The following is a 72,089-nucleotide window of genomic DNA, read 5'->3' as shown; positions in this document are numbered from 1 at the left end:
GATACCAATGTACTGGCCATGCCCAATACTGTCTTTCTTTATTTTTCTTTCAGGGTAGTCTGCCTGAAGTTGCCAAGGAGAAGCTGAGAGGAGGTAATGAATCAACAGATTGGTGACTCTCATTTTGGCAAGAAAGTTGACATCCAACAATATAGTACAATATAGTACTCTTACTTTTACCCAGAGCTAAAAGTAAGGGCAAACATAAGTATAAGTAAACAGTGACAGATTTTTATCTTCCTAGGCTCCAAGATCACGGCAGACGGAGACTGTAGCTATTAAATTAAGAGACGCTTCCTTCTTGTGAGGAAAGCAATGAAAAACCTAGACAACATTATAAAAAAGCAGAGACATCACCCTACCAACAAAGTGCCTTATAGTCAAAGTTATGGTATTCCCAGTAGTAACCTATGGCTGTGAAAGTTGGACCATAAGAAAGGCTGAACGCCGAAAAATTGATGCTTTACAACTATGGTGTTAGAGAAGACTCTTGAAAGTCCCTTGGACAGAAAAAAGATCAAACCAGTCATTCCTGATGAAAATCAACCCTGAATATTCACTGGAAGGACAGATCCTGAAGCTGAAACTCGAATACTTTGGCCACCTAATGCGAAGACAGGACTCATTGGAAAAAACTCTGGGAAACACAGAAGGAAAAATTAGAAGAGGACAACAGAAAACAAGATTGATAGATAGCATTATCCAAACAATGAACATGAAGTTAGGCAACGTCCGGGAGGCAAGGGAGGACAGAAAAGCCTGGCGCGCTATGGTCCATGAGGTCACAAAGATTCGGACACGACTAAACGACTGAACAACACAAAAGGGCTTGTAGTATTTTCATGTAAAACAGCAAGGTAAGAGCTGCCTGGCCACCTACCCTTTTGTAATTTATCTTTATATTGGTAATAGCACTATTTGTGGTTGGACAGTGTTTCAGATTTTTTATGATGGCCAATTCTGTTTAATTTACATTTTTTGAAAAGCCACTTGGTTGGGTAATGACACCCACTTCGGCAGTGGTTCACATGATTTAAGAAGACCAGTTTTATTTTATTTATATGTAGCACTGCCCCCTAGGGAGCTACTGAGAATTACACCTTGCGGGTCCCCTTGGTTACTATTAGCAACCAATAGCAGGCAAAACGACATTTGAAAGTTCTTGGCTCAGACAATGAACAGTCCAGGGGATTTGTTTTTTTGTGTTTTATTTTAGAACTTGGATGGGAGAAGGGAATGAGTGGGATTCTCCAACTTGAACTATGCGCAATTCCTGAGGACAACTGACTGTAGAATGCAGCAAGGCTGCTGCTTCACCTTGCCACTGAAGTGAAGATAAAGAATATGGACTCTCACTTGGATTACTCTTCAGGGTCTAACTTGGCACCCCCTTTCTCACTGACTGTGTGTGCTGACCTTCTTTCCACTGACACCCTCCTGGAGTGGTCCCCATCCTGGGCAGACCCCTGGCAAGTTCCCTGGTACTCATGGACACTGTTTTTCCTCAGGTCTCTCTGCCAATTGCTCCACCGTCAGTCTCCACAGGACCTCTTGGCTCAGTACCACACTTCTGGTCCACAAGGGCGACCACCTGTGACCACCTTCCTCAGCAGCAGGAGGAGAGGCAGCCGTCACCCTCCTCCTGGTACCTGGCTTCCCACCCAAAGACGCTCTGTCACATGTGTCCCTGGCTTTTATGACCTATCCCAGGATGCACCACTCTTGTGCCAACCCTCTGGGACAGCCACAAAAGCCTGTGTGTCACTGGCTGGGTTTTCTCCACTGTCCAACCGGCTCCCCTATTGGACACAGTGGGGACACTCCCTCAGCCCAGATGAATCACATATGGACACATGCAGCAGGCATAACTATAGATCAGGCTCCCCTGAGAAGCAGGCAGAGCAAACTATGCTTTTCCTAGCACCTATCTAGGAGGCTACATATATAAAGTAAATAAATAGTGCTGCGATGCTCACACACCTCTATCCAATCTAAAAAAATAAACATTATAATATAATTAAAATCAATAATAATGCTCAAATTTTGCAAATGAATAAATGTAAATGTCCAAAAATATATATATTTTTTTATATATTCCAACCTAAATCGTGCAATAGTGATCCACATAGAATCATGATGTGCCAATGCTTTCTTCGCAATTGTATACACACTCTTGCCCTTAATCCATCATTATAGAAAAGAAATGCCTCCAAATTCTTGCTAATGTCCAATTCAGACCTATATAAATATACAGGTCTAAATATGCATGTTCCAATAAGCGAGGTCTCTCCTCTTTAGCTCCTAGAACTCCTGTGCCCAAGATGGAAAAGTCCCTTTAATTCCCAATAATGCAGCTATCACTGGTCAGGAATGGTACTCAAAAGAAGAGGAAACTCACTCCATAGTGCAATAAATGTGTTCAATATACCATTATAATATAAGAAAATATGAACTAATGTGTTAAAAAGAGTCACAGACTCTATTACAACATAAGATGTACAACTAGAACTACACTTCCAGTTTTGGCTGTGGAGCTAGGTCACATCATTTCCAGTCTGACAATATGTATTCACTTTTTATATTGTTATTTTAAGTGGGAACACACAAGTTGGTGTTTGCAGCAGCTTTTTCATTTATGGTTTATTAAATTAAGGAAATAAACTAGTAATAAGTATTTAAGTAAAAGTTTGAATTAAACCCCAATAAATTGCCATGGCCAAACTTTCCCACATTTCTATGTCAGGTCATTTATTATTTTCATTTGTTATTTATATTGTGGAATGGGGTGATAGTGTATACGATCCTATGTTTTCTGTTCCATTACCTTTTACTTATGTGTGACTCTTTTCACTGACAGTTCTCTAACGTCATCTCCTGTGGACTAAATTGCAGCATGAAAATCCAACCCAGTTAACAACTATAGGGTATTATGGGGTTAATTATTTTTTTCCCTCCTAGAAAAAGGAGAGAGAGAAAGGAATCTACCGCATTGACATTCATTAATGTTTTTTCCTTTATTGGATGTAAACAAACATCTAGAAAATTGTCCAGATGCACTATACAATAAAGGAAGAGCCACAAACTCCCAACAAGACATTAAAAATGATGGCAGAAAATGGTGCTTAATATAGCATCATCAGTAAAAATAACGGGAATAATACCAGCTAATAATAAAACCAGCTAAGTGTACAGATAAAAGTGAAATAAATGAAAAAATGAGATGGAAAAAACTAAAATAATTACATGAAAATAATGATCCAATAAAAGGCATCTTTATTAATAGGTATAAAAAAAATGTATAAGAAAAAAGAAAAAAAGGAAAAATTCTATGTGTACTTCTATAAGTAAACATCTCACTGTGTTTAACTGCAGAGAAAGCAATCACATTTTGGTACACTGGCAGCCTTTTTACGATCAAGTCTCTGATGATTAAAAAAAAAGATAAAAAAGATTTGTCAAAATTTGTGTCATCATGGACTATGAACTTCGGAATTGACATTTAATGTGTACTGGACTAAAAAAAAAAATCTTTAAAGTGGAGTTCCGGCCTCAAAAACATTTTTTAGATAAAAATACCCCCGGGACAGTCAGGGCTAGTGCATTTCAGCAACGATAGCCTCTGATCTGTTTCCCGGTTTCACTTACCTTTTAGAAGAAATATTTACCTTGAAATATATGTTGTCCCGTCACCTAATACCTAGTGTCAGTGGCCATCATCCCAGTAGGTAGAGAAAAGGAGGGGACCCCCGATTGTTTGGGACTATGGATGCCACTAGACACTAAAAGAAACCTTACCTTGAAAATGTCTTGTCCAGCGCTGCCATCTCAGGTGTGGGCAGCTGAAGCCAGAGCGTCCTCTTCGGTGTCCTCTTTGGTGATGTCGGATTCCCAGAATGCCCTGCACTGGCCCTGCTCATCACTTCCAGTGCAGGCGCATCATCCCTGCACAGCTTCTGGGCATGCCCAGAAGCTATTCAGCAGGGAATAACGCGCCTGAACCGGAAGTGACGAGCAGAGCCGGTGCAGGCGCATTGACTCTTGGGAGCGATGACGTTCAACTCCCAGGAGTCATTGCAAGCAGAAAGAAACGGTGCAGGGGCCGCGGCCGAAGAGGGAGGAAGAGGAAGGAAGGAAGGTAAGCATATTTTCTTTAACCTTCTTAGCGGTATTCCCGAGTGTGGCTCGGGGTTAAATTTCAGAGCCAAAAGCGGTAACCCCGAGCCACACTCGGGGTACCGCCAGAAGCATCGCTGGATCCTGTAAGAGAGGCTACTTAATAAACAAGCAAAAAATTGGGGGAGCAAACCCTGAACATGTATATCTAAAGCCAGTGCAGCTATGGACCAAGCAACATGTATATTAAAAAAGAATAGCGCAACCATGCAAAAGAAATGACTATCAAATATGGAGACCATCCATAAATAAAATGGGGATTTAGTTCCACCATATGGCCATATCGTGCTCAAGCCCACCACTGCGTCAAAGTACCCCATTATCGGTGGGTCCTACACTATCCATAAAAAAGGGGGATTCACCCCTTTTTTATGGATAGTGTAGGACCCACTGATAATGGGGTACTTTGACGCAGTGGTGGGCTTGAGCACGATATGGCCATATGGTGGAACTAAATCCCCATTTTATTTATGGATGGTCTCCATATTTGATAGTCATTTCTTTTGCATGGTTGCGCTATTCTTTTTTAATATAAGAGAGGCTACTTACCTTGTCACCGGGATCCAGCGATGTGTCTCGGCGGTGTCTCGCGGTGGATCTTCCTCCCGATCGTCTCCGTGCCTCGGCTTCCGTCTCCTGCGATGTGACGTTCGCAGAGGGGTGGAACCGGCGGCAAATTCAAATGTAAAAACACACCAAACACACTGATACCATTCAAAATAGAAAAAAATCACATTAGTTTGCCCCCCAGTGCCCTTTTCTGCAGTTTTACTGTACTTTTTATGTAAATATATATAGATATATATAGATATCTATATATATCTATATATAGATATCTATATATATATATATATACACACACACACACACACACACACACACATATTATACGTATATATATATATATATATTATACATACATATATATATATATATATATATATATATATATATATATATATATATATATGTAATTCTTGTGAATGAGCAGCCCAAACAACTGTATACATTATATATATATATATATATATATATATATATATATATATATATATATATACATATATATAATAAATGTATACAGTTGGTTTGGGCTGCTCATTCACAAGAATTACCTGCAAAATAATGGTACCGCTTTCAGCACCTAAAATCCAAAAGAATCATACCGCCAGGGAGGTTAATAACAAGGTAAGTAAATAAGTGAATCAAAAAAAAATATTAAATTATCCAATTCTTTTTCAGTGACAGTACAGCAAGCGGATCGTGTAAAGTAGATTTTGAGGCCGGAACTCTGCTTTAAATTAGATTTTTTTTTATGTCTGTTCTTGAGTCCTGATTGGGAGATGTAGTTCTAGATATAGGCCTACTTTATGTCATCAATTGGAGCTGCTCCTGCAAGAACTTTGCAAGTCTAGTGTTACTATGACAGGAATAAAAGCTATTTCTAGAAACAAAGTAAAATAAAAAAAATGCTAGGGTATGCTTTACGTATAGGGGAGAGGGAAGTTTGGAGTTAAATTTGAGTAAACCTAGATATACACTTTAAAGCTGAAGGGTATGTATTCTCCCATAGTTACATTGATCTAGCTTGGACAAACATAAGCATGTACAGTGTGTGCCATACTTGAGGAATCTGTGTGGAAGCTGGAAATAACTGTAGCAGACACTGGTACTACACTAATTTCCACTAGCTTCCTGGTCCCATGCCAAGTGCTGCTCACTTTGCATAGGTACCAATAAGGAAACACTTTGTATTTTCTCAATGAATTATTGCAAAGTGTTCTTTGATTGGATGAGGTGGAAATTGTGACATCACCACTTTGACTCTCCACCTCATCCAATCAGAGAATACTTTGCATTCATTGAAAGAAAGTGTTCCCTGAATGCCTTATTCACACTGCAGCAAGAAAGCACATGACCCGGATGCTAGTGGAGATCAATGTAATAGCAGCCCACAAAATGTAAAGATTAGATAGATTGAGCTAGCATATTGGTGCTAGATAAATGATGAGTCTGATGTCGACGTCCCGAGGAGGGACCATTTGTTTGATCTTCAAGGGGATGCATAACTGAGTTGAAATCTCCCTCAAGCAAGTGACACTGCTCGGGAACCTATAGAACACAAATTACCACATTTTGGGAAAAGACCTGTCTTGGGGTGTTGACAGCATAAACATTAGAAATGGTGATGTCCCAAGAGGCGATTGAGAGATGCAGAGTAAGTCTACGGCCATCCTAGTCTGGGTCAACAGATCGAAAGATAGGTGTTTGTGGAGCAATATAATGATTTGTGCTTTTCATCCTACCGCCTGAGAACCGTACACTTCCCCAACCCAAAGTTTGAAAAGATGTGGGATATTGTAACGCTCCTGCGTTTCATGTATGGTGTGGATTTTCAGCTGCAGAAATATTCCACTTCAGTAGTCATGTAAGAGAGATGCTGAGATACCATTCCCAACCTCAATGACTCATCATGTGTGGAAGGTCTTAATTCAGCTAGTAAATACACACACTCAACAAGCTGGTTCCTAGAGTGACTTTATGTATGTAGTAACACAGTGATGAAGATTTAAGAGACAGGTTGAGTGGAGGTGGTAGGTGACAGACACTTGAAGGTAAGACAGTAGCAGATGGATGCAGGTAGGTTTAGCAATCATGTATAGTAGCAGATGACAGAGTAGCAGGTGGACATACAAGAGAGATCAACCCAGTGCAGGAATAAGTAGCAGTAGTCTTAAGAGCTAGCAATCTAGATATGCAGATGTGATAAATAGTCTTTACTATGCAGAGCTAGATAGTGTAAGCTTAGTATAAGTTTATAGAGGGTTCCCCTGCGGGGTACTTAGCACTAATAGCAATACAGCCGAGGGTTGGTTCAGGAGGAGCGGATGATCCGGAAGCGGGATGCAGGGATCAGCGCAGCGAGGTTCCGTCAGCGAGGTATGCTTGCAAGCACGAAAGCTTCAAGCCAAGTTAGCATCCAGGTAAGGGTGTTTGAACGAACACATGTGAGTGAGAACCGGCGATTTAAATAGCCATCTAGTCCGGCGCTGAGTGATGACAGCTTCAGTCTTAAAGGTGTATGCGCACCTTTCCAAAAGAGAATGGTGGGGCGCATACACTTGTGAAAAGAGTAATTTAGGGTACCAAAGGTACCGGAACATTACAATACCCCCCCCCTTAAGGCCGGCTCCTGAAGGCCTCTGGAGCTGGTTTGTCTGGGTATCTCGCATGAAAATTGCGGATTAATCTAGGGGCATGTATTTCAGAGGTGTTTAGCCAGGTGTCGTCTTGGGGCCCATAGTTCTTCCATCTAACCAAGTACTGAAGTCTTCTTCTGTAGATACGAGAATCCAGAATCTCTTTTATCTCGTATTCTTCTCCACCTTCAACTTGTACAGGAGGCGGAGGTGGAATATTAGGCCTTATTCCTTGGTCCGGAACATGGGGCTTCAGTAGCGACACATGGAAAATGGGATGGATTTTTAGGTCTATTGGCAATGTAAGCTGTACTGCAGCTTTTCCAATAAGTTTTTTGATTGGGAAAGGTCCCAAGAACAGAGGTCCAAGCTTTTTGCTAGGGATCTTCAGTCTTAAATTTTTTGTTGAGAGCCAAACGAGGTCCCCGATAGTGTACTGTGGAGAAGGTCTTCTGCGAAGATCATAGTACTTCTTTTGTTGACTGTGAGCGTGTGCAATGGTAGTATTTAATAAACCCAGAGAATCCTTTATTTGGGTAAGATAGTCTGAGGCTACTGGGTTGTTTGAAGGAAGGATGCGTGGTGGAAGAATAGAGGGATGAAACCCATAGTTCAAGTAGAACGGACTCTGCTTGGTTGTACTGTGGGTTGCGTTGTTGTAGGCAAATTCTGCCAGAGGGAGAAGATCCACCCAATCATCCTGTTGGTAAGAAGTGTAACAACGTAAATACTGCTCGATGCATTGGTTGACTCTTTCAGTCTGTCCGTTGGTCTGCGGATGGTAAGGAGAAGTGAGCTTCCGCTCGATCCGTAGTATGTGACATAGTTCTTGCCAGAACTTAGAAATAAATTGGGATCCAAGGTCAGACAGAAGAGTTTTTGGGATACCATGTAATCTAAAGACATGTTTCATCAGGAGTTCTGCAGTTTGTTTGGACGAAGGCAGTCTGCGAATAGCAATGAAATGTGCCATCTTTGTCAGATGGTCCACTGACACCAAGATGGTATTAAATCCTTTGGAAAGAGGCAATTCTACGATGAAGTCCAAGGACAAAACTTCCCATGGAGTTTGGGGTATTGGTAGACTGCATAGTAGACCGGATGGTCTCGTAGTGTCAATTTTGGACCTGGCACAGACATTGCATGAATAGACGAATTTTTGTATAGATGTTTTCATGTCAGGCCACCATAATTGCCGGGAAATCAAATTAAGAGTCTTTGTCATACCCATATGTCCTGCCATAGGCACATCATGAGATAATTCCAAGATCTTGGTGCGTAGGGTAGGTGGTATGTAAAGTTTGTCGTTGTAGTAGAGGAAGCCTTCTGCATCAGTATTTAGTTGTGGTGGGGGTGAATCCAAACTTATACCATGCAAAACCTCTTCCTTCAAGGAACGGACAACTCCAATAATGCGTTTGTGAGGTATTATAGGAACGGAAGGGATTTCAAAGTAGTTTTCTTCAGTTAGTCGTGATAGTGCATCCGCCTTTTTGTTCTTATCTGCAGGTGTGTAAGTCACTAGGAAGTTAAACCTTAGAAAGAATAGTGACCATCGTACCTGTCGGTGCGAGAGAGTTTTGCTAGTCTGAAGATATTGGAGGTTTTTATGGTCCGTGTATATAATTATTGGTAATTGGGTGCCTTCGAGTAAATGTCGCCAATTCTCCAGAGCCAATTTTATAGCAAGCAGTTCCTTTTCACCCACGGGGTAATTTATCTCGGGACTGCTTAGGGATTTAGAAAAAAAGGCGACTGGATGAAGTGGTGAAGTGTGGGTAGGTCGTTGGGAGAGTATTGCTCCTACTGCCATGTTTGACGCATCTACCTCCAGAATGTATTGGAGGGATGGGTCTGGATGGCGTAATATGGGAGCGGAAGTAAACCTTGTCTTTAATAAGTGAAAAGCTTTATTGGCTTCTTCTGACCATTTGAATGTTTTTTTTATGCTAGTGAGCTGTGTGAGGGGTCTCACAATAGCAGAAAAGTTTTTAATGAACTTCCTGTAGAAATTTGAAAATCCCAGGAATCGCTGTAGCGCCTTGCGTGTGGTTGGTGTAGGCCAATCCTGAATGCAGGATATTTTACTCATGTCCATCTCGATTCCTGTTTTGGATATGATGTAGCCTAGAAAGAGTACCTCGTCTTTATGAAACAAGCATTTCTTCAGTTTCACATAAAGGTTATGTGCAAGCAATCTCGATAGTACAAGTCTTACATGTCTTATGTGTTCAGACAGGGATCGTGAATATATAAGTATATCGTCCAGATATACCACAACACAGACATCTAGTAAGTCTTTAAAAATATCGTTTATAAATCGTTGGAAAACTGCAGGGGCGTTGCATAGCCCGAATGGCATCACAAGATATTCGAACAATCCGTATCTGGTTCTGAATGCAGTCTTCCACTCGTGTCCATCACGGATTCGAATGAGATTGTATGCTCCTTTCAGGTCCAATTTTGAAAAATAGGTAGCTCCACGCACCTGCTCAATGAGCTCAGGGATAAGCGGTAGAGGATAGCGATCTTTTACTGTGATAGCATTCAATTTCCTGTAGTCGATGATAGGTCTGAGACTTGAGTCCTTATTGCGAACAAAAAAGAGTCCTGCTGCTGTGGAAGAAGTGGAAGGTCTAATAAAACCTTTTTCCAAATTCTCATCCAAATAGGTTTTGAGATGGGAAAGTTCATCCTGTGAAAGAGGATAAACATGACCGAACGGCAATTTGCTATTTGGGAGTAGATCAATGCTACAATCATAGTCTCGATGAGGAGGCAATGCTTGAGCATTTTTCTCAAGAAAAACCTCAGAAAGATCCTGATAACATAGTGGTGCAATCTCATCTGTCACCATAGACAGAATCTTCCCGGAAGACGGGAGGTTACACGTATCCTCGCAATAGCAAGAGAGGAAGGCCAAGGACCGTTCCTTCCAATCTATGGTTGGTTGGTGTGTGTGTAACCAGGGAAGTCCCAACACAATGGGAAAGTGGGGTGAAGGTATTAAATCGAAGGTAGTAGTCTCCCTATGAGACTCGTTAATAGTGACTAGAAGTGCTTGTGTCTGATCGGTGATCGGACCAGAGGATAACGGAACACCGGTAATAAGACTTACTGAGACAGGTTTAAGTTTAGAAATAATAGGAATTTTATTTGAAGCAGCAAAACATATATCAATATAATTTCCACAAGATCCTGTGTCAATCATGGCCTTAGTAGTAATCCTGTTCTGGTCCCACTGTAATGTCAACCAAACAAAAATGTAAGGGTTAGTGAATGAAGTTGTCAATCCCCCTAGGAGGACATGTGAACACTCACCCTTCTTTTTGTTGACTAGGGGACAGACATTTATCTTGTGATCCGGGGATGCACAGTACAAGCAGAGATTTTCATATCGTCTTTTGGCTTTTTCCATAGTTGATAGCGGCGGGCGTATGGTTCCTACCTCCATAGGAACGGGGTTAACGGCCGGAATCCGAGAGGAAACGGATAATGGCATTCCCATTTTCTCAGCCTTTCTTTCTCGTAGTCTTCTATCTATGGTAATACTGAGTTGTATTAATGCATCCAGGGTTTATAGTAGATCCGCTCGGGCGAGCTCGTCCTTAACGGCTTCTGATAGGCCAAGCCTAAATTGGGTTTTCAGAGATGCATCATTCCATTCTGAATCAAGGGTGCATCTCTTGAATTCCGCGACAAAGTCTTCTACAGGCCTCCTTCCTTGTTTCAAGGATCTTAATTGAAGATCGGCAGTACTCTGCCTATTGGGGTCATCATATAGGCTAGTGAGTTCTGCTAGGAACAAGGCATAGGAGTTGAGAAGCTGGTCGTTTTTTTTCAAAAAGAGAGTCTGCCCAGGCTCGAGGATCGCCTGTTAGGTAAGAAATAATAGTACAAACCTTAATGTGATCAGTAAGGTAGGTACGAGGTTTTAGCAAAAAAAGTAACTCACATGCGTTTTTAAATTCGCAAATTTTTTTGCGATCGCCTGTAAATACCAAAGGGGGATTTATCTTGGGTTCAGGGGACTGAGCAGAGGTAAGTTGTGTCAGTCTAATTACCTGCTGCGACAGAGCCTGATTGTCTTCTTTTAATTCAGCAAGTGCGTGTATTAACGCAGTTACTTGCTGTTTTAATTGTGTCACCTGAGTGGTTATTTCTGCTGAATCCATTTGTGGGTTCGTTCAATCTGTAACGCTCCTGCGTTTCATGTATGGTGTGGATTTTCAGCTGCAGAAATATTCCACTTCAGTAGTCATGTAAGAGAGATGCTGAGATACCATTCCCAACCTCAATGACTCATCATGTGTGGAAGGTCTTAATTCAGCTAGTAAATACACACACTCAACAAGCTGGTTCCTAGAGTGACTTTATGTATGTAGTAACACAGTGATGAAGATTTAAGAGACAGGTTGAGTGGAGGTGGTAGGTGACAGACACTTGAAGGTAAGACAGTAGCAGATGGATGCAGGTAGGTTTAGCAATCATGTATGGTAGCAGATGACAGAGTAGCAGGTGGACATACAAGAGAGATCAACCCAGTGCAGGAATAAGTAGCAGTAGTCTTAAGAGCTAGCAATCTAGATATGCAGATGTGATAAATAGTCTTTACTATGCAGAGCTAGATAGTGTAAGCTTAGTATAAGTTTATAGAGGGTTCCCCTGCGGGGTACTTAGTACTAATAGCAATACAGCCGAGGGTTGGTTCAGGAGGAGCGGATGATCCGGAAGCGGGATGCAGGGATCAGCGCAGCGAGGTTCCGTCAGCGAGGTATGCTTACAAGCACGAAAGCTTCAAGCCAAGTTAGCATCCAGGTAAGGGTGTTTGAACGAACACATGTGAGTGAGAACCGGCGATTTAAATAGCCATCTAGTCCGGCGCTGAGTGATGACAGCTTCAGTCTTAAAGGTGTATGCGCACCTTTCCAAAAGAGAATGGTGGGGCGCATACACTTGTGAAAAGAGTAATTTAGGGTACCAAAGGTACCGGAACATTACAGATATCAGTGGAAGCCAGGTGGGTTTCTTGAAAGGGAGCAATATCTGCCTAAAACTGATTCAGATGCCAAAGAACCCTTATGCATTATTTTGGAAAGCAGAGCCCCTTAACATTCTAGGGTAATACCTATAAATTTTATTATTTAAATAACCCCCATCTCCTGAAGTAGCCATGTGTGCCATAATGAGAAGTAATATAGAAGCCCAAAGCTGGGCAACTCCATAACAGGAATTGCCTTAGCAGGTCTAGGAATATCACAACAAGGGTATAGATTTAAAGAAGTAAACAAAAGGCAATTGTACAACCATATATATAAAACAAAAACTAGATACAGAATAAACCTCCCAACAATCAAATAAGTTTTCCACACAGAGCTAATCTCAAGAACCCTTCCAAGTATGCATGTAGAGAATACATCGGACTTTACGCAGCACAAAAAGGTTGCTTGTTCCCAATGCCTCAGGAAACTAGGTCCTCATGGGGGACATCAGGGGAATGGCAGGCTGGTTTAAAGAAAATAAAAAGTCCCAAAGACTGTTTGAATAACAGAGGCATCCATGATGATAGTTTTAATAATACAATACAATGATCCTATCTTCAGTCCAAAATAGCTGACCACATATGATTGGTGGAGCAGTACTAATACTAAGGTTATATGAACCTTTATGCACACATATTCACCTCACTTTTCTAGTGCATTTCACTTTATCACATTGTCTGTATAACACACAGCACTGAGGCTCTGAGGAAGAGGCACGGCCTCGAAACGCGTCAGCCCTCCATCTCCACGAGACATTGGACTTTCACAAAGAGACTGCTCTATGGAATTGAAATGCTGAAACATTATGCATGTTTGTGAGTAGCTGATTTTAAAATTTATGTTATTAAAAAGCCCGCTGAGGATAATGCGCTAGGCTGGTGCGCCCCTTTCTTTGTTTTTACTTGCAGTGTTTGGTTGACCACCAAACACTGTTGTTGAGGGCAGCAAAGCTTAGCCATAGTGGATGCCAAGTGTGAGTTCCGTGATAGAGGCAGCCTGAAGACCCAGTTCTGAGCGCAGGAGCAGGGTGCTCAGCATCTCTATTTTCTTTTTGGTGTATAACACACGGCAACCTGACACATATATTCTACCTTCGTGGTTGCTTGCAGGCAAAGTTTACACTTTAAGTCACGAACAAGAGAACCTGAGACATCCGTGCATTAAGATAATAGGGAAGTATTCCTTTGTATAATTCCCACTTATAATATTCACTTCCCACAATCCAGACAACTTTCCAGTGTTGTACCTGTAGGGAGTTGTGATGATAGCTGACAGAATCTATTTCTCGGGCTGTTAGTGGATGATATTCTCTAATTACCTTTCTAGAGACTACTGGTTAAATATGCACTATCGCAGGGACTACAGTTTTAGTCTGTAGATCAGTTTTAAATACATTTCTTTTTGCATATTAGAATAGGTGGCAAGGATGAACTTTATATATTAAATATGACCAATGATAGGACAAAGTTCTTTAATTTCAAATAAAACATTAAAGGCTAACTATAATAGTTTGGAATCAATTTTATTTTACTTTGTTTTTATAATTGATCATTCTAAACTGATATTAGAGGATAAGTTCACATTTAAAAAACAAAATAAATAAATTCACATCTTTTTGCAGGTACAAAGCTGTGCATTTATTATTTTTTATTCGGAGCATGTAAAGGATTGCATCCATGATCAGCAGATTGTGGGTGCAATCTCAGGCTCCTGCAGACTGTCAGTGTAGCTGTCTGCCATACCTTGTATGGGCACGCAGTTACTGAATGATTGGAAGGATCAATGATCTACCAAGAGCACTCATCAGCACTGTGGTAGTTCATTGAGAACTACAAGCCGTCAGCAGCAATGGCTGACAGTAATTGTAGTTTTTTTTTCCATTCACTAAACTTTGTGAATGAATGACGCTGCCAACTGGGTGGAGCCTCACAAAGCCGCATATTTTAAAATTGTGACTGTGGGTGTGGGGAAAAGATCCTCGGCCCGCTGTAATAACGGGGACTCGGGGGGGGGGGGCTGCTCAGTCTCAGTTAGTAACATGTTACATCCAAATTATGGATGTAACATGTTACTAAAGGTGAACATATCCTTCAAATATTTTTGTTTATTCATTTGAATACTATTTGTAACGGAACAGGGCACCCCTGACCGAGTACCTCCGTTGACAGATGCTCCTAGTGCTTCCCGAGGGACTCCAAGCACTCCACCAGACACCGTAAGCACTTCAGACTCCACAAACCGCCGCAGCTTGGTTAGGGTCTTGGCATCTCCTACCCACCCTGGACCTACGACAAGGCTCCAGGTTCCTGTGGGTGAACCTCTCTTTCCCCAGAGAGTGCAGCAGAACAAGCTCTTACAAGAGCTCAGTGATTATCCAAGGGAGTATGGAAGACATAGCAATCCCTTGTAGCATATCCCCCAATAAGAGACAGAACTCTAGATTGAGGTTGAATGAACTCAGCACAACTTTATTGAACACGACTTATATACAGTTTTCACCCACAAAGTTACCACCCAGATGGACCTTGTTGAAGACTGAACATAATATTCACCATCCAATAGGAACAGAGTTTTACACTCTCATACAGTGTACAAAATATACAATGTGGGACAATCCCCCCCTCCCCCTTAGCATCTAATCCACATTCCTATAAGTTTCTCTTAAGGCAGACAGACAGAACAAAGGTGGGCTCATTAGCACACTTAACAATAGGTGAATGGAAAAGCTGTCTCAGACCCTATTTTAGACAAAAGCACTTCAATGATTAGCAGCCATGCTGTCTCTACCAGTTCCTGGATGCCCAAATTAGGCGCTGCACTTCCTATGCCTGACAGTCTAAAGAGATATGATAGATCTCCATATTTCCTGAGAGATATGGTTAATGGATATTATTGTCCCATTTGAAGGAGTCCAACCATATTCTCAGTGTTCACCACCCTCTTGGTCACCCTGCATCCATAACAGATGCAGGGTGACTTAAACATAAGAGAGCCCCATAAGGCTTGGCATGGTGCCCCCCAACCTCTCTAAAGGAATTTGGAGTCCACAACCCCCATGCCCAAAGTGACTCCTGTCACACTATTTATATAGGAGTTTGGATTTGGGGTGTTACCATTTACTGGATAACTAAACAAACTGCAATGTTTAGGCTTCTTAAAGTGTTTCTAAACCCAGGAGCCTGCATTCACTATATCTGCTCTCCCACAGCACACATAACATGGAAATGCAATACTTTTAGTAAATATAAAATGCTAAATACTTTTTCTCATCAACAGTATATAGCAGTCTTCTATCAGTGTCTGGTTAAAGCTTGTAGGAGGAGTTTTCATTCCCCCCCTGATTGTCCATTGAGGCTGCAGGACCCCAGACCCTCTGTCTGGGCAGTGCTGATTGGCCCTGTGTCGATCACATGCACTCTCCCAAGAAAAAAACAACAACTCTATAGTAATTCACATTAAACTTAGCATGTGCAGAGTGACTCCAAAGACTCTGTGTTATCAGGAAATGATTCAGGGACAGTAGAAGAAGGGGAGAATCAGAGAAGACAGCCGTTTTACACAATGCAGAGGATTAACCCCTTAGGTTCCACAGTGAGTATTACAAGCATGCTTTACTGCATATACAGACTGATTTTACTGTTGTGGGTTTAGTAACACTTTAAAGCCCAAGTTGAGTTATTTATTTTTTTGTAAATCAGTACAAGGGACAGTACTTATATTGAATGAGAAGTGTCCCTTGTGCTAGTGACTGCTAACTTAGTTGAAATTTTCATTCCTCTGCCCCCCCCCCCCCCTTCCACCCCAGCAATAACTTCCCAGTGCTGTTGGGGTTAATACAAGCTGTTGGACCTGAGCTACATACTCTTTAAGCATGAAAGGGTCATGACTAGTGTTGAGCGAACACGGACTGTATTATTCGGGTTCGTACAGAATAATTGGATTTTTGTTACCCAAACACGGACCTGAAAACTTTACTGTATGTTCGGGTTTAAAATCCGTGTTCGGTCATTTTATTTCCGGGTTTGTATGTAATGGCGCGCTTTTAATGGCGGGCTTTCAACAACCAATCAACAAGCATTTAACTGGTGTGCCTTAAGCCATCCCAGCCATGCCTACTAATGTATTAGTAGCTGTGATTGGCCATCTGAAGCATGTGACCATGTCTTTATAAGTTCGAGAGCCCCAGCGCGCTGCACCATTCTGCTGTAGTATTAGGGAGAGAGCACACATCATACGTGCTGGCTGCTGATTAGGGACAGACAGTGAAAAATTGTATTGTGTCCGAAAAGAATGCAGGGACAGGTCGGAGTGCTGCAGGCAGGGCGAGTTATTAGGGCATTTTAGGGCAAGCCTGGAGAATAGGCAGGGTCAGTGTTCTACATCGATTTTGCTGTGTGGGGGGTTGGTTGTGCAATGCCAGTGAACGATCTTATCGATCATTTTAGAGCGAGGCTGGAGAATAGGCAGGGTCAGTGTTCTACATTGATTTTGCTGTGTGTGGGGTGGTGCAGTGAACACAATCTTTTTGCCCGCTGAGGAGGAGGGAGAAAAAAATCTATTTTTATCAGTCAGTTGTGTGCAGCGTTTTTGCTTCAGTGCTGCTGACTGTGATAAGACACTGCTGTGTTCACATGTGCTATTATTGAGTGATGATTTTCAATTTTATACACTTTTTTCTATTCCACTATTCAATATACACCCTTTTGGGTTAAAAAAATTAAATTGTGGCATAGTCTGTAATAATCTATTTAAAAATTACAAACTTAAAGGGGAATTTTTTTTTTTTTCCCTTCATAGCCTGCAGCAGAGCTGACTGACATAAGACGCTGCTGTGTTCACATGTGCTATTGAAAAATCACCAATTTTATATCATATTTTCTATTCCGCTATTCAATCTACACCCTTTGGGGTAAAAAGAATTAAATTGCGGGATAGTCTGTATCGGTACGTGTGAGATACACCTTTCCAATTTTTGGGGCGCATCTTATACCGCCGAGGATTGCAGGGTGCTTCAGTATGCCTCCTGCCTGTTCCGAACTCCTCCTACTCCTCATCCTGCCTTTAGGGTACAAAAAATAGTAAACAGGGCCTACTCTGGGTCTGTACGTGTGAGATAGATACACCTTTTGATATCATATTTTCTATTCCGCTATCCAATCTACACCCTTGGGGTAAAAAGAATTAAATTGCGGGGTAGTCTGTATTGGTACGTGTGAGATACACCTTTCCAATTTTTGGGGCGTATCTTATACCGCCGAGGATTGCAGGGTGCTTCAGTATGCCTCCTGCCTGTTCCGAACTCCTCCTACTCCTCATCCTGCCTTTAGGGTACAAAAAATAGTAATCAGGGCCTAGTCTGGGTCTGTACGTGTGAGATAGATACACCTTTTGATATCATATTTTCTATTCCGCTATTCAATCTACACCCTTGGAGTAAAAAGAATTAAATTGCGGCATAGTCTGTATCGGTACGTGTGAGATACACCTTCCAATCTTTTGGGGCGCATCTTCCACCGCCGAGGATTGCAGGGTGCTTCAGTTTGCCTCCTGTTCCGAACTCCTCCTACTCCTCATCCTCATCCTGCCTTTAGGGTACAAAAAATTGTAATCGGGGCCTAGTCTGTGTTTGTACCTGTGAGATACAAAGTTTTATAAAAAATTTTCTATTCCGCTATTCAATCTACACCCTTTGGGGTAAAAATAATTAAATTGCAGCATAGTCTGTATCGGTACGTGTGAGATACACCTTCCAATCTTTTGGGGCGCATCTTCCACCGCCGAGGATAGCAGGGTGCTTCAGTTTGCCTCCTGTTCCAAACTCCTCCTACTCCTCATCCTCATCCTGCCTTTAGGGTACAAAAAGGTTTGCATTAGGGTGAGCACCCCAAAGTTTAAATACACATGCATGTGTTTGCCTACATGTATATGGCCCCGGTACATTACTCTCCCTGCTGGCAAAGTGAAATAGAAGTGTGTGGCACTTCTCTTATGGCAGATCAGGTCAGAGGGAGATCTTTCCCATCTCCTCACTGGCAAACAGAGCGATAATGCTAATGTGCCCTAGGTGATTAGGGTGTGCCCAGGCACACCCGGCACACCCTGTGCGCACGCCTATGACACCGCCACATCCACCACCACCTTAACCTCCCTCCTACTCCATATGTGCCTCGTCCTTCACAGATGAAGAACATTGTTTTATTTTTCTTTTTTTTTCTTTTTTTTTGTTTTGAGTTATTTCCCTATCCACATTTGTTTGCAGAGCACTTGCCATGCGCTTAACTACGTTTTGCTGCCATTTGCAGCACTCTAGCCCTTTCCATTGGTGTTTTAGAGCCATTTAAGTGCCTGAAAGTTCGGGTCCCCATTGACTTCAATGGGGTTCGGTGTCCGGGTAAAGTTCGGAAAAAGTCCGGGACACGGACCCGGACTTTTTTTTCAAGTTCGGCCGAACCCGCCGAACACGGACATCCAGGTGTCCGCTCAACTCTAGTCATGACTATACGCGACCTTTCCACCCCTCTCTTCAATTCATATAAGCTGTACTATTGGTTCCAGCAATGAAAAGTGGTCTATGAATAGAGTAGACAGATGAAACCCTACTAAATACCACCAAGCAGTTCACCACAAGTCTTCAATTGATAAAAGCATGCTTCATTTACAAGCTGGGTAGACCTAAATCATAAAACTACTAATGTACCTCTTGCAAATCTTCCCTAGTTGCAGAAGAATACACAACCTCTCTGCTAAAAATCACCCACTTACCAATGTCAGCATGTCAACAATCTCCAAATTCAGTGCATTTCCTCGTTGCATTCACATCTCTCTGTGCTGATCTCAGTAAATGGTAATTTAGCCTGCCCACCTGTTCTCCACAACCTTCAATGTCAACCCCTCATAACAACCAATCAAAGTCTTCTTGTCCACTGGGGACTGGAAAGCTATCTCAGATACCAGGAATATGACTGATCTTATCTTGAAGCTATGGCAAGCCAGGCAGATCAGATGTTTCCTTGATACTTTGGAACCATCCCCATCTTGACTGCTACCTCTCCTTCAAATTACTGCCCAATGAATTTCCTTTCACATACAACTTACTCACCTATCTGACTGATGACTTTCTACCTATCCTATGAAGTGGAAGCAAGATTTGGATCAAATTCCTAAAAAAATAACAAAATCATGTACCATTTTTTTGCTTTCAAATTATTCCTATCTAGCAGGGTGCTACAAAATACTGACCAGGAGGTATACGGTGCCAAAACTGTTACATCAAATATACTCCTCTGTTTCCCCAATAGACACATGCAATTTGTTTTGGTCCAAATACAAATTCCGACAAATTTATGGTTATTCCTAAATTTGAATGTACCCGAATCTGCAAATAACGAATTTCATTGAATTTCCAAATTTCCAAATTTCAAAAAAATTCTAATTTGGATCGGTTGAAACATGATCGTCCGATTCAAAGTCTGTGTTTTGAATAGCTGGTTGTTAACAAACGGTCCTTAACAACCAATGACTAATCAGCTGTCAGCGGGCTTCCCCACTGACAGCTGAAATGTAAACAAAACAATGCAGGCAAAAGAAAATTCTGAAAAAAAACAGTGTGGGGTCCACCCCCAATCCATACTAGGCCCTTCGGGTGTGGAATGAATTCTAAGGGGAACCCCATGCCGAAATGAAAAAAAATGGCGTGGGGTCCCCCAAAATCCATACCAGACAATTTTTTCGAGCATGAAGCCCAGTAGACCAGGAAAAGGGGGGACGAGCAAGCACCCCACTCCTGAACCATACCAGGAAACATGCCCTCAACAAGAGGGGGGCTTTGAGGCAGAGGGGGCACTACTCCCCCACCCCAAAGCACCTTGCCCCCATATTGATGGGGACAAGAGCCTCTTCCTCATATCCGTGGGCAGGGGGCTTATCAGAATCTTGAAGCCCCCTTTAACAAGGGGGGACAAAGATCCCTGCCCCCCCATGTGAATGAGTATGGGGTACATAGTACCCCTGCCCATTCACCAAAAAAAGTGTAAAATGTTAATGAAGACACAGTACACAAGTACACAAGTTTTTGACAATTCCTTTTATAAAAAAATAAAAAACAATGTCCCCCGATGTAGATCCATCGTCAATCACGCCGCCTGCAACCACCACTGACCAGAAAAAAACCTCCGGCTTCATTAAAAGCTCCCTGCCGACTGCCTGCTCCTCCGCCTGAGATTTCTTAAATAGCTAAGAAGCTGAGTCACCTGATGACATCATTCTATTGGAATCACTTAAAATTCACAAATTCCAAACATTTACAGCACCTTTTCCTAACCCAGCATTGGGATCCATCTTATTTCTGTATGGGAAGTACTGTGTTTCTGATAAATTATTCCCAACTTTTGGAAGATGAGATTAGGAGAACAGAACCTTCCTTTCTCTTCTATACTTCCGTTTCCTATCCTATTCTCCTCCTCTCTTTTTCCCCAAGTTACATTCCCTCCTTCTGTCGGTTCCCTTTCTCTACTGTGCAGAAAAAAAAAATGCTCTCCCACATTGACTATACTGAGATACCACTGTATGCATACGTTATTAGCAATTCATATGGACTATTACTTTCCTTTCTCCATGCTAGTACATTTTATGATTTACATTTAGCCCCCGTTCACACTGGTTGCCTGACAGGTCGCCGTAGGTCGCCTGGCATAGAGAAGCTGTGGACCCGTTCTAATAGGAGCGACACAAGTCGCTCTGACTTAGAAAAAGGGTCCGGAGCTTCTTTGGGGCGACCTGGAGCGACCTGCATTGACTTCAATGTTATGAACTCCGTGCCGGCCGCTCCGAGGTCGCGGAGCAGCGCACCGCGACCTGTGAGGTCGCCCCGGGAAGTCGGATCCCCCCCAGTGTGAACGGGGCCTAACAAGACTTTCAGGATACGTGACTTATTTGTCAATTGTGGAATGACTAAATAAAGAATTTAAAAAAAAAAGAAAAGTATCTGCAATGGCTGGTCCCAAGTGCAAAAATAACTTCTGCTACTCTTCAGAAAAGAAAAATGCAAAATGCTCTGAATTTGATATTGTGAGTCCAAATGGTTAATTAGGAAACAAATATTTTATACAAAAAAGTAGAAAAAATAGACACAACATTATAACATTAAAAAATGCTCCCAACCAATTACAGTTTCTTTTAGTAAGGCCACACACAACTTGATAATAGCAAGCCATGGAAGCATTTCAAGCAACACCTGTGACAAAAAATTCATACAGTGTTGCACCCATTTTCAATCTCGAATTACCATAAGCAATAGCTATGTTGATTCCTTTTAGGAGAGAAAAGGGAGCAAAGATGGCACCACACTTGTGTTGTATTCACCTATCACAGGGATCCTCAAACTACGGCCTTCCAACTGTTGCAGAACTACACATCCCATGAGGCATTGTAAAACACTGACATTTACGGACATGACTAGGCATGATGGGATAGGATATTTCCCCTTGATGTTTGATGCTGGCTTCTCAAAGGATCTAAAGAGCTTGCCTTAAAGGGACCACCACTGGATCTCTATTTCTAGATTGGAGACTCTGCTACCTATTGGTACAAACACTCATTAAGAGTGTCTTGGAGGTGAGCGGCCATTTCACTCATTTATGGATTTATGCTCACCACCGCAGTGAAAGTAGTTTCCCGCACCTTAGGAATGCCTATAGTTTCCCGCACATCTGACAATATCTCTTCACCAGCACTTTCTCTTTGAACTTTTTTGGTTCTTTATGAACTCATGAACATTTTTGATATATCTCCATCCATATAAAGTGTTTCTTTATATGAGACTTTTACCCATATGTTTTGCCTTTCTGGATATTATATATATATATATATATATATATATATATATATATATATATATATATATAATTTTTTTATAATTTGTCACAGCTTACCACTCAGCATTTTTTTCTATATTGTGTACTATTATCACTTTTAGTGTTATCAGACCATATCTTCTTATCTTATTGGATCTGGTCAATCTATGGCACGGTGCACTTTATAGTTCACTGTCACTTTTGTTTATCCTCAGTGATTGTTTCATCACTCACTTTGTTGATTTTTATTGTGGTCCTATTTATATGCACCTTCATGCACTGTGCACTTTACCACATCACTCTGATATTATTCATTATATATTTTCTACTTTTCATTTCTTTATATTGATCTTATATTACCTCTATTGGTGGTTTTATTTGCACCATTGTCACTGTGCACACTACCACATCACTCTTATTATATTTATATTAATTTGTTGCTACTTTGCTTAGTATCATTTTAGATGTGTATGCTTATTTATTCTTGTATTTTTTATATTTATTGGGGTTGATTGAGCGCCGGTTCTATTTATTACTTCATTTTTCCTAATCACCCCATGCGGTGCCAATTTCCCCTGCTTCCTGGTGACCCCTGTCTCCCCCTGCAGTGCTGCCAGCTTTCCTACTCTCCTCTCCCATTGGCTGCTGCAGGGGATGTTTCAAGATGGAGAGCAGGATTTCATGTACCGGTCACTTCCTTTTTTAAATGTGAGTACCGATCGCTTCTGTGTTCATTCTTACTATGCTTCAGTTTGTGAATGAACAAGGGAGCACCGATCACTTCCCATTTGTTCACTGTCTAGTGTAGCTGAAGCTGCAGAAAGGGACTGAGGAATCTCTCCCTTTCTTTGTCTCAAAAGTGACACATCAGGGGTCTGTTTAGACCTTTGATATTTCACCGAAGCCCCCCAATAGGGCTCCTAAAAACAATGTAAAAAAAAATAATAAAAAATATTATTGTAAAAACAAATTTAAAAAATAAAATTGTAAAAAATAATAAAAAAAATAAAGATAAAAAAACTACTGACGCCGTCAACTGCCCTACTGACACCAATCTCTGCTCAACTGACACCGTCCACTGCTCTACTGACACCAATCTCTGCTCAACTGACACCGTCCACTGCTCTGTTGATATACATGCATGTGTGTTTGTACTCTGGGGTGCACACCCCAATTCAATAGTCTGCACACTCCAATGCCTCCCGGTGATCAGCCCATGTGTACTGCAGCTGGTCTGAAAGAAGCCGGACATTCAGATGGCTTCTGTCGAAGGGGCACGACCGAAAAAGGTCTGGAGACTGGCTCCCAATCAGCGCTCTCAACTAATGGCTGAGAGCACTGACCGGAGTGTTTTGGCGGGGGGCTGCCCCTCTGTCACAACACAGAAGAACAGCAGGAGAGATTGCTGTACTAACATCAGATTGTTAGTACAGCAGCTCCGACCTGAGCTGTCAGTTTTTTTCGTTCAGCCGCTGAGGTGAATAAAAAAAAATTAGCAGTGTGTACTAGACCTAAAGGGAAACTAAACCCAACAATTTATTGGTTTCCCAAAATTGTTTTATTCAAGGCATGCCGTGGTTGATAACTGTCACAGGTGATGTGCTGTCAACTGAACTGTCAAGCCATCAAATGGCTGATGTCTCAACCGATCACCTGTGCAATACCATGAATGCTACGCTTTAAACAAAGGCCAATATGGCAGCTTCTTTGGCTGTAAAGGATAGGAGGGTTTAGTTCCACTTTAGGAACCAGCAGGCAATTCACGTCTAGTCTTGTGACGTGCTCATGAATGACCACATTCGCTAATAAGTGTGATTCACATGGTTGGTTATTATGGTCACATTTTCACACCATGATATTGGGCTTCTAGAGGCCTTTAACAGCCTTTCATGGCCCTTCAAAAGAAAGCTGTCCAGGTGTAGAGGACCCCCTTAAACTGGCCACTCATAATTTTGCTTTATATTTACTAGAATGTATTGCTATGTGTGTGACCAGCTTTAGACCAATCATATCATCAAAAAGGACATATATGATGCAGTTTGTCACTAACTATAATACAGCATTTTTTGTTACAATCCCCTCTGTACCATAATTCCATTGTCTGTTTATCCTGCCAGTAAATATATTATTTTCCCACTTCCTTAGAGGATAACAACATTGTTCATTCTGCAGTGAAATCACACAGCAGGACTGTCGCCCTCTGCACTGGATAGTCCTAGATGAAGTTGCAGTTTTATAATGGACCTTAAAGTAATACTATAGTCTCATTTTTTTTTTTTTAATAACAATCATGTTTTACTTACCTGCTGTGTGCAGTTGGTTTTACACAGAGCAGCCCCAATCCTCCTCTTCTCAGGTCCCTCGCTGGCGCTACTGGTCCCTCCCTCCTGTTGAGTGCCCTCACAGCAAACACTTTGCTATGGGGGCACCCAAGCCGAGTAACAGCTCCATGTGTCCATTCAGACACGGAGCCCCCCCCCCCTCTCCACATTGGCTAACTGACTTTAATTGACAGCAGGAGGTGCCCATCTCAGCCAATCAGGAGGGAGAGTCCCGGGGCGGCCTAGGAACCCATGCATATCGCTCGATTGAGAGGGGGTTCAGGTAAGTATTAGGGGGGCTGCTGCACACAAAAGTTTTTATATCTTAATGCATAGAATACATTAGGATAAAACAAAAAACCTTCTGCCTTTAGAATCACTTTAAGTAAAAGACAAATACAATGAAGCCCAAATCCAGCTAACATTTGTTAGCAGTTAGGGCTGGTCTGCATTCCTGTGCAATTCAGTGCAATGCAATTTTCAGCCCAAACATTTGAATGGGCTAAAAACACACCGCAGTAGATTTCATGATACTGCAGTACCATATGATCCAGTGCAGGCAAATGCACTGCATTTGCAACCTGCATTTGAAGTGCCATTAGGAATACAATGACACCCGCAACAGGTCGCACACTCACGTTTTGAATGAATGAGTGGGATACTCCTCTGGCTCAACTAGGTTTAACTAGGACACTGTACAGAAAAATGCCTGTTAGCGCTGTCTTGATGCCAGCTGAATGCCGGCCAACGCTCCCTGGCGCTTGAAGATGCTGTTCTGCTGAACTGTGCTGGAACTTCGACTTTAATACTCAGGTTTACTCAGAAGATCCAGGACCGTAGGACATTTGAGTCCTGACACTCTGTTTAGCTCAAAAGTCCGGTGAACAGCTCCCTCCAGCCTTCACTGACTGAGATAGCTCCTTGTAACTGCTTGTGCTGCTGCAACCCTTAACACTGTACGCTTAACTCTTCAGGGCCCAACCGCTGGTGCTCTTTCTACACTTCAGGGTCCTCTCGCTAGGCACCCCCTCTGACACTTCAGGGTCCTCTCGCTAGGCACCCCCTCTGACACTTCAGGGTCCTCTCGCTAGGCACCCCCTCTGACACTTCAGGGTCCTCTCACTAGGCACCCCCTCTGACACTAGCTGGCTCCTGGATCCCCCGGACCTTCACTGGAGTGGTCCCCTCTACACTTCAGGCAGACCCTCAGAAGCAATTCACAGTACTCACGAACTTCGCATGCTTTCCTGGAACTGAACCCCTCTATCTAGCACACCGGATCCTCTCTGCAGCTCAGCTCAGCTCTCTCTGGACTCTCAGGCAAGCCACCCGAGACACCCGATCCTTCTGACAGGAGGAGAGACAGCCGTACCCTCCTTCCTGGGACTCTGCTTCCCGCCAAAGATGCTGCGTCATGCGTTCCCCTCAAACTTATACCCACTCCCAGAATCCTCTGCGGCAGAATTTGCCTTCTGGGGTAGATACAGGCCTGAATGAGCCACTGATTGGGTTTCCTACACTGCCCAATGAGAATCCTCCCATGGAGCCAGTGGGGAGACTCCCCTCTCAGCAGCCACACCTGGGAGACATGACAGCCCATCTGAAAATCATGGCCCTGCTGTTAGGCAGTCAGGGCCCACTATACTTTTACCTAGCACCTACCTTGTAGGGTGCTACACTTGTTTTGTTGACATTCACAGAAAATAAATGGCAAATAGCTCTGCCTTTTTTTTTTTTTTTTAATTTACCCCCGAAAACATCAAAGAACTTAATTTGTTTCATGCTTGTTCTGGAACAGTGATTCAGTCCAGAATTTAAGCCAGGTCCCCAGCATTTTCAGCAATACCAGGCTCTGTATTCTTATTTACATTAAGTGCCATCTACTATGGTGTATTTTTAGCAAGAATACATTTTCAGTGAGTATACATTTTGACATCTGAAGTTTACCCAAAGTTGTGCTTTATATTCTAACTGTGTCATATTTGTTCTGATTTATTAAATATACAAAGCTCTTTTTTTTCTCTAGTAATTATATTTACATTGCATAGGACAGTCAGCATACACACGCATCAACTGTTGAAATAAAATCAATTACAGGGTTAGCTACCTAGAGATTGTATTGTCTTCAGTCAATCTGAACTTTCCCAATTATAGAATGAGAAGAGACAGATGTCTCCCTGAAAACAACAGACGGTGAGACATCTGCAATCCAAACACAAACGGCAAAGCTTGAGTTGGAAGACTCGAGACCATGAAACTTGGAATCCAGTAAAGATGTATATCTGCTTACAGAATTGTTAATAAATTCCAAACCAGGTATAATAAACCAGGTACAGGTTGGAGTATTAGGTAGGTATTAAAATAAGCTCTTTACTGGGGCCACCAATTCTACAAAGTTTTGCTTTTTCAACAAAGGGGCATACGACAAGAATTGCGACTTCATTCCTCCGCAGACCGCATTTGCTCTCATTAACTCTGTGCATGTTTTTACTGAACGTGGGAGTACAGTATATTTGTTTTCCTTCTTCCTAAAAGTGTAAATCTCTCTAAATTCATTATCCATTTTAATTATCAGTTAATTTGTTTAACAATATCAGAGAAATGCTAATGATCTTCTGTTTATACAATTTTGCCCAGATTATAATTCCTGGCAACATAAAAGATAAAGTTCATTGTTCATTGTGCAGAAACAGTGAAGAAAAACATTTCTGGGACAGATTTAGTCAATTCCAAAGAGGATTTCATCATGACTAATCAATGAGCCAATTCATGTAGATCTTGTATTAATAAGCAATAGCTGATTCAAGTGCAGCACTACCCCCATAGGGACCGTTGTGTTCCACTGGTTCTTTCCCAAATAGTGCAGAGGCTTCCAGGCACACAGCAACAGTTTGATCACTCCGGCTCAAATGAACAGTGTTGGGATTTGTATGTTTGGTTATTTTATTGCTGAGAAACTTATAACAGGGTAAAGGGGTATGGGATACTCCAAAATGTTAAGCTCAGTCAGCTGAGGACACTTCGGACTCAGTAACAGTGACTCAAGTAAAGGTAGACTTGAACAGTCTAAAGGCTCACAGCTGAGGGCCGTGAGGCAGCTTTAGTACAACCAAAGATAGGCTGGAATAGTCCGTGGGTTCACTGCTGGGGACCATGAAGCAGTTTCAGCACAAGTAGTGATAGACTGGAACAGTCTATAGATTCACATCTAGGGACCATGAAGCAGTTTTAGCAGAAGCAGAGGAAGACTGGGACAGTCTGCAGGCTCATGGCTGGGGACCATGAACCAGTTTTATCATAATTGGAGGTTCTACTCACAGTATTCTAGAACAGAATCAGTTCATAGGTACAGCCTCCTTTAGAGTAATCCAAGACCAACAGGCCTCCTGAGGAATGAAGCCCCCTCCTCCCAGCTCCCAGATTTATCCCCACAGGGGAAAAAAAGACAATCTCCAGAGGGCTCCAGACTATTTAGGAGCAACCCAGCCACCGTCTGTGCACACCTCCCCAGGGATTGGCTAGGCCCTGCTCAGTATTCAGGCTGAACAATTGAATTATCCCTCCCTAAGCTCTATGAACTTCTTTTGGTGGCAGGGGTAATAAGCAAACTCACAGCCTGTGAAGCTCTGAATAGACCACACCATGATTACAGCAGAAGGAAAAACGAAATGTACCTAGCAGTCTCACTAGGTGGGTGCATACAGTGTACAATGAATAGGACAACACACATGAAGAAGTCACGTGTCCTTGACATAACGCAAAGGGCATGAGCAGCGGTATACCTGAAGTGACGCAAGCGTGTGTATGAGTCCTGTACTCGTGGATACTATTCTATTTGAACGTTTCTGTAATGTGAGTGAAGCTACTTGCCTAAATACAATTTATATGTAAAAATGATATCACACTATGGGAAGTCTTTTCCACATGCATGAATACCCTGGGCGAGAATAAGAACCAACACAGAGGAACACTATAGAGGAGATCCTGCCCACCAAAGAGACTCGGAAGTCGGATGAGAACAACTAGAGGGCCCCTAGTGGAAAGAGGGGATAGGAAGACCATCACATTGGGAAAACATTCCTACATGCTTTAACCCAAGTCCAGAGAGCACGGCGGTGTCACAACAGCATCTTAGAAAAGACACAAAAGTTTTTATATTACACTGAGGTGACGGGATATTCACAATACAAAGAGACTGATCCAAAGACACAAGAAGTGAGAAAGAGATTTTGCTTATTGACTTTATTCACAATTCTATCAAATGGTACATGTTTGATTTGACTTGCACGGCTTAATATCAGTAGTAATTTATGATTTATTATTCATTGATATTCATGGTACCAACCTGAGCAGCGTATCCATTTATTGTTTGCAGAGTTGCACAATGTATTATTGCTTGTTTGCACTACACTTATAATATTTTTTTGCACACATTTAGTTTCTTGCTATGCACCTTATTAGCTGTGGGTAAGCTACCAAGTGTCTGCAGCAGCTTGCTTACTTTTCATCAGAATTTAATTTATTGGTAGTGAGAGTACACCACATACAGGTGCGTCTCATAAAATGAGAATATCATCAAAAAGTTAATTTATTTCAGCAACTCAATTCAAAAAGTAAAACTCATATATTTTATATAGATGCTTTACACATAGAGTGATATATTTCCAGCATTTCTTTCATTTAATTTTCATGATTATGGCTTACAGCTAGTGAAAACCCCAAATTCAGTATCCCAGGAAAATGAAATCAGCATCTCCATAAAGCTGGTCAGCAGGGGGAAGCATGAAGTGCTTTAGAATTTCCTGGTAGACAGCTGTAGTGACTTGATAAAACACAGTGGACCAACACCAGCCAAAAATCATCACGGAGTACGGAAAATGTTGCATTTTATTTGGAAATCATGATCCCAGAGTCTGGAGGAAGAGTGGAGAGGCACCAAATCCAAGTTGCATGAGGTCCAGTATAAGGTTTTCACAGTCAGCAATGCTTTGGGGAGCCATGTCATCTGCTGGGGTTGGTCCACTGTGTTTTATCAAGTCCAAAGTCAGTGCAGCCCTCTAGCAGGAACTTATAGAGCACTTCATGATTCCCTCTGCTGACCAGCTTCATGGAGATGCTTATTTCATTTTCCAGCAGGATTTGGCACCTGCCCACACTGCCAAAAGTACCAATACCTGGTTTAATGATCATGGTATCACTGTGCTTGGTTGGCCAGCAAACTCGCCTGACCTACACCCCATAGAGAATCTGTAGGGTATTGTCAAGAGGAAGATGAGAGACACCAGACCCAACAATGCAGACAAGCTTAAAGCCGCTATCAAAGCAACCTGGCCTTCCACAACACCTCAGCAGTGCCAATGGCTGATCGCCTCCATGCCACGCCGCATTGATGCAGTAATTCATGTAAAAGGAGCCCCGACCAAGTATTGAGTGCATAATTTACTGTATATGGACATACTTTTCAGTAAGCCAACATTTCTGTATTAAAAATCCTTTTTTTTACTAGTCTTATGTAATATTCTGATTTTCTGAGATACTGAATTTAGGGTTTTCACTAGCTGTAAGCCATAATCATCATAATTAAAAGAAAGAAATGTTTGAAATATATCACTCTGTGTGTAATGCATCTATATAAAATATATGAGTTTCACTTTTTGAATTTAATTATTGAAATAAATTGACTTTTTGATGATATTCTAATTTTATGAGATGCACCTGTATATTGCTGTAAGAGGATGCTACAAAAGTATGTCTAAACCCAAGACAAAAACACCTAGAGGCATAGTTCACCTTCACCACCTTTTTGGTTGTGACTTAGGGACCTTGGACTTTAATCTCTCTGAGGGCAGGGACTGATGTGAATGTACAATATACAGTATCTCACAAAAGTAAGTGCACATTTATGTTACATAGTTACATAGTAGGTGAGGTTGAACAAAGACAATAGTCCCTCCAGTTCAACCTGTGTAGGTGTGTGTGGCTGTAATCATCTCACATACCCCTGAATGTTCTGTTCCTTGAGATGTACGTCTAATAGTCTTTTGAAAGCCACCATACTACCCGCAGAAACCACATCTTGTGGTAGAGAATTCCACAATCTTGTAGCCCTAACAGTAAAGAACCCCCCACGTTGCCTGAGGGTAAAACGCTTCTCCTCTAATCGCATTGTGTGCCCCCGAGTCCTCATGCAATCCCTTCGACTGAACAGCTTTTTTTCTAAGCTGAGATCCCCATTGAGATATTTAAAAATTGCTATCATGTCCCCCCCTCAGGCGTCTCTTCTCCAGGGAGAATAAATCAAGCAATTGGAGACGCTCTTCATAATCAAGGTCCTCCAGTCCCCTAATTAGTTTAGTTGCCCTTCTCTGTACTCTCTCCAGCTCCAACACATCCCTTCTGAGGACTGGCGACCAGAACTGGACAGAGTACTCCAGATGCGGTCGGACCATAGTTTTATAAAGTGGAAGGATTATAGTCTTATCTCTGGAAAACATCCCTTTCTTTATGCATGCTAATATTCTGCTAGCCTTGGTAGCCGCTGCTTGACATTGCAAGCTGTTGCCTAGTCTATCATCAACCAAGACTCCCAGATCCTTCTCCATTTTTGATTCCCCCAAGGGTTCCCCTCCTAACGTGTATTGTGCTTTAATGTTTCTAGTCCCCAAGTGCAAAACCTTACACTTCTGCACGTTATACCTCAATTACCAAGTCGTTGCCCACTCCGTTATTTTGTCCAGGTCATTCTGTAGGATATCTACTTCATGCTGTGCTGTTATTGCCCTGCCTAATTTTGTGTCATCAGCAAAAACTGATATCGAACTACTGATCCCGTCCTCAATGCTGTTTATGAATAAATTGAACAAGGTTGGTCCTAGGACTGAGCCTTGGGGGACCCCGCTTACTACCTCAGACCAGTCTGAGTATGCGCTGTTTATTACCACCCTTTGGATACGCCCTTTTAGCCAGTTCCGTATCCAAGAGCAAACCCTGCTGTCGATACCTGCAGACCTTATTTTATAAATTAAGCGCTTGTGGGGAACTGTATCAAACGCCTTAGCGAAATCTAGGTACACCACATCCACTGGTCTGCCCCTCTCTAGCTCACAGCTCTCCTCCTCGTAGATATTGGTTTGACAAAAACGTCCATTTGTAAACCCGTGCTGGTTACTACTGATAATGCTGTTGTCCTTAGCAAACTCCACGATATAGTCCCTTATCATCCCCTCCAGAAGTTTACATACTACTGATGTCAGACTGACCGGCCTATAATTTCCCGGTATATGCCTCTGACCCTTTTTGAATATCGGAGTCACGTTTGCTTTCCTCCACTCCCCTGGTACATCTCCTGTCCTAATACTATCCGCAAAGACCAGGAACAGTGGTCTGGATATAACCTTACTGAGTTCCTTGAGTACTCTCGGATGTATGCCATCCGGGCCTGGTGATTTGTTTGTGTTCAGTTTGTCCAGCCTTTCCCTGATTTCACCCTCTGTTAGCCATAGTGGCAAGTCCTGTGTATTACTACTAACCATACCGTCATGGTCAGTGTACCCCTCCGTTTCCTGTGTAAATACTGATGAGAAAAAAGCATTCAGCACGGTTGCTTTTTCTGTGTGCTCTGTAACCATCCTCCCATCATCGTTAATTATGTGTGCAATATGCTCTGCCCCAGTTTTTTTGCTGTTGATATACTTAAAGAATTTCTTTTTTAGCCATCTTGATTTCTTAAATAAAATGGAAGGTGATGGCGCTGCTTATTTTATAAAGTGCAAATAAATATAAGATGTTTAAATATAAATATGATTGAGGAATAAGTAAATAGATAAAAGATGCGGAGGTAAAAAAACCAATAACCAAGTAAAAAGATCAAACGTATGGTGTTATAAGGGATATAAAATAATCTAAAAATATTTTAAAGGTATATAAGAGAAACAACCACCAGAGGGCGTAATAAATTGCAAGATATGACAATAAATATGCTTGTGTATATGCCAAAAAATAAAATAAAAATAAACAATGTAAATATATGACAATACTAAATGAATTGATAAAATTTATAAAAGGTGTTGGTTCCGCAAGTGATAATATAAATAATAGTGGATGAATTAAATAATAAATAAATAGTGAAAAAGTGATAAATGTGCGGGAAACTTTTATGCACGGGATGGGTGTGCAAAAAAACGGTTGGTATACAGTGCAACAAAAGGTGATAACAATAAATATATCAAGGTGAATCAAAAATAAATGTGCCAAAAAATTTTTTTTTTTTTTTTTATATAAATATGCAGGTAAATACAAAGGTGCGGGAAATCTATTTGTGCAACGTGCAAAAAAATTGTGATATTAAATCAGTCCATATAATAAAAATGAGTCCATAAAATAGTGGTGATAGCAAAAATATAGGTGTACAGGATGTCTTACGGTGACCCCCAAGGTGGGTGACTGGTGAGTGGTAAAGTGGCCCCTGGTAGAAAGACCTACTCACCAGATGTACCCACCCCACACAGGGGTATAGAGCGGGTACTGAAGAGGTATCTTTTAATCCTGGCTCTGTGTAGTAGTTCCCTTCCTAGGGGAGATGTGATATGGAGTCCGGAGTGTCCTAAGTGGGGTCCGGTAGTGAAATACTGTGGTATCCAAAGCCTCGTGGGTAGATCAAGTATGGCCACTCAAGGGTATATGGATGGAAGGAAAAAGAGAGCTCGATAGTGTATTATCGTTTTGCTAAAAAGTTTAATGTTAATTCCAGCAGCAAAATGGGTACTCACATATACAAAATGGGAAAACAGCGAGGTATCGGCGTCCCGGAACGCAGTGCGTTCCAACTAGAGACCGGAACCGGAAGTGACGTGACGGCGCTGTACGCGTTTCGTCATGTGACGTCTTCTGCAGCCATCTTGATTTCTTGTTTACACTTCTTATTTGCCTCCTTGTATTGGTAGAAAGCCGATACTGTGCCCTCTGATTTATATTTCCTGAAGGCCAATTTTTTTCCCCTAATAAGTTTTTTAACACTACGGTTTAGCCAGCCAGGTTTGGCTTTGTCTCTTCTAAATGTATTTCCCATAGGAATGCACTGCAAGATGCCTTTGCTTAATATGTTCCTAAAGCATTCCCATTTTTCCTCTGTGGTCAGGGATCCCAGGGTCTGGTCCCAGTTTACCCTTTCCATCAATGAGTACAATTTTGGAAAGTTTGCCCTTCTGAAGTTAAGGGTTCTTATGTTCCTTGCTATATTGTTATTTACGCTAAATGTGATCATCCTGTGATCGCTAGAGCCCAGGTTGTCCTGGACTCCTACCTCCGAGATTAGGTCTGGGTCATTAGTGATCAATAGATCCAGGATTGCATTTTCTCTAGTAGGAGAATCCACCAACTGAGACATGTAGTTATCCTGTAAGGTTTCCATGAATAGACGGGCCTTCTGTGTGTGTGTAGTCCCCTCTTCCCAGTCAATGTCGGGATAATTGAAGTCACCCAATATATGTAAATATTTTATTATATGTTTTCATGTGACAACACTTAAGAAATTACATTTTACTACAATGTAAAGTAGTGAGTCTACAGCTTGTATAACAGTGTAAACTTACTGTCCCCTCAAAATAAACACACAGCCATTAATGTCTAAACCGCTGGCAACAAGAGTACTTCTTTAAATGAAAATGTCTAAATTGGGCCCAAAAGTGTTAATATTCTGTATGGCCACCATTATTTTCCAGCACTGTATTAACCCTATTGGCCATGAAGTTCACCAGAGCTTCACAGGTTGCCACTGGAGTCCTCTTCCACTCCTCCATGACGACATCACGTATAATTTATTCTGCAGCAGATGTGATTCTGTCATATTTTTGGTATAACCTGTACCCAATAGACTTAAAAGGACATAGTGTTAATAACACCTAGGAGCGCAGGTACACCTTTAATTTCTATATCAATACTGTGAATAGTTACTAGTTGGAGTATCCCACTCGTCCCTTCTCCTATCCCAGTTCTAAATAAAACTACAAAACAACATCCCCTGGACTGATTATTGACTGAGCCAAGACCTTGAAATACTACTTTTCTGCAAACAGTTGCTACGGGTAACCCAGGGGAATCCTTAAGGTGTAATACTCAGCAGTCCTCTAGGGGGCAGTGCTACATAAAATAAAAAAGCATTTGGCTCTACATGCAGTATACGTTAACTTTTTGGCCTCTAGTCTGAAAAGGATTGTGATAATGACCTGCTATTGTATTACATGGTATTCTGGGGATGTGGGGGCACCTCTAAATTACTACAAAAAGGGGTCATAAGGGAAAAGAACATTTGTGTTGTGATAAAAATCTCCTTTAGTTTTACAGTTAATATTGATACAAAGTTTAAAAAGTTAATGTATAAGACCCTATGAATTATAGAAAAACTCTAATGACTTGCACATAGTGTAGCTTTCTCCTTATTACCATAGATAATGAAGACTAGACTATTTATTGCTCATTAGCCTACATACCGGCAGATGTAATTCATCATAAAATGCACTAATTCATCTCCCAAGAAACAAGGTTAAGAAAATAGGATAAACTGGCAAAAGATTAGTCTCTTGTGTAGGTGATTGAAAATGAACCATTTAAAATATTCACTTTTTTTTACTTTGATCGGTTTTTCTTTACAGGCAGAAAACTTTTTTTTGCCTTTGCAGCTTGCTAAAGGTAGTTCTGGGATTTTTCGCTGTATTAGTATGTGGCACTGTGAGCCCTTTAGTATGAAACATGTCTTCTTTAAAGCCAATCACTGGAAAAAAACAAAACATTAACTGCTCAACTGCTCCTAGCCATTAAATTTTAATAAAACAAAAAACTCTAAAGCCCCGTACACACGATCAGATTATCGAACGATCTGTCATCCGTTTTTTGTGGCATGCTAGTCTCATGTGGAAAGTGAAGAGGTTATTTTCATACGAATTTTCCCGTACAACAGAATTCTACTTCAGAAGTGATGTCATGTGTAGAGATGTATAGAACAGTTCCCGGCGAACTTCGCATGTTCGCGTTCGCCGCTGCGGGCGAACATATGCGATGTTCGGTCCGCCCCCCATAATACATCATTGAGGCAAACTTTGACCCTGAACCTCACAGTCAGCAGACACATTTCCAGCCAATCAGCATACCTCCCTCCCACACCCTCCCACCTCCTATAAATAAGCAAGGGCAGCATCCATCTTAGATCATTCTGAAGCAGTGTGTGTAGTGAGAGTAGGGAGAGAGCTGCTGCTGCTGCTGCTGCTGCTGTTAAGCTAGGGACAGTTAGTCAGTGTTCCTGGTCTTGCAGTGTTCTTGGTCCACTACTGCTGTAAGGACAGCACCCCAAAAAGCCCTTCTAAGGGCTGGTATTTGTGTAATTTTTTTATATATATATATATATATATATATATATATATATATATATATATATATATATATATATATACCTAGCGTCCCCAAAAGCCCTTTTAAGGGCTGGTAATTGAGTTGTTTCTTCTTATATATATATATATCTATCTATCTAGTGTCCCCAAAAGCCCTTTTAAGGGCTGGTAATTGAGGTTTTTTTTTTTTTATTTATATATATACATATATATATATTTAGCGTCCCCAAAAGCCCTTTTAAGGGCTGGTAAGGTAATAGAGTTTTTTCTATATATATATATATATATATATATATATATATATATTGTACACTGTGACTGCAGTTGCCTGCCCGCTGTGTGTGAGAGGCCACAGACCTACCACAGACTGTACTGTGTGCACACCACACTCATTTCGGGTGGCACAGGCACAGTACCTGGCATTTTAAAAAATATTTTTTTTTTCCCTCTGTCATAATTGCAGTGAGTGCTGTGTCAGGTCCACAGAGTGCACTGTACCCACTGCAGTGCACTGCCCACCACTGATATATATACGGTGGCACAGCATCTTGTTGCAATAAATTGAAAAAAAAAAAATATTTTTTATTATTGCAGTTGCCTGGGCTGCCAGTGACTGTCAGGTCCACAGAGTGTACTGTGCCCACTGCAGTGCCACTGTGTGCCCACCTACCACTCATATATAAGGTGGCACAGCAGCTTGCAAAGTAAAAAAATATATATTTTTTTTATAATTGCAGTTGCCTGGGTGCCAGTGACTGTCAGGTCCACAGAGAGTGTACTGTGCCACTGCCCACCCACCACTGATATATAAGGTGGCACAGCAGCTTGCAAAGTAAAAAAATATATATATATTTTTTAAATTGCAGTTGCCTGGGTGCCAGTGACTGCTGTCAGGTCCACAGAGAGTGTACTGTGCCACTGCCCACCCACCACTGATATATAAGGTGGCACAGCAGCTTGCAAAGTAAAAAAGAATATATATATTTTTTAAATTGCAGTTGCCTGGGTGCCAGTGACTGCTGTCAGGTCCACAGAGAGTGTACTGTGCCACTGCCCACCCACCACTGATATATAAGGTGGCACAGCAGCTTGCAAAGTAAAAAAAAATATATATATTTTTTAAATTGCAGTTGCCTGGGTGCCAGTGACTGCTGTCAGGTCCACAGAGAGTGTACTGTGCCACTGCCCACCCACCACTGATATATAAGGTGGCACAGCAGCTTGCAAAGTCAAAAAAAATATATATATTTTTTAAATTGCAGTTGCCTGGGTGCCAGTGACTGCTGTCAGGTCCACAGAGAGTGTACTGTGCCACTGCCCACCCACCACTGATATATAAGGTGGCACAGCAGCTTGCACTCATAGTACAACAGTAACAACACATTAAAAAAAATGACAGGCAGAGGCAGGCCACCCCGCAAGGGCCGTCGTGGTCGTGGTGCTGTGATTTCCTTAGGCCCTAGAATAATGCCCAGTGTTCAGAGGCCACCACAGACCCTGAACTCAAAAAATTCTGAGGCCATAGTTGACTGGCTTACACAGGACACCCAATCATCTACAGCTTCCGCTCGGAACCTTAAATGTACCATCCTCCTCCAGCTCAGCTTCGGGCACCTCTCAATTTACCACTCGCCAGCCCGCCGGCACCACCACCAACACTAGCACCACAGCCGCTTCACTTGATCCATCAGAGGAGTTATTTTCACATCAGTTGGAAGAAATAAGTGATGCGCAACTATTAGTGCCAGAGGATGTAGATAACGGGGATATGTCTCAGTCAGGCAGCATTATACACATGGACGTACATTGTGATGATGATGATGATGATGTTGTACCTGCTGCTGCTGCCTTTGCTGAGTTGTCAAGTGAAGCGGCTGATGATGACGATGTGTCTGTGGATGTCACCTGGGTGCCTGCTCGAAGAGCAGAAGAAGAGGGGGAAAGTTCAGATGGGGAGACAGAGAGGAGGAGGAGACGAGTTGGAAGCAGGGGGAGGAGGTCATCGCAAGGAGCTAGTGGCGCAGTCAGACAGCATGTATCGGCACCCGGGGTCAGCCAGACAGCACGCCAATCAACGCAAGCTGTTGCCACCACCAGAATGCCGTCCTTGCAAAGCTCAGCAGTGTGGCATTTTTTTTGTGTGTCTGCCTCTGATATCAGCGATGCCATTTGTAACCTGTGCCAAAAGAAACTGAGTCGTGGGAAGTCCAACACCCACCTAGGTACAACTGCTTTGCGAAGGCACATGATCTCACATCACAAACGCCTATGGGATCAACACATGAGTAAAAGCAGCACACAAACTGAAAGCCACCATCCTCCTCCTGGTCCAGCATCTTCAGCCACGTCAACCACTGCTGTCCTCCATGCCCCCTATCAACAACCCGCCCCTCCGCCTCTCACCTTTAGCAGTTCCTGCTCACCTGCCCACAGTCAGGTGTCTGTCAAGGAAATGTTTGAGCGTAAGAAGCCAATCTCACAGAGTCACCCCCTTGCTCGGCGTCTGACAGCTGGCTTGTCGGAACTCTTAGCCCGCCAGCTTTTACCATACAAGCTGGTGGAGTCTGAGGCCTTCAAAAAATTTGTCGCTATTGGGACACCGCAGTGGAAGGTACCCGGCCGAAATTATTTTTCACAAAAGGCAATCCCCAACCTGTACTCTATTGTGGAAAAGGAAATCATGTCCCGTCTGGCACACAGTGTTGGGGCAAGGGTCCATCTGACCACTGATAGCTGGTCTGCAAAGCACGGTCAGGGCAGGTATATAACTTACACTGCGCATTGGGTAAACCTGCTGGCGGCTGCCAAGCATGGAATGCGTGGCTCTGCTGCAGAGGAGTTGGTGACACCGCCACGATTTGCAGGCAGGCCTGCTGCCACCTCCTCTACTCCTCCTACTCCATCCTCTTTGCTAACCTCCTCGGCTGAGTCCTCTTCTGCTGTTGCGTCTTGCTCCACACCAACTGTACCCCCCCAGCTCCCCAGGGGCTATTCCACATGCCGGATACGACAGTGTCACGCTGTCTTGGGGTTGACTTGCCTGAAAGCAGAGAGTCACACCGGACCAGCACTACTGTCCGCCCTGAACACACAGGTGGATCAGTGGCTGACCCCGCACCAACTGGAGATCGGCAAAGTGGTGTGTGACAACGGCAGCAATTTGTTGGCGGCATTGAATTTGGGCAAGTTGACACATGTGCCGTGCATGGCACATGTGTTGAATCTGATTGTGCAACGTTTTGTGCAGAAGTACCCAGGCTTACAGGACGTCCTCAAGCAGGCCAGGAAGGTGTGTGGCCATTTCAGGCGTTCCTACACGGCCATGGCGCACTTTGCAGATATTCAGCGGCGAAACAACATGCCAGTGAGGCGCTTGATTTGCGACAGCCCGACACGTTGGAATTCAACACTGCTAATGTTCGACCGCCTGCTCCAACAAGAAAAAGCGGTCAACGAGTATTTGTATGACCGGGGTGCTAGGACAGCCTCTGCGGAGCTGGGTATTTTTTTGCCACGTTACTGGATGCTCATGCGCAATGCCTGTAGGCTCATGCGTCCTTTTGAGGAGGTGACAAACCTAGTGAGTCGCACCGAAGGCACCATCAGCGACATCATCCCATATGTTTTTTTCCTGGAGCGTGCCCTGCGAAGAGTGCTGGATCAGGCCGTAGATGAGCGTGAAGAGGAAGAGGAAGAGTTGTGGTCACCATCACCACCACCAGAAACAGCCTTACCATCGATTGCTGAACCTGCGGCAACACTGGAAGAGGAGTGTGAGGAAGAGGAGTCAGAGGAGGAATGTGGCTTTGAGGAGGAGGAACACCAACCACAGCAGGCATCCCAGGGTGCTCGTTGTCACCTATCTGGTACCCGTGGTGTTGTACGTGGCTGGGGGGAAGAACACACCTTCAATGACATCAGTGAGGATGAGGAATTGGACATGAGTAGCTCGGCATCCAACCTTGTGCAAATGGGGTCTTTCATGCTGTCATGCCTGTTGAGGGACCCTCGTATAAAAAGGCTGAAGGAGAACGACCTGTACTGGGTGGCCACGCTACTAGACCCCCGGTATAAGCAGAAAGTCTGTGATATGTTACCCAATTACCGGCAGTCGCAAAGGATGCAGCAGCTACAAAATAAGTTAAAAAGTATGCTTTACACAGCATATAAGGGTGATGTCACAGCACAACGGGAATCCAACAGGGGAAGAGGTGAAAGTAATCCTCCTCCTACCACCACAACCACGCCGGCAAGGACAGGACGCTTTACAGATGTCTTGTTGATGGAGGACATGCGGAGCTTTTTTAGTCCTATGCATCGCCACAGCCCTTCGGGGTCCACCCTCAGAGAACGACTCGACCGACAGGTAGCAGACTACCTTGCCTTAACTGCAGATATCGACACTCTGAGAAGCGATGAACCCCTTGACTACTGGGTGTGCAGGCTTGACCTGTGGCCTGAGCTATCCCAATTTGCAATTGAACTTCTGGCCTGCCCCGCTTCAAGTGTGCTGTCAGAAAGGACCTTCAGCGCAGCAGGAGGTATTGTCACTGAGAAGAGAAGTCGCCTAGGTCAAAAAAGTCTTGATTACCTCACGTTTATTAAGATGAATGAGGCATGGATCCCGAAGGGACTGACAGTGGGGGATGCATTTGACTAAAAAAGGCCTGGTGATGACTGAGATGCCTTGGCCTAAAAATGGTCCACACGCTGCTGTATATAATCATTCTCTGCATGCCACCAACTACGGTTCAAGCCGCAATGTTTTAGTGCACTTTTTGCCTTAAAACCTCAATTTTTCAGGCCGCTGCTACAGCAGCGGCTGCAACAATACCTGCTTTTTCATGCATGTGTACATGCCTAATTTTTCTGGCCTCTGGTGCTACACTGTGGCTGCAAAAAAACAAAAAACAAAAAAAAAGGCACATACATGTGTCAATTCCCTTTCGTGATCGTTACCTTGTCGTGGTGAAGGGGCTTGCGTATCACAATGAAGTGATCACCTCTAGGATTGTGTTGGCACACCCCAGATGATAAGGTCCTTGCTTCATTGTGTACAGACCAAAAGCGATCCGCAGGATAATTTTTCATAGAAAAAACATTCATTTTCTTTCATTCTTTCTGCGGAGCTGGGTATTTTTTGGCCGCGTTACTGAATGCTCATGAACAATGGCTGTAGGCTCATGCGTCCTTTTGCGGAGGTGACAACCCTGGTGGTCAGTCGAACCCAAGGCAACATCATCGACCTCATCCCATATGCGTTTTTTCTGGAGCGTGCCCTGCGAAGAGTACTGGATCAGGCTGTAGATGAGCATGAAGAGGAAGTTGTGGTCCCCATCACCACCAGAAGCAGCCTTGTCGTTGTCAATTGCTGGACCTGTGGCAACGCAGAGAGAGGAGTCTGAAGAAGAGAAGTCAGAGGAGGAAGGTGGCTTTGAGGAGGTGGAATACCAGCCACAGCAGGCGTCCCAGGGGGCTTGTTGTCACCTTTCGGGGACCCTTGGTGTTGTACGTGGCTGGGTGGAGGAAGAGACCTTCAATGATGTCAGTGAGGACAAGGAACGGGACATGGCTAGCTTGGTATCCAACCTTGTGCAAATGGGGAGTTTGCGGTTGTGCAAATGGACTGACTGACTGTTAAACGGGGAGTTTGGTCTGTCAGAGTTTGGTCTGTCACTGTGAAGCGGGCGACGGGCGTAACCCTTACACTACTTGACCGATAAAACATCATACCTGATCGTATTCACACACTGGATGTTTTAGTGCTGGTTTACACTGCCGCTACCACTAAAGTAGCGTCGCTTCCAGTGCGACTTTGGCGCGACTTAGCGCGACTTTGGCGCGACCTCATCGCGAGGCGACTTTTTATTTGGCCAATCACAATATCATGTTTTGTGACCGTCACCTAATTTCCTTTCCCTGTTTTTTGTTTTACATATTTCCCCATGTGTGCAGTGTTGTCTGTGTCATAGCTCAACTGATAGGCATGTTTGCCTTGGCATATCATATTTCAGCTTGCCAGAAAGAAAAAAAGACAGCTGGAAAGACACTGCATTAGTTTTCTACTAAAAATTATAAGAAAATGCTGTTTTTTTGGGTTCTGGACATACTACAGAGCTGAAACTTGACAGGTACACTTTTTAGACCCCCCAGACACTAAATACAAAAAATGACATGCCTGCCTAAAAAAATGCCCGATAAATGCCTGCAAGAAAAAAAGCCAGCCGCAGAGAAGCCATATTCCTGAAAATATAAGAAAAATGCTGTTTTTTAGGGGTTCTGGACATGCTACAGAGCTGAAACTTGACAGGCACACTTTTTAGACCCCCCAGACACTAAATACAAAAAAATGACATGCCTGCCTAAAAAAATGCCCGCTAAATGCCTGCAAGAGAAAAAGCCAGCCGCAGAGAAGCCGTATTCCTGAAAATATAAGAAAAATGCTGTTTTTTAGGGGTTCTGGACATGCTACAGAGCTGAAACTTGACAGGTACACTTTTTAGACCCCCCAGACACTAAATACAAAAAATGACATGCCTGTCTAAAAAAATGCCCGCTTAATGCCTGCAAGAGAAAAAGCCAGCCGCAGAGAAGCCATATTCCTGAAAATATAAGAAAAATGCTGTTTTTTAGGGGTTCTGGACATGCTACAGAGCTGAAACTTGACAGGTACACTTTTTAGACCCCCCAGACACTAAATACAAAAAAATGACATGCCTGCCTAAAAAAATGCCCGCTAAATGCCTGCAAGAGAAAAAGCCAGCCGCAGAGAAGCCGTATTCCTGAAAATATAAGAAAAATGCTGTTTTTAGGGGTTCTGGACATGCTACAGAGCTGAAACTTGACAGGTACACTTTTTAGACCCCCCAGACACTAAATACAAAAAATGACATGCCTACCTAAAAAAATGCCCGCTAAATGCCTGCAAGAGAAAAAGCCAGCCGCAGAGAAGCCGTATTTCTGAAAATATAAGAAAAATGCTGTTTTTTAGGGGTTCTGGACATGCTACAGAGCTGAAACTTGACAGGTACACTTTTTAGACCCCCCAGACACTAAATACAAAAAATGACATGCCTGCCTAAAAAAATGCCCGCTAAATGCCTGCAAGAGAAAAAGCCAGCCGCAGAGAAGCCGTATTCCTGAAAATATAAGAAAAATGCTGTTTTTTAGGGGTTCTGGACATGCTACAGAGCTGAAACTTGACAGGTACACTTTTTAGACCCCTCAGACACTAAATACAAAAAAATGACATGCCTGCCTAAAAAAATGCCTGCTAAATGCCTGCAAGAGAAAAAGCCAGCCGCAGAGAAGCCGTATTCCTGAAAATATAAGAAAAATGCTGTTTTTTAGGGGTTCTGGACATGCTACAGAGCTGAAACTTGACAGGTACACTTTTTAGACCCCCCAGACACTAAATACAAAAAATGACATGCCTACCTAAAAAAATGCCCGCTAAATGCCTGCAAGAGAAAAAGTCAATTGCAGAGAAGCCGTATTCCTGAAAATATAAGAAAAATGCTGTTTTTAGGGGTTCTGGACATGCTACAGAGCTGAAACTTGACAGGTACACTTTTTAGACCCCCCAGACACTAAATACAAAAAATGACATGCCTGCCTAAAAAAATGCCCGCTAAATGCCTGCAAGAGAAAAAGCCAGCCGCAGAGAAGCCGTATTCCTGAAAATATAAGAAAAATGCTGTTTTTTAGGGGTTCTGGACATGCTACAGAGCTGAAACTTGACAGGTACACTTTTTAGACCCCCCAGACACTAAATACAAAAAATGACATGCCTGCCTAAAAAAATGCCCGCTAAATGCCTGCAAGAGAAAAAGCCAGCCGCAGAGAAGCCGTATTCCTGAAAATATAAGAAAAATGCTGTTTTTTAGGGGTTCTGGACATGCTACAGAGCTGAAACTTGACAGGTACACTTTTTAGACCCCCCAGATGCTAAATCCAAAGAAATTTTTTATTTTTATTTTTTTTTTAATTTTTCCAATAATTGGCTCTCTATCAAAAAATTATAATTTTTAAGAACTTTTTTTTGCGTGATCCCTCTCCGGCATGCCACAGTCCAGGTGTTAGTCCCCTTGAAACAACTTTTCCATCACTATTGTGGCCAGAAAGAGTCCCTGTGTGCTTTAAAATTCGCCTACCTATTGAAGTCTATGGCGGTTCGCCCGGTTCGCCGGTTCGCGAACATTTGCCGATGTTCGCGTTCGCCGTTCGCGAACGGCGAATTTTAGGTTCGCGACATCACTAGTCATGTGTTGGATTGCTTTCTATGTGTTCTTTCATCTCTGAGCATGCCTAGTCTTGCTCATAAGATTTTTCCCCGTCTAAATCTGTACTAATGAGACGAAAATCGGACGTACGTTGACGGAGGACAAAAATTTTAATGCCTGCATGTCAGGATTTTGTCAGCCGAAAATTAGGAGTCGGCTGTCGAAAGCAACATACTAACAATCCGAAAATCGTCAGATCGGTCGTCGGACAAAATTTCCCTTCCGAATTTCTTATCGTGTGTACGGGGCTTAAAACCAAATTTTACTTACCTAAATCCACTGTTGCAGGATGATCCCCTGTGCTGTGGTATTGAAGGGCAGGGACTGATCTTTTCTGACAACCAATGGAAAGTGTCTATATTACCAAAGAAGGATATGGGCACTGGAAGAGAGACCCTCTCAGACCACAGGCCGGAGGAAAAAAGACCCAGGACCTTGACAGGTTCCTCAACTACAATTTCAGACAAAAAATTTGGATTTTTACTTTAGTTTTTTATTTATTTTTTAAATAAAACCCTATATTTAATTACAGGGATAAGAAAGAGTAGATGGTTTTTCCTCCTTTTTAGTTTTTATTAAGTTTTTTAAACTTTTATTTAACCACTTAAGCCCCGGAGGATTTGGCTGCTAAACGACCAGGGGGTATTTTGCGATTCGGCACTGCGTGACTTTAACGGACAATTGCGCGGTCGTGCGACGCTGTACCTAAACGAATTTGGCGTCCTTTTTTTCCCACAAACAGAGCTTCTTTTGGCGGTATTTGATCACCTGTGCGATTTTTTGATCACGCGCTATAAACAAAAAAAGAGCGTCAATTTTGCAAAAATAGCAATATTTTTCCCTTTTTTTATATGAAATTCCCCCCAAAAAAATTTAAAAATCAAAATTTTTTAACATTTTTGGCCAATTTGTTTTATGCTACCTATGTTTGGTAAAAAAAAATCGCAAAAAGCGTATTTTGATTGGTTTGCGCAAAAGTTATTGCGTTTACTGACTAAGGGAAAGATTTTTGTCATTTTTGTTGTTTTTTTTTAATGCGTAATGGCGGCGATCTGCGATTTTTTTTCGGTACTGCGACATTGCGGCGGACAGATCGGACCCTTGACTGACATTTTTGACACTTTTGGGGTTACCAGTGACATTTCTACAGTAATCAGTGCTATATATATGCACTGTTACTGTAAAAATACACTGGTAGTGAAGGGGTTAACTTTATTTGAGAGGGAGGGGCTGTGTGTGTCCCTAGGGGCGTGATTCTTACTGTGATTGGCTGTGGCTTCAGCTGTATGCAGAGTGATCAACGGATCTACATAGTAGATCCATATGATCAGCTCTCATACAGAGGGGAGAATGACAGGCAGCTTGTTTACACAAGCTGCCTGACTTTCTCCCTCTCCCCCGCCGATCGCAGAGTGGCCGGCGGACATCGGGTCCGCCGGTCACACGCGCGGGGGGGTCCGTGACCACGTGGGAGCGGGAGCGCACCTCCGGCGGCGCGCGCTCGCTCCCTAGACCCTCACAAGCTAGTGACGTAGCCCTACGTCACTTTGCCTGTGAGGGGCTGACCGCCGACGTAGATCGGCGTGCGGCGGTCGGCAAGTGGTTAAAAAAAAAAAAAAAAAAAAATCATGACACGTGATTCACAAAACACTATGTTTTTTTTTTTTTTTTTTTAATGATAAAGCACATCAGAAGCTACAATATTGCTAAATGAACAGCTCATATATACAGTGAGGGAAAAGTATTTGATCCCCTGCTGATTTTGTACGCTTGCCCACTGACAAAGAAATGATCAGTCTATAATTTTAATGGTAGCTTTATTTTAACAATAAGAGAAAGAATAACAACATAATTATCCAGAAAAACGCATTTAAAAAAAGTTATAAATGGATTTTCATTTTGAAAAGTGAAATAATGATTTGACCCATTCACAAAACATGACTTAGTACTTGGTGGAGAAACCCTTGTTGGCAATCACAGAGGTCAAATGTTTCTTGTAGCTGGCCATCAGGTTTGCACACATCTCAGGAGGGATTTCGTCCCACTCCTCTTTGCAGGTACTCTCCAAGTTAGTAAAGCGGCTCTTCAGTCATTTTTTCATCTTTCAATCTATCAAATCATCTGCCCTTGTTGTTTTAACTTTGGATAGTAAAACATTTTTTTCTGACAGTAAATACCTTATACAGCCCAGTTCCTCTTTTTTGTCTGGTAAAAAGCCTAGGCTATTGACATGCACAGCTCTCTCTCTAAAGCCCCGTACACACGTACTGATCGTTGGCCGAACGATCGGCCGTCTTTTGTCCAGGGCTGTCGTGTCTGTTGAAAACTGCAAAAGACTGCACACGAATTTTGTCGGCCAACAACAGCTGACTGCAGAAGTGATGTCATGTGATGGTTAACTTTCCTTGTCTTTTTTCTTTTCTGAGCATGCCCGGTCTTGCTAATCTGCTGTCTGTCGGCCGAAATCTGTACTGACTGGCGAACAATCGGCCGTTCTGGTGACGGCCAACAAAAATTTTAATGCCTGCACACCCGATTCTGTTCGGCCGAAAATGCGCTGTCGGCTATCGGAAGCATCATACTAACAAGCCTACAATCGGCCGAACGGTCGTCGGCCGAATATTTACGGCTGACAATCAGTACGTGTGTACGGGGCTTTACACTCCTCCAGTTTCTGTTTGAGGATGCCCCAAAAATGCTCAATAGGGTTTAGGTCTAGAGACATGCTTGGCCAATCCATCACCTTTACCCTCAGCTTCTTTAGAAAAGCAGTGGTCATCTTGGAGGTGTGTTTGGGGTCATCACGTTGGAATACTGCTCTGTGGCCCAGTCTCCAAAGGGAGGGGATAAGGCACTGCTTCAGTATGTCACAGTACATGTTGGCATTCATGGTTCCCTCAATGAACTGTAGCTCCCCAGTTACAGCAGCACTCATGCAGCCCCAGACCATGACACTCCCACCACTATGCTTGACTGTAGGCAAGACACACTTGTCTTTGTACTCCTCACCTGGTTGCCGCCACACACGCTTGACACCATCTGAACCAAATAAGTTTATCTTGGTCTCATCAGACCACAGGACATGGATTCAAGATTCTATGTCCTTGGTCTGCTTGTCTCTAGCAAACTGTTTGCGGGCTTTTTTGTGCATCATCCTTAGAAGAGGCTTCCTTCTGGGATGACAGTCATGCAGACCAATTTGATGCACTGTGCAGCGTATGGTCTGAGCACTGACAGGCTGACCACCCCACCCCTTCAACCTTTGCTGCAATGCTGGTAGCACTCATATGTCTATTTCCCAAAGACAACCTCTGGATATGACGCTGAGCACATGCACTCAATGTTTTTGGTCGACCATGGTGAGACCTGTTCTGAGTGGAAGCTGTCCTGGTAAACCGCTGTATGGTCTTGGCCACCGTGCTGCAGCTCAGTTTCAGGGTCTTGGCAATATTCGTATAGCTTAGGCCGTCTTTATATAGAGCAACAATTCTTTTTTTTTCAGACCCTGAGAGAGTTCTTTTCCATGAATTGCCATGTTGAACTTCAAGTGACCAGCATGAGAGACTGAGAGCAATAACACCAAATTTAACACACCTGCTCCTTATTCACACCCGAGCCCTTGTAACACTAACGAGTCACATGACACCGGGAGGTAAATAATTAATTGGGCCCAATTTGGACATTTTCACTTAGGGTTTTGCTCACTTTTGTTGCCAGCGGTGTAGACATTAATGGCTGTGTGTTGAGTTATTTTGAGGGGACAGCAAATTTATTTTGTTATCCAAGCTATATACTCACTACTTTACATTGTAGCAAAGTGTAATTTCTTCAGTGTTGTCACATGAAAAGATATAATAAAATATTTACAAAAATGTGAGGGGTGTACTCACTTTTGTGAGATACTGTATATATGATTATATTTATATGTGTGTGTCTCTGTGTGTCTGTGTAAACCCAGGAAATTAACTTTTAGCAGCTTCAGCTGCCCACAGTTAAAATGGTTACAGCCAGATTTAGTAGAGGGAGATTTCTGCAGCATATTTGGCAAGTACAGAATCACAGTTATTATAAAATATTATGCAAAGTGGTTGGAGGGAAGCTTCGGAATGGTAAAGATGTTTTTTTTACAAATTATGTGAGCAGACTGCAGTTCCTCTTTAGGGTTTCGAAGCTGACGTTTGGTAACTCGAACCTTCAGCTCCCTCCACATATTTCCTATGGGATTAAGGTCTGGAGACTGGCCACTCCAGGACCTTAATGTGCTTCTTCTTGAGCCACTCCTTTGTTGTCTTGGCGTGTGTTGTGGGTCCTTGTCATGCTGGAATACCCATCCACTACCCATTTTCAATGCCCTGGCTGAGGGAAGGAGGTTCTCACCCAAGATTTGACGGTAGATGACCCAGTCCATCGTCCCTTTGATGTGGAGAAGTTGTCTCCCGTCCCCTTAGCAGAAAATACCCCCAAAGCATAATATTTCCACCTCCATGTTTGACGGTGGGGATGGTGTTCTTGGGGTCATAGGCAGCGTTCCTCCTCCAAACAGGGCGGGTTGAGTTGATGCCAAAGAGCTTAATTTTGGTCTCATCTGACCACAACACTTTCACCCAATTCTCCTCTGAATCATTTAGATGTTCATTTGCAAACTTCAGACAGGCCTGTACATGTGCTTTGTTGAGCAGGAGGACCTTGCGGGCTTTGCATCATTTCAGCCCTTAACAGCGTAGTGTGTTACAAATTGTTTTCTTGGTGACATTGGTCCCAGCTGCCTTGAGATCATTGACAAGATTCTCCTGTGTAGTTCTGGGCTGATTCCTCAACATCCTTATGATCACTGAAACCCCACGAGGTGAGCTCTTGCATGGAGCCCCAGCCTGAGTTACTTTGTGCTTCTTTCATTTGTGAATAATTGCACCAACTATTGTCATCCTCTTACCAAGCTGCTTGCCAATGGTCTTGTAGCCAATTCCAGCCTAGTGTAGGGCTAAAGTCTTGCCCCTGACTTACTTGGACAGCTCTTTGGTTTTGGCCATGGTGGAGAGATTGAAATCTGATTGATTGCTTCTGTGGACAGGTGTCTTCTATACAGGTAACAAGCTGAGATTAGGAGCACTCCCTTTAAAAGAGTTATCCTAATCTCAGCTCGTTACCTGTATAGAAGACACCTGGGAGCCATAAATCTTACTGATTGATAGAGGATCAAATACTTATTTCACTCATTAAAATGCAAACCAATCTATAACGTCTCTCACTGTTAAAATAAACCTACCATTAAGCCTGATCATTTCTTTGTCAGTGGGCAAACGTACAGAATCAGCAGGGGATCAAATACTTTTTTCCCTCACTGTACACCAACCCCCCTTGTTCTTTAAAGTGGTTGTAAAGGCTTTAGTTTTTTACCTTAATCCATTTTTTGCATTAAGGTAAAAAAAAAACCTTTTATGTGAGCTCCTTCCCCACCCCCTCAAATACTTAGTGATTCCGATCTTCATCCAGACACACACAATTCAGTTCAGGATCAAGCTCAGCTCAGGATCAAGCTTCCTATGGTGGCACACAGACAAAAAGAGGAGCCCTTTAATTATCCTTCCAAACTGAATACAATGTTTTTTGCCTAATGAAATAATAATGCTTACATTAAATGAGTTTTATAAAACATTATTTTGAGGCAACTTGAATAAAAAAACAATCAATTAAAACATCAAAATATTTTATTAGGCCCCCTGTAATGGTCGCGCGTACTGGGCACACAACTATCTGTGTGTGTAGCAGCCATTTTGTTCAGGTCACAAGTCTCCCATGCCTCTTATCAATCTCCCAATACCAATCTAAGGGCTCATAAAAGTGTCTGACTTAGCCGCTTCAGTGACTAAATAGTAGACAGTGGGTCATAAATACCTTTGTTGGAATCCCTAGAATACGCATATCTGTCTCTCGGTAGAAACCATCATCCCCTTATATTTCATAACTTCTAAAATAACAACAGCACAGCCAGAATATAGACATATTTACTTTCCTCTTTGTCCTGTCTCTCGTAGTAAATACAGTAAGAATATCTATAGTTAATGTATATCAGCCATTCTAAACCAGGGTTCTACCAAATGTTGCTAGGGGTTCATTGAGCTGTGGCTAATTGACCCCTCATTTGAAGGTACCTGAATAGTTCTGGGGCCAACACTACTAGGAAGAGTCTTTAGTATGATACCAATGATCTTTTCAGCTGTCTGTAGGGGGAATTTGTTTATGAAGGGGTTCCCAGAGAGCTGAAAACTATTTTAAGGGTTCCTCTTGGTTAAAATGGTTGAGAAAGGCTTATGTACTGTATATACATAAACATTATTAATGTATCCATATCAACAAGCATTGGCAAGCTCACACAAGTTTTTTGGGGAGACCGTTAAACCATTAGTTGTACAATTGCAATTAGGTTATACTGTATAAACAAAGTTACCGTGTAGGTAGGGTCATACCCCAAATAGACATATACAAAACCAAAAAAGAAAAAGTAGGGGCTTTGAGAGGCCAATTGGGAGAAGGAGGACCAAGATACAACCATATAAAATAAAATAATTTTATGAATACATCTAAAACAGTATATGCAATTTAGGGACACATGTTATGTGTCTCTAAATTGCATATACTGTTTTAGATGTATTCATAAAATTATTTTATTTTATATGGTTGTATCTTGGTCCTCCTTCTCCCAATTTGCCTCTCAAAGCCCCTACTTTTTCTTTTTTGGTTTTGTATAGGTTATACTGTATGTTTGAATGTATATATACTAATGATATTATAACACTTGTTAATATATTATATATTATTTAATATATTAACCACTTGCCGACCACTCACTCGAGCTCTACTGCGGCAAAGTGGTTAGTTCCCGTTCAGTGACGTAGAGCCGGAGGCTCGCTCCCGCTGTATTCAGTCACAGCGGGAGTCGGGCCAGGGGAGAAGCGGCGGCGATCGCCGCTGCTCTTCCCCAATCGTCGGGGAATCGAGTCTGGAGATCCGCCCGCTTGTGTAAACAAAGCAGGCGGATCTCCTAAGTGACAGACAGTGACAGATTGCAGGGTTCAGCATAGCTGAACATGCGATCTGTCACTGTGTCACTCAGTCACCTCCCTCCACACACGTTAGTAAGCACCAGGCATACATTAACCCCTCCCTCTCCAATAAAATTAACCCCTTCCCTGCCAGTGTCATTTTTACAGTAACAGTGCATATTTATAGCACTGATTACTGTAGTAATGTCACTGGTATCCCCAAAAGTGTCAAAAATGTCAGTCAAGGGTCCGATCTGTCCGCCGCAATGTCGCAGTCCCGCAAAGAAAATCGCAGATCGCCGCCATTACTCGTTAAAAAAAAAAAAAACACCAAAAATGACAGAAATCTTTCCCTTAGTTAGTAAACGCAATAACTTTTGCGCAAACCAATCAAAATACACTTATTGTGATTTTTTTTTTTACCAAACATAGGTAGAGCAAAACAAATTGGCCAAAAATGTAAAAAAAAATTGATTTTTACATTTTTTGGGGGGGAATTTCATATAAAAAAATGTGAAAAATATTGTTATTTTTTCAAAATTTACGCTCTTTTTTTGTTTATAGCGCAAAAAGTAAAAATCGCACAGGTGATCAAATACCACCAAAGAAAGCGCTGTTTGTGGGAAAAAAAGGATGTAAATTTCGTTTGGGTACGGCGTCGCACGTCCGTGCAATTGTCAGTTAAAGTCGCACAGTGCCGAATCGCAAAAAGTGGCCCAGACGTAAGACAGCAAAATCCTCCGGTGGTAAAGTGGTTAATGATGTCTGTGTGCATACATTCATTAATACTCTTACCTTGTTTACTAAAATGCACCATTTTTATATTCTCTGAAGAAGTGGTTGTTACTGCAAAACACATCAGAAGTGACATATAGGATAAGAAGATGACACTTATCATTTGGTGAAGATATTACATGGTATGAAATTATATGTAACTATTTGGGTTGCATAATAAGCTATAATACATTGATGTACAGTACATTGAACAAAGGCACATGACATAGAAATCTCTACTAAGTGATGAGTGAGTATAATAAGGCCTGTTTGGTGCTAAATTATTAAATTGGTACTTGTACTTTGTACTTGTATTGTAATCTGTACTATGTATTTGTATTTGTTAAGCAGAGAACTAATACAATATTAGGATGTTTTAATTAATTTGTGATAAATATTCCGATTGCCTCACAATGATGTCCTCTAAAGTCCGTTTGATGTGACTATTGTTGACTAATTGGATATGGATTCATCGTGGGCCCCCCTTCAACTCACTGGTATTATCTTTTATTTTGCCTAATGGCAACATTTCAATGAAAAGGTCTCAATTGAGAAGGAATTTCGGCAGAGAGAAAACTCACAATTTCTCGTCCCCTAGTGTCAACCTGTCAAAGTGATTACGTGTTATTTACAAAGGCTTTGAAGTCTGCTTTTTGCATTTTGGGGAACATAGCAAGACACTTGCCATCATTAGATGCTAGTAGATAGAATTGCGTTTGGTTATTATTAGTGTTCCGATAAATTATGCAGGTTCAAAAGCTTACAGCTCCCGTTCTTTGACAGTGTGGAACCAATATATTTTTTAGGATATTAATGATAAAAAGTTAAAAAGAAAAAGGCACACATAAATATCTCACTTGCATTAGAAATGTCCTTTATTACAAATTATTTATTGAAGAAAAAAAATAACTATGCAGAAATTACTGCAGCAAGCAGACATATAAAATGTACTGTATATAGGTCATTTTACTTGGCAGCATTCGGTGAACATAACATATATGTAATAAAGATAACTAGAAAAGATAGCATTACTAAGAAGGTCAAGTGGCAGAACTTCTACCATATATACTTTCCAGAACAATGAGCACTCCTCTTCAGTCCAAGTGTTGGCTTAGTACATTACTGATGCCTGTATTTTCCAGATAAAAAACCCAGGTCAGAAGAATTTCTGAATCCAAGTGTGTCATTCTCCATTGGCGATGACTGTAATAGAAAATATGGCAGATATATTTTTGTGATATGAGCAATATACTGGATGTAACGTCATTCAAACAATGAGAAAAGGGCTGCAGGAAAACATGCTGTAAGGGAAGCAAGAAAAAACATGAATGTAGATGCCAGAAAGCTATTATTACTAAATTTAATTCTAAATCACTTTTCATTTGTTCTGTAGACTTGATCCTGAGATTCGGGCCAAATTTTCTTAATTCAGATGTTGTGAGCTGAATACAAGTTTCAGCTTTATTATTGGCACTTTGGATTTCCAATAGGTTGTTTCTACCTTATATCTGTTTCTGCTGCTGCTTAGCTTGACTGCCAGTGCCACCAGGTGCCACTCTTCTATTTTAGTGTCTCTAGTGGACTTTTTAAACAAAGTGGCTCTGGCTTTTTTTTAGCCCATTAGCATCAAGAAGCTTCCCAAATCATGACTAGGGTAGTTCAGATCCCACCTGTTTAACCATATTACCTGGATCAGTACCCAACATCACCCCCCTTTACCATTAAAATGACAACACTCAGCATTGGGATTAAATGGCCGGTTCGGCCTTTTATTAAACAAAACCATAAATAACAGAAAACATAAAACAGTCAAACCAATCCAGATCAAAGAATGGTTGCAGATCCTTGACGACATCTCCCACAATATTAGAGTCTGTGGTACCATTAAGTTAGGTTCTGTCCTCAGCCGTCAAAACACTGTCTCGAGGACTATCCTAACTGACTACAGACCCCTACCACCTTACACTACCCGGTCGGTCTAGACTGAACCAGACCAACCACAGGACTCCATACCTGAGATGGGTCCCATCATTTTATCATTCGACCCCATATCTTGGACCCTCGTCAAGGACTCCAACCGCCAAAGTCCAACCTCCTTAGCAAAATAACAGAAAACGGCATCACCAGGACGGGCGGGAGGGACGTTTCTCCTATGATCTCCAGTCTGCAAGTGAAGCTTCTTCACTCCTCCCCTGCAAACTCCTCTCTCTCCTCCCCATCACCTTGTCTGCTCTGTCAAAAGGGTAAGAGTCCTGACCTCTCATATCCCAACAACTAATTTCACCCCCCCCCCCGCCAGGTTTTACTTCCACCCTGTCATGTATGCCCTATGCTTATCATTTCATTTCGTTCAAGATATGGGCATATCTTGACTAGGGTAGTTCAGATCCCACCTGTTTGACCATATTATCTGGATCAGTACCCAACACCAAACACCTATACCAATAAAATGACAACACTAACTCAGCATTGGGATTAAATGGCCGGTTTGACCGTTTATTAAACAAAATCATAAATAACAGAAAAACATAAAACAGTCAAGCCAATCCAGATCAAAGAATGGTTGCAGATCCTTGATGATACCATCTCCCACAACATTGGAGTCTGTGGTCCCATTAAGTTAGGTTCTGTCCCCAGGCACCAAAACACCGTCTCGAGGACTATCCTAACTGACTACAGACCCCTACCACCTTACACTACCCGGTCGGTCTAGACTGAACCAGACCAACCACAGGACTCCATACCTGAGATGGGTCCCATCATTTTATCATTCGACCCCATATCTTGGACCCTCGTCAAGGACTCCAACCGCCAAAGTCCAACCTCCTTAGCAAAATAACAGAAAACGGCATCACCAGGACGGGCGGGAGGGACGTTTCTCCTATGATCTCCAGTCTGCAAGTGAAGCTTCTTCACTCCTCCCCTGCAAACTCCTCTCTCTCCTCCCCATCACCTTGTCTGCTCTGTCAAAAGGGTAAGAGTCCTGACCTCTCATATCCCAACAACTAATTTCACCCCCCCCCCCCCGCCAGGTTTTACTTCCACCCTGTCATGTATGCCCTATGCTTATCATTTCATTTCGTTCAAGATATGGGCATATCTTGACTAGGGTAGTTCAGATCCCACCTGTTTGACCATATTATCTGGATCAGTACCCAACACCAAACACCTATACCAATAAAATGACAACACTAACTCAGCATTGGGATTAAATGGCCGGTTTGACCGTTTATTAAACAAAATCATAAATAACAGAAAAACATAAAACAGTCAAGCCAATCCAGATCAAAGAATGGTTGCAGATCCTTGATGATACCATCTCCCACAACATTGGAGTCTGTGGTCCCATTAAGTTAGGTTCTGTCCCCAGGCACCAAAACACCGTCTTGAGGACTATCCTAACTGACCACAGACCCTACCACCTTACACTACCCGGTCAGTCTAGACTGAACCAGACCAACCATAGGACTCCATACCTGAGATTGGTCCCATCATTTTATCATTCGACCCCATGTCTTGGACCCTCGTCAAGGACTCCAACCACCAAAGTCCAACCTCCTTAGCAGAATAACAGAAAACGGCATCACCAGGACGAGCGGGAGGGACGTTTCTCCTATGATCTCCAGTCTGCAAGTGAAGCCCCTTCACTCCTCCCCTGCAAACTCCTCTCTCTCTTCCCCATCACCTTGTCTGCTCTGCCAAAAGGGTAAGAGTCCTGACCTCTCATATCCCAACAACTAATTTCACCCCCCCCCCCCCGCCAGGTTTTACTTCCACCCTGTCATGTATGCCCTATGCTTATCATTTCCTTCAAGCTATGGGCATATCTTGACTAGGGTAGTTCAGATCCCACCTGTTTAACCATAATATCTGAATCAGTACCCAACAACACCCACCTTTACCAATAAAATGACAACACTAACTCAGCATTGGGATTAAATGGCCGGTTTGACCGTTTATTAAACAAAATCATAAATAACAGAAAAACATAAAACAGTCAAGCCAATCCAGATCAAATAATTGTTGCAGATCCTTGACAATACCATCTCCTACAACATTGGAGTCTGTGGTACCATTAAGTTAGGTTCTATCCCCAGCGGCCAAAGCACCACCTCGAGGACTATCCTAACTGACCACAGACCCCTACCACCTTACACTACCTGAACGGTCTAGACTGAACCAGACCAACCATAGAACCCCATACCTGAGATGGGTCCCACTATTTTATCATTCAACACCATGTTTTGGACCCTCGTCAAGGACCCCAACCGCTAATGTCCAACCTCCATAGCAGAACAACAGAAAACGGCATCACCAGAGCGGGCAGGAGGGATGTCTCTCCTATGATCTCCAGTCTGAAAGTGAAGCTTCTTCACTCCTCCCCTCCAACTACTCTCTCTCTCCTACTCCTCCGCATCATCTCGTCTGCTTTGCCAATAAGGTAAGAGTTCAGACCTCTCATATCCCAACAACTAATTTAACCCCCTACTGCCAGGTTTTACTTACACACTGTCATGTATGCCCTATGCTTATCATTTCCTTCAAGCCCTGGGCATGTCTTTCTGTACATAATTTGCTGCTCAGTGTCTGCCACCCCTCTCTGCCATTACGTCCACTGGCTTTCGATTGCCAAGCAAATTAAATTCTAACTACTAACAACAACATACAAAGCCATTTACAAGTCTGCCCAAGCTACATCACCAATCTTGTCTCCAAATATCATCCAAACTGTCCTCTCCGCTCCTCCCAAGACCTCCTATTCTCAAGCTCTCTTGTCTCCTCCTCCTATGCTCATCTCCAGGACTTCTCCAGAGCTTTTCCCTTCCTCTGGAACTCTCTACCTCAGTTTGTCCAGCTATCTCCTACTCTGGCTGCCTTTCGGCGATCCCTGAATACTCATCTCTTCAGGGAAGCCTTTCACACCTCCAACTAACTGAACTTTTATCACTTCCTTCAGCTCATCCCCCACAGTTATAACCTTTTGTATTATTAGCCCCACCCTATTAGATTGTAAGCTCTTATGAGCAGGGCCCTCTTTACCCTCTTGTATTTTATTGTATTGTGACTGTATTGTATCGCTTTATATTGTAAAACGCTGTGCAAACTGTCGGCGCTATATAAATCCTATGTAATTAAAATAATATTAATAATAATAACTTCAGATTCCCATAGGATTTATTTGGCGAACCTCAATTGATAAAACAGAAGCTCACCCACCTGTAATCATCAACAGGGTTAATATTAGGCATATCAGTTCTGTGTCTATGGCTAATAGAGGCTTAAGCAGCTTTTCTTTTATAATATTCTGGTGTAGCATCCTACAGGTAGGTGCTAGGTAAATGTATAGTGGGCAGGGCCGGACTGACCATAGGGCAGAGCGGGCACATGCCCGGTGGGCCGACCTCTGGGCGCATGTAATTTTGTGTGCCAGTCCCACACAGTGTCCCTCCCTCCGAGTCCCGTCCCGAGCTGGCCTCTGCGCGGCCGGCCGGCCGCCCGCATTACCGCATATTCTTCAGGCCGGCCGGCCGGGTATGTCACTGCACTGTCTGTCACTGTGTACTGTCCCTAGTCCTAGGCATAGTGGCAGGCTGGCAGCGGCCGGGCTGCGCTCACTGCGGCCGGCTCCGCAGGCGCAGCCATCGCCATCCAGTGTAGTTAAGCTCAGGACTGGAGGGGGAGGACTGGCTGTGAAGGGGGTGGAGCTAGAGGCGAGGGGACCCCTTCTGCTTGATCCGGACCTGGCGGGAACAGTGTGCAGCCGCACCGAAGACACCGGCACCCAAGGCCTGCTGCAACTCTGCAAGGTAAGGAAGAAAGGGTACAACACAAACACTCTACTCACTCTACTCTTTACAAGACACTCTGCTCTGCCTCATCCCATCCATCCCACCTCCAACCCTCTGCTGTGCCTCATCCCATCCATCCCACCTCCAACCCTCTGCCTCATCCCATCCATCCCACGTCCAACCCTCTGCCTCATCCCATCCATCCCACCTCCACCCCTCTGCTCTGCCTCATTCCATCCATCCCACCTCCAACCCTCTGCTGTGCCTCATCCCATCCATCCCACCTCCAACCCTCTGCTCTGCCTCATCCCATCCATCCCACCTCCAACCCTAGCTCTGCTCTGCCTCATCCCATCCATCCCACCTCCAACCCTCTGCCTCATCCCATCCATCCCACCTCCAACCCTCTGCCTCATCCCATCCATCCCACCTCCAACACTCTGCCTCATCCCATCCATCCCACCTCCAACCCTCTGCTCTGCCTCATCCCATCCATCCCACCTCCAACCCTCTGCTCTGCCTCATCCCATCCATCCCACCTCCACCCCTCTGCTCTGCCTCATCCCATCCATCCCACCTCCACCCCTCTGCTCTGCCTCTTTCCATCCATCCCACCTCCACCCCTCTGCTCTGCCTCATCCCATCCATCCCACCTCCAACCCTCTGCTGTGCCTCATCCCATCCATCCCACCTCCAACCCTCTGCTCTGCCTCATCCCATCCATCCCACCTCCAACCCTCTGCTGTGCCTCATCCCATCCATCCCACCTCCAACCCTCTGCCTCATCCCATCCATCCCACCTCCAACCCTCTGCTCTGCCTCATCCCATCCATCCCACCTCCAACCCTCTGCTCTGCCTCATTCCATCCATCCCACCTCCACTCCTCTGCTCTGCCTCATCCCATCCATCCCACCTCCACCCCTCTGCTCTGCCTCATTCCATCCATCCCACCTCCACCCCTCTGCTCTGCCTCATCCCATCCATCCCACCTCCAACACTCTGCACTGCCTCATCCCATCCATCCCACCGCCATCCCTCTGCTGTGCCTCATCCCATCCATCCCACCTCCACCCCTCTGCTCTGCCTCATTCCATCCATCCCACCTCCAACCCTCTGCTCTGCCTCATCCCATCCATCCCACCTCCACCCCTCTGCTCTGCCTCATCCCATCCATCCCACCTCCAACCCTCTGCTGTGCCTCATCCCATCCATCCCACCTCCACCCCTCTGCTCTGCCTCATTCCATCCATCCCACCTCCACCCCTCTGCTCTGCCTCCTTCCATCCATCCCACCTCCAACCCTCTGCTGTGCCTCATCCCATCCATCCCACCTCCACCCCTCTGCTCTGCCTCATCCCATCCATCCCACCTCCACCCCTCTGCTCTGCCTCATCCCATCCATCCCTCCTCCAACCCTCTGCTCTGCCTCATCCCATCCATCCCACCTCCAACCCTCTGCTGTGCCTCATCCCATCCATCCCACCTCCAACCCTCTGCTCTGCCTCATCCCATCCATCCCACCTCCAACCCTCTGCTCTGCCTCATCACATCCATCCCACCGCCATCCCTCTGCTGTGCCTCATCCCATCCATCCCACTGCCATCCCTCTGCTGTGCCTCATCCCATCCATCCCACCGCCATCCCTCTGCCTCATCCCATCCATCCCACCGCCATCCCTCTGCCTCATCTCTCCCACCGCCATCCCTCTGCCTGATCCCATCTCTCCCACCGCCATCCCTCTGCCTGATCCCATCTCTCCCACCGCCATCCCTCTGCCTGATCACATCCCTCCCACGGCCATCCCTCTGTCTGATCTCCACCCCTCCCATGAGGCAGTGGTGATGGGGGGATAGGGATAGCATCAGTAGCGGTGGTGGTGGGTAGGTGGGGATAGGGATGACATCAGTGGCAATGGTGGTGAGGATAGGGATGACATCAGTGGCAGTGAACATTGTCATTCCTATCCCCACCACCACTGCCACTGATGTCATCCTTATCCCCACCACCACTGCCACTGATGTTATCCCTATCCTTACCACTACTCCCACTGATGTCAACCCTATCCTCAACACTGATGTTATCTCTATCCCAACCACCACTGATGTCAACGCTATCCCCACCACCACCACCACCACTGATGTCATCCCTATCCCCACCACTGCCACTGATGTCATCGCAATCCCCACTGCCACTAATGTCATTCCTATTCCCACTGCCACTGATGTAACCCCTATCCCCACCACCACTGCCACTGATGTAACCCCTATCCCCACCACCACTGCCACTGATGTAACCCCTATCCCCACCACTGCCACTGATGTCATCGCAATCCCCACTGCCACTGATTATTCCTATTCCCACTGCCACTGATGTCATTCCTATTCCCACTGCCACTGATGTAACCCCTATCCCCACCACTGCCACTGATGTCATCGCAATCCCCACTGCCACTGATGTCATTCCTATTCCCACTGCCACTGATGTCATTCCTATTCCCACTGCCACTGATGTCATTCCTATTCCCACTGCCACTGATGTAACCCCTATCCCCACCACCACTGCCACTGATGTAACCCCTATCCCCACCACCACTGCCACTGATGTCACCCCTATCCCCACTGCCACTGATGTCATTCCTATTCCCACTGCCACTGATGTAACCCCTATCCCCACCACCACTGCCACTGATGTCACCCCTATCCCCAACACCAATGTAACCCCTATCCCCACCACCACTGCCACTGATGTAACCCCTATCCCCACCACCACTGCCACTGATGTCACCCCTATCCCCACCACCACTGATGTCACCCCTATCCCCACTGCCACTGATGTCACCCCTATCCCCACTGCCACTGATGTCACCCCTATCCCCACCACCACCATACGAAACTACATACAAATTTTGGGGGCGCCTGTGAACAAAAACCTTGATTTTACTACACGTGTAATATATCACCCTGCACACTGGAATGAGAGCAATAATTATAGGATCCTTATTCATGGGAACTCTGAACTGATGACCTCTATGATCTTTAATAGCTTTGCCTATAGAAAATAAAGGGTACTGAAATATGTTGCTATTTTCGGGCATGCATAGTCTTAAGGTTTGACACGTTGGGTATTTATTTACTTGACACAAACTCATCTTTTATATTTTACCCAAAAATTGGGTAATATATTTTTAATGTACCCTAAAATTACCTGTTATCTCTTAGCCTGGGTTCACACTAAATGCAGACTTCATCTAAATAGCAACCCGTCCATGCAAACAGATTGCGGAGTGTATGTTAGGTTAACGACACCCCGCAATCAGTTTCCAAAACGCAGCGCGATTTTCAGAATCAGATCGGATGGGTGTGCAGGCTAAATATAACTAACATAGAGAAACCGGTAGTTGTTCATCATTGGTCATTTTGTTAAAAAAAAAAAAAAAAATGGGCTGCTCAGCCTAAAATGCCCGGAACCTATTTTTTGTCCCAGTCTGGGCCTGATAGTGGGCCTTGTCTAACAGCACGGCCATGATTTCTTTTGGTTAGGGTGTCATGATTTCCAGGTGTGTCTGCTGAAGGGGAAGTCTCCCCACTTGCTCCTGTGAGAGGCTTCTCATAGGGTAGTGGAGGAAGCCCAATCAGGGGACACATTCAAGCTTGTAACTAACCCAGAAGGCAGATTATGCTGCAAAGGATTCTGGGAGTGGGTATAAGTTTGGGGGAAGCAAATGACCCGGCGTCTTTGGCGGGAGCAGAGTCTCAGGAGAGAGAGAACAGCTGTCTCTCCTCCTGTCTGAGGAAGAGGATATCTCGGGGTGTCGCTCGAGAATCCAGAGAGTGCTGAGTTGAGCTGAGGAGATCCGGTGTGCCGAGAACCAGTGCAGAGCTAGAGGGGTCCAGTCCCAGGAAAGCCTATACAGGTCGTGAGTACTGAGGATTGCTCCTGGGGTCTGCCTGGAGAGTTAGAGGAGAGCACTCCGGAAGAGGTTCTAGGATCCAGTGTGAGCTAGTAGTAAAGGGGGTACCTAGGTTGAGGACCCTGAAGTAGCAAAGAGGGTACATAGTCAGTGGACCCTGAAGAGCTAAAAGTGTAAAGGGGGTGCCTGCGGTTTGGGCCCTGAATTGTGCAGAGTACCAATTGAGAGTTGCAGCTGTACAGTAATTAACAGCAAGCTACCTCAAGCCAGTGCCAGGCTGGAGAGGGTGGTCAGTGACTTTGCAGTGCAGCAGTGTCAGTAGTTCTATGCTCCACAGTCCTGAGTCTTCTGGACCTAGAGTCGAGGATTCAGCACTTCTGTCAAGTTACAGTGTGTTCTAAGCGTCAGTGAGCGTTGGCTAGCGTCGGCTGGCGTCGGCTGGCGTCAAGGCAGCGTTAATGGACATTTTCTGGATAAAGTCCCGAATTGTATTTAGTTGAGCCTAAAGGAGTATCCCACTCATTACCTTCTCCCATCCCCTTTATTTACAATAAAACCACAAAACCCAAGATGTCGGAGTTGTTAATGTCTCAGTTCTCACACCCAGGGTCGCAGCTCACATGGGCTGGAGAGGTAACCGGTAACAATGGCAGACCCACATCAGGCCCAATCATTGGAAAACATGCTACACTACATTAATAATTTCATAAAAAATATCAGTACAAACTTAATAGCTAGTTAAAATTCTGTATTATAGGCTAACTCCATCTCCAGTTCGGATATTTTGACAGCCATGGGCCATTGTCTGAATACAATAGCCAGCAGTGCAAAACTAGAGAAATCTTTAACCTTGTTGGACTAGCTGCACTTTACCCATTTAGCAGACAACCATTTGGATGTGCAGAAATTAAGCAGAAGAGTTTTAGAAAGAAAAAGCAGAGCTCCAGCCAAACATTCCAACAAAATAATGAAAAACCCATGAAAAGATTAAATACAAAAACCATGTCTGCTGCAATATTCACCTTCAGTTCAGAGATTTTTTTCTCTGCCACTAGACAACTCCAGTCTGATGGCCAGCATCATTCAACCCACTTCCTCAAAACCCAGGTTGTCCTGGACCCGTTCAAGCCTGAATAAAGACAGTAGAAATACTGCCAGACCGAAAGTGAATAAAAGATTATTTTAATTGTTAGTATAAAAAAAAGTCATATAAAAACAGCCAACACATTTTGGGGGCAACACCACTTCCCATAAAATGATAGATTTTCTTTATATCATCTAGGTACAGACATGTGGTCGCATTGCAACTGGACAGTGCAGATCACATGCAAAAGGTACAGAGCCAATTACAGTAGCTCTGAACCTTGTGATCGTTGTGACTAGACCTGTCGCTGATTACAGCCAGCACCTGTGTTTCCAGCATTGCAGATTGCAGCCAGTGCCAGTGTTTCCAGTGCTGCCCAACATAGCCATTACCATTGTTTCAAATTTTACTGTCTGCAACCAGCACCAGTGTATCCAGCACTACTAATTGCAGCCACACTGTTTCCAGCATCACTGATTGCAGCCAACACCAGTGTTTCCAGTGTCGCTGATCACAGCCAGTGCTGTATACCCTATATTACCAAAAGTATTGGCTTGCCTTTACATACACATGAACTTTCATGGCATCCCAGTCTTAGTCCGTAGGATTCAATATTGAGTTGGCCCACCCTTTGCAGCTATACCAGCTTCAACTCTTCTGGGAAGGCTGTCCACAAGGTTTAGGAGTGTGTCTATGAGAATGTTTGACCATTCTTCCAGAAGTGCATTAGTGAGGTCAGGCACTGAGGTGTATGAGAAGCCCTGGCTTGCAGTCTCCGCTCTAATTCATCCCGAAGGTCTTCTATCAGGTTGAGGTCAGGACTCTGTGAAGGTCAGTCAAGTTCCTCCACCCCAAACTCGCTCATCCATGTCTTTATGCACCTTGCTTTGTGAACTGGTGCGCAGTCATGTTGAAACTAGAGGGGACCATCCCCAAACTGTTCCCACAAAGTTGGGAGAATAAAATTTTACAAAACGTCTTGGTATGCTGATACCTTAAAATTTCCCTTCACTTGAACTAAGGGGCCAAGCCCAACCACTGAAAAAAAAAAAAACACACCATAATCACCCCTTCACCAAATGATTTGGACCAGTGCACAAAGCAAGGTCCATAAAGACATGGATGAGCGAGTTAGGGGTGGAGGAATTTGACTGGCCTGCCTGACCTCAACCCGATAGACCACCTTCAGGATGAATTAGAGTGGAGACTGCAAGCCAGGCCTTCTCATCCACATCAGTGCCTGACCTTACTAATGGGTTTCTGGAAGAATGGTCAAACATTCCCATAGACACACTCCTAAACCTTGTGTACAGCCTTCCTAGAAGAGTTGAAGCTGTTATAGCTGCAAAGGGTGGGCCAACTCAATATTGAACCCTACAGATTAAGACTGGGATGCCATTAAAGTTCATGTGCATGTATGGGCAGGCGTCCCAATACTTTTGGTAATATAGTGTATATACAGTATTCTGTATATGTGTGTGAGTGTATACTTATATATGAGAAAATATATATTTCATATGTTTTATAATTTAAAGTAAGAAAAACTTTTTTTTTTTTTCTTTAAGTTTGGATCTTTTTTTCTTTATAGAGTAAAAAAAAAAAGAAAAAAAAAAAAAAGCCTAGTGGTTATTAAACAACACAAAAAGAAAGTTTAATTTGTCTCAAAAAAATGATATAGAATTATTATGGGTACACTGTTGCATGAATGAGTCATCTCCAGTCAAACCATCGCTATACATTTAGAAACGGTCTGGAAATGAAGATGGTGAAACATTTTGTTACTGAGGTGGTTAATATAACGCTGAGTGGGAAATTGTGAAGTAAAGACAATCGAGACAATAGTGACAATGAAGCATTCAACGTATCTTTTGAAAAGAAGACAAACTGTTTGCTTCTAAAAAAAAAAAGTAAAATGTAAGTGAAAGAAAAATGTATTATATTTTAGAAATCAGTTTACTTGACTTCCTTTGCTCCTGTTGCACTGTTATGAGGACCTGTTGAAAGATAACACATAGATCATCGTAGTGAACAAGAGGCAGATAAAGTTCTGTGTGAATGGAGATGAGAACGGAGATTGCGGTTCAGAGTTGACTGGAGCCCAGGCCCCTTTCACACATACAGTCCGTTTGTCTGTTTTTTATCCATCCATTGACGGATGAAAAATGGACATCAATGCATCTCAATGGAAAAACGGATGTAAATGGATGATCATTCATCCATCATCATCCGTTTTTTTTTTTTTAACTGATCAAAGCTCTATTTTTCTTCCGTAAGGGCTCTTTCACACGGGCGTTCCTTTTTTTTTGCCCGATCAGGTCCTTTTTTTTTTTTTTGTAACGGACACGGATGACACTTGTGTCATCCGGTCCGTCTGTCCGTTTTTCATCCCATCCGTTTGCGGATGAAAAACTGACATAATGCATGTCTATGTAAATACGGATGTCTGCGGATGACACCACTGACATCCGTTTTTGCTTCCGTTCCGTTTTTTGAAAGGAAGAAAAAATAGGGTTCTCCTCCGTTCAAAAAAACTGAACTGAACTGAACTGAACTGACAAAAAATGGATGTCAGAGGATGATCATCCGATGACATCCGTATTTACATAGAGATACATTATGTCCGTTTTTCATCCGCAAACGGATGGGATGAAAAACGGACATACGGAACGCCCGTGTGAAAGAGCCCTAAAAAAGAAAAAAAAAAAAAATATCGGACGAAAAACGGATGTAAACTGACAAATGGTCAGTTTTTCACACGTTTTTGCATTGGTAGTGAATATAAAACAAACTAATGAAAAACTGACGACCACAGATGAAAAACTGAAGACAACTGATGAAAAACTGAAGACCACTGATGAAAAACTGAAGACCACTGATGAAAAACTGAAGACAACTGATGAAAAACTGAAGACCACTGATGAAAAACTGAAGACAACTGATGAAAAACTGAAGACCACTGATGAAAAACTGAAGACCACTGATGAAAAACTGAAGACCACTGATGAAAAACTGAAGACCACTGATGAAAAACTGAAGACAACTGATGAAAAACTGAAGACAACTGATGAAAAACTGAAGACAACTGATGAAAAACTGAAGACCACTGATGAAAAACTGAAGACAACTGATGAAAAACTGATGACCACAGATGAATAAGGGCTCTTTCACACGGGCGGTCCGATCAGATCCACCTGTCAGTTTTTTAGGCGGATCTGATCGGATCCTCCATGCAGCTCTATGGGGCAGCGGGTGTCAGCGGAGTTTACCTCCGCTGACACCTGCTGCCATCCGCATCCGATCCTGTGCTGAAATCTGGACGGATGGAAACCCTATTTTTCCATCCGTTCAGTAATCGGAGCGGAGCGGATCTGATGAGAGCGGACAAGCGGTCCGCTCTCCTCCGATCCCCCATAGAGGGCAGCGGGTGCTGAGACACCTCCCTCTCCGCTCTACAAGCGGAGACGGAGCTGTCATCCGCCCGGCTCAGCGGGGATCGCGGATCGATCCCCGCTGAGCAACACGGATCCGCCTGCGGAGGCGGACCGTGTGAAAGAGCCCTAAGGGCTCTTTCACACGGGCGTTCCTTTTTTTTTGCCCGATCAGGTCCTTTTTTTTTTTTGTAACGGACACGGATGACACTTGTGTCATCCGGTCCGTATGTCCGTTTTTCATCCCATCCGTTTGCGGATGAAAAACTGACATAATGCATGTCTATGTAAATACGGATGTCTGCGGATGACACCACTGACATCCGTTTTTGCTTCAGTTCCGTTTTTTGAAAGGAATAAAAAATAGGGTTCTCCTCCGTTCAAAAAAACTGAACTGAACTGAAATGAACTGGCAAAAAACGGATGTCAGAGGATGATCATCCGATGACATCCGCATTTACATAGAGATACATTATGTCCGTTTTTCATCCGCAAACGGATGGGATGAAAAACGGACATACGGAACGCCCGTGTGAAAGAGCCCTAAGGCTTCTTTCACACGGTCCGCCTCCGCAGGGGGATCCGTGTTGCTCAGCGGGGATTGATCCGCGATCCCCGCTGAGCCGGGCGGATGACAGCTCCGTCTCCGCTTGCAGAGCGGAGAGGGAGGTGTCTCAGCACCCGCTGCCCTCTATGGGGGATCGGAGGAGAGCGGACCGCTTGTCCGCTCTCATCAGATCCGCTCCGCTCCGCTCCGATTACTGAACGGATGGAAAAATAGGGTTTCCATCCGTCCAGATTTCAGCACAGGATCGGATGCGGATGGCAGCGGGTGTCAGCGGAGGTGACCTCCGCTGACACCCGCTGCCCCATAGAGCTGCATGGAGGATCCGATCAGATCCGCCTAAAAAACTGACAGGCGGATCTGATCGGACCGTCCGTGTGAAAGAGCCCTAAGGGTCCTTTCACACGGCCGCTCAGTGTGAAAGGTCTGCTACGGGACTTTTTTTTTTTTTTTTTCACGGAGCGTATGACAGTTGTGTCATCCGCTCCGTGTGCCCGCATATCATCCCATCCGTTTGCGGATGATATGCGGACATAATGTAAGTATATGGCACTGCGGATGTCAGCGGATGAAACCGCTGACATCCGATTTTCATTCCTTTCCGTTTTTTACACGGAAGAAAAAATAGGGTTCTGTTCCATTCGAAAAAACGGAACAGAACTGAAAGGAGGAAAATCAGATGTCAGCGGATGGTATTCCGCTGACATCCGCAGTGCCATTCACTTACATTATATCCGCAAATCATCCGCAAACGGATGGGATGATTTGCGGACACACGGAGCGGCCGTGTGAAAGGACCCTAACGACTGAAAAACTGATGCCCACAGATGAATAGGCCATACACGATGCAAATTTTGTCCGAAAATCGAGATTGCCAGTGAATTTGAACGATTTTCGTATCGTTAGTGTGGTATGTGCAACATGCGATTTTCGTACGACAGCAAAAATTCACATATCCAACATGTTGTTTTTTTTTTGCGAAAATTGGCCAAATTTCGTATCATTAATGGGGGAGTTGTATGATTTCACCTAACAAAACACAGAACAGTAGGGGGTGTGTCCAGTAGAGGTGTGGTTAAAAGGGCACAAAAAATAGTGTTTGGAAGTACGATTTTGGGATCACATTGATGGTACACTCGCATGTACACGAGTACCGCTTGCGTTTATCGCACGATAAATCGTTTGAAATTCGCATCGTGTATGGCCTGCTTAACGTATGAAAAACTGATGACCACAAATGAATAAGGGCTCTTTCACACGGGCGATCCGATCAGATCCGCCTGTCAGTTTTTTAGGCGGATCTGATCGGATCCTCCATGTAGCTCTATGGGGCAGCGGGTGTCAGCGGAGACACCTCCGCTGACACCCGCTGCCATCCGCATCCTGTGCTTGAAATCTGGACGGATGGAAACCCTATTTTTCCATCCGTTCAGTAATCGGAGCGGATCGGATCTGATGAGAGCGGACAAGCGGTCCGCTCTCATCCGACCCCCCATAGAGGGCAGCGGGGGCTGAGACACCTCCCTCTCCGCTCTGCAAGCGGAGACGGAGCTGTCATCCGCCCGGCTCAGCGGGGAATCGCGGATCGATCCCTGCTGAGCAACACGGATCCGCCTACGGAGCGGACCGTGTGAAAGAGCCCTAACAGATGCAAAACTGATGACCACTGATGAAAAACTGATGACCACTGATGAAAAACTGAAGACCACTGATGAAAAACTGAAGACCACTGATGAAAAACTGAAGACCACTAATGAAAAACTGATGAATACTTCATCCATTTTGACCTGACTGAACTGATAAAATAAACAATTTGCATTTGTGAAAGAGGGGTTCTTTCACACAGGCAGACCGTTCAGATCCGCCTGTCTGTTTTTTTGGTGGATCTGAACGGTCCCCCCATACATCCCTATGGGGCATCGGATGTCAACGGAGACATGTCCGCTGACATCCTATCCGATCCGTCAAATCTGGACGGATGGAAACCCTATTTTCCATCCGTCCAGTGGATTGGATCGGATGAAAACAGACCAACGGTCCGTTCCCATCCGATTTCCCCTATAGAGATGTATTGGGAACTGACAGCTGTGTCTCCGCACACAGAGCGGATCGATCCCCCGCTGAGATAAACGGAGTCCGTCCGACGGACGGACAGTGTGAAAGGGGCTTAAGGAATATACGAATTCCCAGTAAAGCCCTATGAGAGAAAAAGGAAAGTATGTGCTGGCTGCATTGAATTGCAGCATTCCTTTCCCTGGACATATTTAGCATGGTAGATTGGGTACACTATCTACAGTAGAGCGTGACCCTGGAAATTATGACCTGTTTACTGTGTCACTGGCAGGAAGCTAAGCTTTGAGAAAGGGGAAATAAGGGAGGTAATTGAGAAGTCTGAGAATGTCCCTGGGAATAAGGGTGTAAAAAAGGTCACTAATGCCTCGTTTCCACTGAGCTTTCTGGTACGGTTTGGTTCGGTACGGTACGCTTTTTATGCCGTTTCCATTATGAATGGTACCCTAATTCCGAACCGTACCGTACCACTTTTTGGTAGCCTTTCATTGGGGTACCAAGCACATTAGTACCATACCAACAGGGTGGAGCTACACTCTGCAGAACTTTGATTGGTTGACAGAGAATCGTCTATCACAGCTTTCCTGCTACACCACGCCTATCATGAAAGGGTACTATTGGCAGTGGAAACACAATGTGTACCGTTCCGAACCGTACCGAACTGAACCGAACTGTAAGTTAAAAAGGCAAGTCTGGCTTCAACCCCCTCCGATATATACTGTACAGCATACTATGTAAACAAACTATACTCTTTTGTTTAAAAAAAAAAAAATACAAAACAAATAAAATGCAGATATCTAAAGGTTCCAGTAGAACTTTAAAGCTGAATGCCAGGTATGGCTTTTTTTGCATAGCTACATTTGTCTAGCTTGGACCAGTGTAAGTATATACTGAATGTGATACCTGTGGGACACGTGTGAAAGTGGAGAATTACTCTTGTTGTCATAACTATAGTGGTCATTGCTGTCTTCTGCATTTTGCTTAGTGAATGCAAATTGTTCGCTGATTGGATGTGGTGGAAATTGTGATATCACCACCCCACCTCTATACCACATTCAAGAAAAATTCAAGGTGTTCTGTGAATGGCACCTATCCTGACTCTGAGTTCACTTTAAATAAGGGCAAGCGCTCAGCACAGGACCCAGATGACAGTGGTGATCAATAAAGTAGCAGTGACAGTGATCACTTCCAAAGGGATCGCATAGGTATGAAATATGCATACTTACATTGGTACAAGCTGGAGAAATGTAACCGCGCAAAACGCCATACCTGGAATTCAGCCTTAAACATATTTGCCAGCACTTTGTAATCCTCAACAGTAAGCGAGCCTGGCCAGCCAGATCTAGGTAAGTATACTTTTGTTATTTGGGTAGGCTCTATTTGTTTAGGGGAGTAGGGAAAAGGCTGAAGAAACTTTGTTCAAACATTTACCTATAATTGAAATGCTAATTCTAACATCTGATGACATTGAGAGCTGGTCCTTTCCCTTTGTTTCCTCATTCCTGCCACATCACAGTTTTGGGAACCACAATGGCTAAAGCCCCGTACACACGTACCGATCGTCGTCATACAAACGTTCGTCTTTTCTCCCCGGGATGTCGATGTCTGTTGAAAAGTGCAAAGACAACACAAGAATTTTGTCCGCCGACTTCAGCTGACTGCAGAAGTGATGTCATGTAATGGTTAACTTTCCCTGTGTTTTTTCTTTTCTGAGCATGCCCAGTCTTGCAAATCTGCGGTCTGTCGGCTGATTTCTGTACTGACTGGCGAACAATCGTCCGTTCTGGTGTCGGCATACAAAAATTTTTATGTTTGCAAGAAAGACTCTTGTCCGCAGAATGTGCGCAGACAGCTGTCGGAGGCACCATACTAACAAGCGTACAATCGGCAGATCTTTCGTCCGCCGACGTTTGTATGACGACGATCGGTACGTGTGTACGGGCCTTAACAGGATGGTGCAAGAGGTGGGAGAGGACAAGCCGGCTCTCACCTCCTTCAGAAGTTGGGATTTTGGAATTTTCATTTTAGGAACATCTAGCTGACTACATTTTATTCAGTTAGTAGTTAGGGATGATCGAACGGTTCGGGTCGACCATCGGTTCGACCCGAACATTGGCTGTTCGAGGTTCGGCCGAATTTAGAACTTTTTGCCCAAAAAAAAATGCTGACGGGAGCGGAGCCATATTGGTGCTCTGAAAGTGACAAAATACAAGCAATCTCTTTTTTTCTGGTTCTGGACATGCTACAGAGCTGAAACTTCACAGGTACACTTTTAGACCCCCCAGATACTAAATCCAAAGTCCAAAATCAAAAAATCTCTTTTTATTTTTTTTCATTAATTGGCTCTCTATCAAAAATGACAATTTTTAAGAACTTTTTTTTGTGTGATTAATAGTCCCTGGGGCATGACCCAGAACCCTATGCACTTTTTAGGGGCATTTATTGGGTTTTAGGGCTTTAAAATGGTGTTTTTTGATTACCGAAGTTCGGGTCCCATTGGTTTCAATCGGGTTCTGAAATCTGGGCCGAACTTTCGGGTAGTTCGGATGTTCTGGCCGAACCAAACTTTTCAAAAGTTCGATCATTCCTATTAGTAGTCACTTTAGCATGCATTAGAAACTGATACTGTATGTACAGATAAATAGTTCATACTTCTAAACCAATGTGGGACTGATCAGCCAACCTTGATATTGTTCTGCAGTCTTAGGGCTCTTTCACACAGCCCGTCCATCGGAAGGACTCAGTTTATCTCAGCGGGGGATCAATCCGCCGATCCCCCGCTGAGCAGGAGGATGACATCTGTTCTCCGCACTGTGTGCAGAGACACAGCTGTCAGTTCCCCATACATCTCTATGGGGGAATTGGATGGGAACGGACCGTCGGTCCGTTCTCATCCGGACCCATCCGATCCGATTCGCTGGACGGATGGAAAATAGGGTTTCCGTCAGTCCAGATTTGATGGATCGTATCGGATGTCAGCGGACATGTCTCCGCTGACATCCGATGCCCCATAGAGATGCATGGGGAGACCGTTCAGATCCACCAAAAAAACTGACAGGTGGATCTGAATGGTCCGCCTGTGTGAAAGGGACCTTAGACTCAAATTACAGCATCTGCTGCAATCAGGTATAGGTGGGAATGGCTGGGCTATTCTGTGCAAAAAAATTGTGTTAAC

The sequence above is a fragment of the Pelophylax lessonae genome, assembly GCF_965119305.1.
Source record: "Pelophylax lessonae genome assembly, chromosome: 4".
NCBI classification, from domain to species: domain Eukaryota; kingdom Metazoa; phylum Chordata; class Amphibia; order Anura; family Ranidae; genus Pelophylax; species Pelophylax lessonae.
The sequence above is the reverse complement of the archived record's forward strand: the minus strand, read 5'-3'. Positions refer to the sequence as shown.